The following is a 65,196-nucleotide window of genomic DNA, read 5'->3' as shown; positions in this document are numbered from 1 at the left end:
ATTTGCTTAGATTTTCCCCATTCCTATGTCTCTTTGGTTTGTGTTCCTCCATCACTTGTTGTGACATACCAATTCTTGCATCATTTCAACATCCTTGTAGTTTTGATCCAATGGACTGAAAGACTTTGAAAAAGATAAAAGAGACACTGAGAAAGACAAAGAGACACTGGAATTCTGATTTTTTTAAAAAAAAAACTTTAAATTTCCTATTCACATTCTTATGCCCTCGGGTGCATCACAAAACACACACTCTAAACTGGTTATCTCTTGAACTTGCCAGACTAGCTAAGGCAGCTGACAGGTAAAGGAATAGAAGTCAGGATAGAGAGGGTGTGTCAGAATCCATTTATATCACATTCATAAATGTATGTTTAAAACATTATTCCCCCCCCCATGGATTCTGCCATCTCCCGAGGAAGGAGGAGCATATGTGGATTCAGCCTGCCTTAGGTTATTTCAAAGGCCAAGGGAAACCTTTTGAACTGGGGGGATCAAAAGGGAGGGTTAGAGAAGAAGGCATGTGGTTTGTGTCTCCTTTTAATTCTGGAGAGGAAGAAGGCAATAACCATAAAGATTCGAAGTTCCTTTTTTCCCCACGAAAGGGATGACAGGAAGTAGAAGGATGGGGGCTGACCAAATGGGGTTGAGGGAAGGGGGGTTGAACCGGGTACCCTTTATAAAATTTCAATTTGTAAAACAATACTAAGTCCTGTCTTGTATTCCCACAACCAAACATGTCCTAGTAAAGATTCCTTTTGGACTAGAAATGACTCCAAGAGTTTTTGTTTTCCTAAGACGTGGATTGGGGTGGGTCCTGACAGGGTGGGATAAATAACTACAGTGATATTCACGTGAGGGAAACTACTTGTTGCAACTATGTTAAATTTTCGTAGGGTAGTTTTAGTAGCACTGTAAAGTTAGGAAAATGATATAGGCCAATTCAAGTTAACAGCATGGTACAGCCTAAATGATATGTTATTTGGAAACTAAAAGCATTTATGGTTGCATGTTTGCCTGCACAGATGGAGGAAGCATTTAGTTACCATAAGACAAGTATAGATATTATGGCTCTTCAATTGAAATATGATGTGTTTTAAGGCAGAAGGATAATTCACTAATTGCTTAGCAATATCCCTCAACTACAAATATTATTTCAGAGATTTATTTTTCTATGCCTATTTAGGGCTCATGCAATGAGCTCAGTTGGAAACTGAACCAAGAAGCCTCCTCAGTGTTGTTTATTCACTTCGACAAAACTTCATTTTTTGAAAGTCTTCTGCTCGAGCCATTCTGTGCATCTGATGAAGTGACTTCAGCTCACAAAAGCTCGTGCCTTTTAATAAAATTGATTAGTTGGAAAAGGTGCTACCGGACTCCTCCTGATTTCTTGAGGAGACAGAATACAGTTGAGACTATGAATACTTGATAGGCTACATGTTTCCTATGTTACCCGGCTGTGCCTGACTGACCTCTCTCTTCCTCCCTTTCCTTCCTTTCCCCCTGCTTAACCTCACTGCAATTTGAATACTTTATGCCTCTGCGGAAGTCAACTGAAGCTCAAAAAAGTTTAATGCCTTTGAATAAAACTGGTTAGTCATAAAACTAGACTAACCACTGCCACTAGACTAAAATATTGGTGAAGGCTTTCATGGACAGTGTTTCTTGGACAATACTGCCCAACTGCTTATACATTCTGACTTTTTGCTGCAAGATGGACTGTGTCAAGTAATCTTCAATCCTAAAAGGATATTTGTATCCCTTGTGAAGTTGCTCTCACCAAGATATTGAATATGTCTGCCCAGTGCTCCATTTTGGTGTGATATTGAACATAGTTGGGTCCTATAGAAGATCTTTTCCAAACAAAACGGATATGTGATTATTTACTTATACAAAAGTTTTCAACTATTTATTATTTGTTTAAACACAGTTTTCTAACAGTTATAGCAGATGGGCAGCATATTAAGATCTTTTGGAAGACTGGTGCTTAGTATTAGAAATACAATCCTAAAGTAACATATAGAATCAGTATCCCAGTGGTGCAGAAATATCATTTTGAAATGCAAAATCCCCAGATTTGTATTCATCTGCCTAAGTATTACTAGCCAGAGCAGCAGCAGAAGACAAAACTAGACATAAATGCATCGTGTCCCTCTTTCCCCAAAAGTAATTGCTTAATGCTGTTATAGTGAAAACCTCTGAGAGCTGTTTAGATAATTAGGTCCAGCTGTTTGGCTCATTCTGTGACATGTTATCTCCACCATGGTATCCTCAAAGTGTTGTCCAGCAGACTGGCTCCAGGTGGTTAGCATTTTACTTGGTGGATATAGAAGTGAAATTCTTGCCCATCTGCTCTGATAAATTGTTCTGTACTTTGAGAAGGTTTATTGTATCTAATCAGAATTTAACACCGTAACTGAAGACTTTCTAGATTGATATCAAAAGCATTTCCTAGTCATATATGGCAGGGGTCCGCAACCCCCGGTCTGTGGACCAGTACTGGGCCGCGGCATGCCAGCAACAGGGCCACACAAACAAGCAAAGCCCCATCCGCAAGATGCAGGCAACACAAAAAACCACGCACCTTTTGGGTCGTGGAAAAGACCTCTGATATATGGGATCATTGGTTTCAATTGGCAAGGCCTGAAAAAGAAAATAAATGCTTGAGTCAATCTGTTCCACTACGTGCAGTCTTAATCATTTGGCTTACAAAAGCTAGCAGAAGAATTTGGCTGGCTGGTTTGAAAAGATGGGGGGTTATCTAAGTAGGGGAAGGGGAAGGGGGTGTTACGAAAAGTGATAGTATAGTCTCTTCAGATAAGGACTTCCCTGAACTCAGGTATAAAAGGCAATCAACCAGTTGCTTTCCGGACAAAATGCTGAGATAACAGCAGGCAATCAGCTTCAAACACCTTGGAGAAATTATCTATGGATGATGTTCTGGAGGTAAGGTAAGGATTCTAGGCTGAAGTAGTCTTGCTAATCCTGACTGGGAAGGGAAGTAAGGTAACTGCCATCTTGCTAGCACACTTGTGTCTCTCACCAGTTTTTATTGATTCTAGATCTTTTTTTTTGCACCAGCTACGCATTGTAAAAGTTGGTGACTATGCAATGGTGTGAATGCTGATTCCAAAAATTGGAGATGTTCTATATAAACACGTGCCTGTCTAATCTCTATATGAAGCTGCTAGGTGAGAAAACTAGAGTGGCACAGTATTGGAAAACGTATTTCTCCATGTCACCAGAATCAAATGCAGCTGTTGGATCACTGTTGAAGGCTATAAGAATTTGATGGGGAAACGACACACTAGGTGGTAGATCTGTGAACTAATCACAGTACAGGAATTCATATATTTTAGAGTACTGTCACTTTTGAAAACATTCAAACTGAAGCTTGTTCAAAATATAGTAGTGGCTTGGTACCAGAATCATGGCTGGTTTTAAAGGAATTGCTTGGTTCCTTCCATTATTCTTCCAGTCAAAGTTAACGCTAATACTATTCAGACATCTAAATGTTTTGGGACTCTTATGTTTGAGGGAATGCCTTTCCCCATGTCTTCACTTGCCAGAGTATTAAGATTTGCCAAGGAGCTGCTTTCTCTATTAGGGGTACAATACTGTATAATGTGGAAATGTGTTCATTTGTTTAAAACATATATAGCCAGCCATCTTATACCTCCCAGAAGTGCAGAAGATGGCCACCCAAAAAGCTAACGGCCCAGAAGACAGATTGCTTTTGTTTTTCATGTGGTTTTTCACTCAAGTTCAAGGTTTTTATTTGTGCTCTGTTTTTTAAGTAGATGGTTATTTGTTTCATTGCTTATTTGTTTTAGTGGCTGCTTTTATTGCCTTATGATTACCCGAGATAAGGAGATGTTGACATATATATTCCATTAGTGTTCAAATACATTCTAAAAACCTTTTTTATTAGAGATAATGCTGGTACATCCAGAAAGCTTCACGATGTAGGATATAGCTAGCAAATGCAGCATGTGTATTACTCAGGTGTTTCTGAACAGCTGGGTTTGCAGCACAAATTTAGTTATCATTAGCTTAACTATAATTTAGTCCATCCACACACATTTCTGCAATTATGAACACACCGGGCTTACGAACAACACTATAGGCTGGGTTCAGGCAACATGCCAAGCTGAAATACGTTTGGCTAGTTTGTGCTTCAGCTATTAGTTAACAAATGGCTTGTCTTATGTAGGCATTTATTTGCTTTTAAATTTATAACTTGGGAACTTGTGGCTGCTGAACTACAATAACTATCATCTCTGACCATTGATCAAGCTACTTGGAGCAGATGAAAATTAACACTGAGCCAATGGGAATGATTTTGGATAAGGCACTCTCTCTCAACCCATCCTATCTTCACAGGTTTGGGAAAAACAGAAACTATCACTTTGCCTACTACCTTTCTTGAATGAAAGGCAAAATATAAATCTAATAAATAAACATTTTCCCATCTCTCCTTTAAAAGTGTTATTTTAAGTTGTCAATCCAGTCCTGCAATTGTAACAGTGATCTTCTGTTTTAATGTTGTTTTTGTGTAATTTGATTTGTCTAATTGTTACATCAGGGATTCCTAACTTTTTGCCAACATACCTCCCTTTAGTGTAATCTTAATGTACACACTTCCCCTAAAAATCCAAACACCCAAATGAATACTAATGAACAATAAAAACAATACAATTAAACTTTATTTTCAATAAAGACATTTAAAAAAAATATTCACACCTCCTCTGGCTTCTATCTGCACCTCCCGAAGGCAGGCACACCTCACAATTTGGGAAATCCTGAGTTAGATTATTGTATTTGCCCCCTTCCCTTATCCATGTTGCTTTGAGATTTATGAATAGCATACAATGAAGCACAATTTTGGGGGAACAGTCCTTCCAATATGCCTAGTTTACCAGTTATCTAGGTTACTACACCTTGAAAACATTTTTAAACCTGGCCCATATCCACCTTACAGGCAGCTGCATCTCATTTACATTTCTCCTTTTTATTCACAACAATGTATGTGAGATTGTGTCAGAAGCAACATATACATAGTCTTTAGCACAGTGCAAAAGTATAACCCATTGCAGGTAATTTCAGTTATCAGGTATATAAGATCCTGCCTGAAATTCTCTCCACCTAATCTTGTTCTTGAAATTCTTAAATGAGCAGTATGAAAAATTTCATAGGAGAAAATACTGTACTAGATAAGGAAGATCTGGTTGCTGAGCATAAGAAAGTAATTATGAAATAATTCTCTCTCACTGAATTGAATAGGGGCAGCAACTTGGTTATCTGATTATTAGAAGACAGGGTTGGAGATTTAGAGGTGGTTAACGAGTGAAGTAATGTGAACCAGGAACTACATGCCCCTGAATACAGAAAAAGCATTGGTTAAGGTCAAGGGATGGGCAAAAAATGGCGATGCCACAATAGATGAAAAAAAAACCAAACCAAGAGATGCGGCTCTAAGCTTAATTGATCTGTAAACATAGCATAGACTGCTTGAGCGATAAGTTCAGCTTTACCCTTTGCAGAAGAAACATGGATTTACTTTCCATTTAGAAACTGTGGCAGAAGAGACTAGTGTCTATTGAAGCCCCTAATAAGGGAAATGCAGGTTTGTACTGCTAACGTGACAATGGTAAGCATAAAGCTAATGCTGACAAGGTTTGGGGATCAACACTAATGTAGATTTAAACTTTGGAAGCAACAGAAGGGGACATGCTAAGCCACCCTGTCCCTATGTGAGGCTTATACCCTTAAGATTAATAGGCCACCATAAGAAATGGAGCTGGAGGGGGAAAATGTAAATAAGGAAAGCATCAAATAGGAGGCAGAGACAAAATGGGAAAATACAAAGCAATTACATATATGAGAGACTAGGGGGGAAAAAGTCACCCCATGACACCCCAGCCTGTTGAAGAAAAACATTAGATTCTTGTGCATATTCCCCAAAAGGTATATCTATAATCTGGAAGACATCTTGCCTCTACAGCAGGAAAGGACATTTCCCCTCTTGTGTCTTAACAACAGCACACATATGCCCTGGCATCATCATTTTTCTGCGGTGTTCTCTTGATGTCACTTTCACCTTGTTCCCAGCCCACAATGACGATCTTAAGCTTTCCTGTGCCGTACTAAAATGCTGCTTTCCCCTTAAGCCAACAGTGTTCAGTGGCAGCTATGAGATATAGTTTGCTTTTGTTACCCATTAGTTTGGAAGGAAGTCAGGTGACTGCTGGGCCTTGAAAACAGAGACAGTAGAGCAAGGATAGGAATTGGCAATGAGGATGGCAAATTTCATGCCAGAGTCTTCTGCTAATTCATGGATTGAAAGCATTTCAGACCAACAGTGGGTAAAAATCCTGAGATGCAGATGAGAATTTAGTTTGTTCTACAACATAGGACCAGTTTGTACATAGCCAGCATGAAGCCAGGACTTGCATGATCTGGGCAGAAAATACAATATGCATTTTTATATATTTTTAATTTGTAAAGTACCTATAAAATATGTTTATGGAAGCTACATAGATAATATATAGAACAGTACTGGGTCTATTGGCAAACATCGGCATGAAAATCTGTTTTTGACTCCTAATAGTTTTAACAATTGGAGTACAACTTACAAATGCAATTGAGCCCAAAATTTGCATTGCTAAGCAAGACAAGTGAATTTTGTCCCATTTTATGACCTTGCCAGTTAAGTGAATCACTGCTGTTGTTAAGTTAGTAACACGATTGTTAAGTGAACCTGGCTTCCACATGGCTTTTCAGAAGGTCGCCAAAGGGGGTCGCGTGACTGTGGGACATTGCAACCATCATAAACACACGACAGCTGCCAAGCTTCTGAATTTTGATCATGTGACCAAGTGAGATGCTGCAAATCATAAATGTGAACTACGGTCCCAAGTCACTTTTTTCAATGCTGCTGTAACTTCAAACAGTCACTAAACAAATGATTGTTAAGTCAAGGACCACCTATAGTACTTCCCTCTCAGAGAAATTAAATTGAAGAATAGAAGTGAACTGTTGTGAATCAAATTCCAGGTCTTATTTGAAACATCTTTCCTTCTCCCAGTTTTGCCCAATCATGCAATCCTGTGAATGTCTTGCAAAATTTTGCTGTTGCTGCTGTGTATTAAACTCTGGTTGTTCTCCCCAGCCCCCGCAGGGTGCATGCAGGGATCCATGAAAGCAACTGCAGCATAGCATCCTACCCTGGGTAGAAATAAAACCACAAGCAAGGGTTGCCAAATAACTTCCAGCATGTGGTTTTAAATAACTTCTAATTGCTTTAAGCAGCTCTAATTGAATAAATCACCCTCTGGCTAAGTACTGCTATTTAATTAGAAAAGGTAGAGCGAGTCTAAAAGAAATCTAAAGGGCCCAATTATGAACCATACTCATTAAAAAATTAGCCATACCTTAAAATTTATTTGTTTGTTTGATAAAGTAGTGCTCACAAGACTTTGTTGACCACCGACCCCTGCTGGCCATAAGATGTTAGCAGTGTGCTTAGTTAGATGTCTAAGGTTTGGGGCTCAGAGATCTATTTGGTGTTTTTTTTTTTTTAAAAAAAAGAAGCTGTGAGTGCTGACACAGAATGGCAATAGTGAGGCTAAAGAATTAATAATTTGCCAGTGAAATTAAGTGCCAAATAGAGGGGTAGCGAATACTGAAACCATGGCTTTCTGCTTTCATACAACCTCCATTTCGTAGAGTGCAAGAAAAAAAGCAAATGGTTCTTCTGCTTCCACCAGCCAACTCATTTCTTCTACTGCCTAATCAATGCTAATCAGCTCAACTCACTCCTTACAAAGTACCAATCACCAAGTTTTGTTTCACACTCTTGTGTGTGTGTGTGTGTGTGTACATGTGCAGATGACATGTAAACCTCTACTTTACTGCCAACTTTTTTTCCTTTCGCTTCCCCGTGGTCTCCTTAAGCCAGACCTCTTCCACTGATTTTTCTATTTAACTGCATTTTCTTTTTTTTTTCTTCATGGTTTTATTTTTCTCCCTCCCTTACACACACGCACCATTCTGGACCAACCCACGCTTTTTCACCTTCCTCCCATGGCCTCCATCTGTTTTTCCCTCCCCCTTCACATTTTTCTCCTACAAGCCACAACAGGCATAATTTAGCCTCCGCAACCCACAAATATGCTGTGAAATCCAAATGAAAGTGGGTGTGTGCGTTAAGGACCCAGAAAGGAGCACCAAGCAGGCAAAGAATAATGCTGTTTTGAGAGACCATGTTTAAAAATATCAGTCAATCTATTGCGGGGGGGGGGGAGAGAGATTGCATAGTGAGCCCCTTGGCAGGCTTCTGAAAGCACCTGTATGTTCATAAATGTCACACTAGAGACTGCAGCACCCACAACAATGCAGAAACACAGAGGCACTCTTCAACAGCTAATGAATTACAAGTGCATTTGAGGCAAAAAGCTATTTGGAAAGCAATCACGTGCCACACCTTATTTCCAGCAAAATTAAGACAACATGAAGAGAAATAGGATCTCTGCTTCAAATTACAGAGAAATTGTATACTCTAATAAAAAGTTACCAGGAGATAACAAAAAATTGCTGGTTCAGCAAGTACATCAAAGAACAGTAGCTGTATTTTAGCCAAGAAGCCAGCAGCTAATAATTTGAGTAATCTTTCTTTGAAGAGGTGGTTGAATCAGAAATCGCTTATCAAATAGTGTATAATTCTCAGTACAGCACTTGGTCTCTGCCTGTGTCCTTTAAGAGTTCCACATACTAGGGTTCCTATTTTCTTAAATCTGCAAACCAACCAAGCAATCCTGGGACCTTCAAAGTTGCAGACTTTAGTTCCCCCTTCTGATTGTCTGTTGCAACTGCAGCCAGTTTATCAGAGAGCCCAATCACGGAAAATACTTTGCTCATACCAATTACTTAAACATTAAATATTACGCTATTAAAGGGACGCGGTGGCTCAGCGGGTTAGGACGCTGAGCGTGTCGATCAGAAGGTCGGCAGTTTGGCGGGTCGAATCCTGAGTGCCACGTAGCAGAGTGAGCGCCTGTTACTCGTCCCAGCTTCTGCCAACCTAGCAGTTCGAAAGCACGTAAAAATGCAAGTAGGCAAATAGGGACCACTACGGTGGGAAGGTAACAGCGTTCCGTGCGCCTTTGGCGTCTAGTCATGCCGGCCACATGACCACGGAGACGTCCTCGGACAAGCGCTGGCTCTTCGGCTTTGAAACGGAGATGAGCACCGGCCCCTAGAGTTGGAAACGACTAGCACGCATGTGCAGGGGAACCTTTACCTTTATTATGTTATCAGGCATTATCACATAGGCCAGCATGTTCCTTTTCCTTTGTGGAAAAGTCTGCTTCTGAAACATCTCATATCTGAAATTTGGAGCAAGGGAAGATTCCACCCCTCCCCATTCCCGACATTGGCTGGTAAATTGGATTGTTTCCCTCCCATTTAGCTTGGCTGACTACCTAGATTAGCTGAGAGATGGTTGTTGTGTCACGCAACGCACCACTCCCATTCCCTATGGAAGTGAATTAAGTGGTTCCACATGCTGCAGGAGAGGAACTGCATTAGAAATGCCCTTAATTCCCCTCAGCTCTTATGACTCTAAACCTTTCTTGAAGGTGTGGACCTCAACTTCCAGAATTCCAGCAATGATCATATTGGCTGGGAGTTGAACTCCACTTCTCTCAAAGTTGCCAAGGCAGGGAAACACTTTTCTAAACAGAAACGCCCGCAGTTCTTTGTCGCCAAAAGCAAAAGGGGGGCACCTGGGGAGATGCACACAGCATGTCTACAAATCTGTTTGGTGTACACTACGGTAAACAGATCTCGGGGGGGGGGAACACAGCAACTGCTCTAAGGAAGTAAAAGCAGGTGCTACTCAAGTACCCTGCCTAGTCTTGAATTTGAAATACTAAACATAAAATACTAAACTAAAATACTAATAAAGAACGGTGTTTTAACTAAATGAAAACTGGTACGTATGAAAAATTATAAACTGCTTCTTTTTTTTCTGCTAGTGTACCAAGGGAATGGAAACAAGCCAGGAAAGTCTGTGGAGCTAGATAATGTGTTAAAATAGCCCACTGAGCAAACCCAAAGGTTCAGCTTCCAATGTTCAAGGAGAAAGAACAAGCTAAGAAAAGGGTTCCAGAGATGACCTTGTTTTCCTTCACGAGGCACAATCATTTATTAGGCCTAAAAAAGGAAGGCAGAGCTTTAACCCCCATTAGCAGCTGGTGGAGAAAACACAGTATGGATGTTTTATTGGCAAAAGCAAGAACTGACACCAGTCCAGACTCAAGGTGTAGAGATAGGTGGGAGAATCAGAAGCCGGACTTCAGGCAGGTCCGGTCCCTTGCTGCATCCGTTTCATCAGCTCTTCATCCTGCATTGAGAGTTCTGTCAGTTTCTTGCCCATGCGCTCATGAATGTCCAAATACTTGGAGACACAGCGATCCAGGCACACGGATTCCCCTTTTGACAGTTCAGCTTCCTTGTAGTGAGGAGGAACACATTTACGATGGCAGGCATTGGTCATTCTGTGGCAGTGCAAGAAGAAAAGAACTTGAGAAAACAGACCTTTTTCAGACTTCTGCATCTGCTTTTTGTCCTGACTACATAAACATCTAAAGACCATCATGCCCACAACTCTTAATGGTATCTAAAATGTTTCCTCTAAGAGTTTAACAATCCCTGATGCAACTGTGATTTCTTTTAAGATCAAAATTACAGAATGAGCCCTTCTTGATCTACATATAGTCTAGACTATACTTTTGTACAGGAACTATCAATTCAATACTGAATTTTGTAAAGTGGACACTGCAGACTCAAAGCACCCTGAGTAACTTAAGTTTACCACATCTTAATATTCTAATCCAGATGACACTATGATGGAATGAGTAGCAGCACTTCATTCAGAAATCCATGTTTTGTCTCGGTAGCTGTAATATGGCAGGTTTCTTATTTTATTAATAATTCTTCAAACGCTTCTCTGCCATCACTACCATCTTCTTTTAGCTGCCATTCACAATCCAGTCAGTCATACACTTCCAGTTGCAGGTTGTAAAACAGACCATGAATTACTGCTTATTCAAATGGGTTAAACTTAGAAAATCAAAGAAAAAAGCTATATGAGTAAAACATGACCTAGAGGCTATATAGTTAAAACACAAGGTCAGTGCATGGGTACAGATTTAGTATACTTAAATTATGCAAAACTAAATCTATGGAAACCAAAGCAAAAACAAATGAGCAAACCAAAAAACCCCAAATTTTACCAAGGAAAAGATTCAAGTGTCTTTCAGAACAAGATGTCATGATAGCTGAGGAAAGATCAAGGAAAGGAAATAAGGATGTATGAGGACTGGACACAGATATTCGATATCAAAAAAAAGGCACAAAAAGTTAAGATCGTGAATAGAGGAGTATCAAGAAATAGAAAAGCAGCTATAAAAAAACAGAAATCAAGGGAAAATTTTCAGCTAGGGTAAAATATTCAACAAAACTTACAGAAAATACCCGAATGGGAAAATGAGATCCAAGGAAGATGAAAAGACTACACTGGGATCGTTTACAAAAGAGATTGTAAATTGACAGAGACATTTGAAGGGAGAGAGAATATATTTAGGAACTAGCTCAACAAGAACGTGAGCCGCTAGAATAGCTTCAAACAGGAATACATCAAATGCAGATGAAATGCCCACTGAATCCTTTAAAGCTGCAGGAAAAGAGGTGGTTAATGCTAACATCTCTACATGAGGCTTAGACAGTTGCAAACAAAGTGTGTCTACCTATACAGTGCTAAAAACAGGGACATGTAAAAGTATGCAGAAATTACCAAATTCCCACAAGCTAATAAATAAATATTTACTTAACTTCTTACAAAAAGCAGCCATAAAGGTAATCCTCGCTTTACGACCACAATTGAGCCCCCAAATTTCCATTGCTAAGCAAGACAGTTGCTAAATGAGTTTTGCCCCATTTTACAACCTTTCTTGTCATAATTGTTAAGTGAATCACTGCAGATGTTGAGTTAATAACATACTTGTTAAGTGAATCTGGCTTCCCCATTGACTTTGCTTAAAAGGGGTGGGGGGGAATCACAAAAGGGACACTGCAACTGTCATAAATACATGCCAGTTGCCAAGCAACTGAATGTTCATTACATGACCATGGGGATGCCGCAACAGTTGTAAGTGTGAAAAACAGCTTTAAGTCACTTTTTCCGGTGCTGTTGTAACTTCCAAAAGTCATTAAATGAATGGTTGTAAGTTGAGGTTTATCTGTACATGGAAAGATAAATGCCAAATAAAAAAAGATGTTTTTTTTAAAAAAAGAGATGTGCAAAACTTTTCATTTTTAATTGTTTCAAACATGAAATTTCATGAAATGTCCTGCTTCAAGGGCAAAATTACTGTTTTGGATTGGAAATATTTTCCCAAATGCTTCAGGGAATCTATTATGCTCAAGACAGGGAGTATTGTGAAGTTCTAAGAATGAAAAAAATCCAAATGAAGTATTTCGCAAATGCCTACAAACTCAGCAAAGAGATACAGGTAGCTAGTGTTAAGAAAAATAATCGAGACAGTACGAGAATTCAAGAGGAATATGTCAGATCATGGAATGTATTAATGACTCATATTAATGAATCAGAATACGATTAATCAGTTGAGTAATCTTTACAATGAATGAGAAGCTATTATAAGGATGTTTAAAATAGAAATGAGACAAGGAAGCGTATTGTCCTCATATTTGTTTACCTTGTTCAGCAAATATGTCATATAAAAAGCAGAACAGAAACAATTAACAGTTGAAATTAAAACTGACTAAACAGCAAGAATTTGAATGTGTGGTCAAGCTGTGCATTACTTTGGATTCTAAAATAAATACATTAAAAAACTTTAATTCCTTAAATGAGGTCCCAAGGAAAAGCATTTTTTTGCTTCCAGATCCAAAATAATGAACAGCCCTAACATACAGCCATATCAATTTATTAGCTGCAAGTAAGTAAAACTTAAGATAGTTGAAAAACATAAAACAAAAACTCTGGATGAATATACTTACCAACATCCCAAAATGCCAAAGGCACAAAAAGGGAAAATTAGAAAGCAAATAGCCTTTCTCCCTTTTCCTTTTTGGTATTAATTTTTTTTATATGTACAAACAATAATAATACAATACAATAGTGCTTAACAATATTAAGCACTATACTACCGTGTGTCCCTGGAAATAAGACCCAGTCTTATATACTTTTTTTTTTGCCTCCAAAAGAGGCACCAAGTCATATTTTGGGGGGATGTCTTACCTACTTACCTTAGGACCACCGCAACCAGGCCACTCACGCCCCGACACCCGCCTCGCACGCATCGCCCCCGGCCTCCGTTCTGCAGCCAAGAAACGAGTTCTGGCTTGACATGCAGGGCGCCCCCTGGCCTCCGTTTCACCGTCAGACGCCTCGCCCCACCTCGTACAACCAGATGCAACGGAATGGGTGGGATCTTAAGTAGGGCTTATTTTCAGGGAAACATGGTAAGTTTCAGACAGAAGCTTTTATCATATAGTTTGATGTATCTTGCTGTATCATAAATACATGCCAGTTGCCAAGCGCTCAAATTTTGATCATGACCCTGTGGATGCTGCAATGGTTAGTGTGAAAAATGGTCATCACTTATTTTTTCAGTGCCATTGTAACTTTGAATGGTCACTAAATGAATGGTTGTAAGTCAAAGGCTACCTATACTCAAATAATACAATGTACCAGTTATGTTTACAATAATGCAATAAAACAAATTATAAAAGATTTTTTTAAAAAAATATGTAATGTCGGCTTATATTTAGTGAACATACAGCTTGCGGCAAAAAAAGTGACGCAATCGTCAATTTCATTTTGCGGGGCTTCAGAACAGATATGGAGGGATACTGCACTCAAGAAACAAAACCTAAGACTATTCCTAGAAAGAAATGGCAAACTTAGAAACCATCATGGAGGATTTCAATAACAAATGTCAGCATAGTTAAAGCAATATTACCAGTGATAGGGTACGGTAAAAAAAAAAATGACACCAAGAGAAAGAAGATAGATACCTTCAGATTATGGCTTTGAAATGATTACTAAAAACACCACAGCATGCAAGTCATTGGTCAATTAGTCCTGCACCAAATAATGATTGGCATTTGCCCTGGATGATAAGCAGCAAAAGATATGGATGGTCCAATCCTAACAGCCTTTCAAAAGGCTGTGAAGAATTGCCTCTTCGCTCAGAGGCTTGGGCAGACTGTAGTTATTGAAGCTCTAGTCTGTATTTATGACGTTGGTATCTTCTGAGATTTTTAATGAGGAGCCCAACTTGGGTTTTTATATGACTGTTGATATTTTTTATTTCTTGTTGCCCAGAGTATCAATGCATAGATAGGCAAACCTTATAAATTAATATAGCAGTCCTCCACTTACGACTACAATTGAGCCCCCAATTTCTGTTGCTAAGCGAGACAATCGTTAAATTGAGTTTTCTCTCATTTTACAATCTTTCTTGCCACAGTTGTTAAGTGAATCACTGCAGTTGTTAAGTTAGTAACATGGTTAAGTAAATCCGAATTCTCCATTGACTGTCAGAAAGTCGCAAAGGATCATCACATGACCCCGGGACACTGTAACTGTCATAAATATGAGTCAGTTGCCAAGCATCTCAATTTTGATCATGTGACCATGGGGATGCTGCGGTGGTGATAAGTGTGAAAGACAGCACTAGCGATAGCACTTAGACGTATAAGTGCTTTACAGCCCTCTCTAAGCTGTTTATACAGTCTGTGTGTTGCCCCCAACCAATCTGGATCCTCATTTTACCGACCTCGGAAGGATGGAAGGCTGAGTCAACCTGGAGCCGGTTAGAATCAAACTGCCAAACTGCTGACAGCCGGCAGTCAGCAGAAGTAAGTAGCCTGCAGTACTGCATTCTAACCACTGTGCCACCAAAATGGTCATAAGTCACTTTTTTCAGTGTCGTTGCAACTTTCAATGGTCACTAAATTAACTGCTGTAAGTTGAGGACTACCTGTAAATAAAAATAAAGAATTGAATAAGCAGATACTTACATACTTTGGGGATATGATGCAAGTAGTGGATAATAAATATGTTTGGCACGTTTATGGAAAAAGTTGTCGGTGGATGGGATTGAGAGGAGCCAACATAGTTTTCAGTGTTACCACCAGATTTAGACTTCCCAGACATCTGTTCTTACCTGTTCCTTTACCATATGTTACTACTAGTGTGTGCCAGTGCCAGTTCCTTTTAGTTGTATGTTTGCTTTTCAGGATTTTTATGTTTTATGTTTTTTTATGTTTCCACAGATTCATGAATGTCTGCTTAGTTTGCAGATATAAATATATACATATGTTTATACATTTCTCAGGAAATAAGAAGCCTGTGTCATCATATAAAAAGCCTACTCCTATGAAAGGTCAATGGAAACCAGGAAATTAAGGAATATGCAAAGAGAAGCAAGAGGAAAATCACAGGTATCTTGCATTTTTATATTTATTAACCAATAACAGTAACTAGGGACGCGGTGGCTCAGTAGGTTAGGACGCTGAGCTTGTCAATCAGAAGGTCGGCGGTTTGGCGGGTCGAATCCCGAGTGCTGCATAACAGAGTGAGCGCCTGTTACTCGTCCCAGCTTCTGCCAACCTAGCAGTTCGAAAGCACGTAAAAATGCAAGTAGAAAAATAGGGACAACTACGGTGGGAAGGTAACAGTGTTCCGTGCACCTTTGACGTCTAGTCATGCCGGCCACATGACCATGGAGACGTCCTCGGACAAGTGCTGGCTCTTCGGCTTTGAAACAGAGATGAGCACCGGCCCCTAGAGTTGGAAACGACTAGCACGCATGTGCGGGGGAACCTTTACCTTTACCTAACAGTAACTAGAGATACGTTGTAATGGAATAGGTGGATGACTGTGGGGAAATCCAGGAAACAATAAGAGAAGAGAGGCAGGAGCCCCATGTGGCTTAAAGTGAGAGAAAGAAACTTAGAAAAGACCTACCCTAAAGCATCAAGCAATTAAAAGTGATGGTGGGAAGTTTGGACTGTTAAGACTTGCAAGATTGTTAATTCATTCATCTAGTCCTGTTTCCTATCTGATTAACCTGGGAAGACCGACATCAATCTTGCAAGACTGAAAGTACTGTACAAAATTCCTGCCCCCACTTTTAACTGCTTGAAGCAAAATTGGCAAAGATTGGTGACTATTCCCCGAATTTCGGCCAGCGTTCTCTTTTTGGATATAAGGAGAAATTGTCAGATTGCCCTCTGCAGTTGGGACAGGTGCTTCTTGAGAACAGACTGCAAGAACTGAGCTTTTTGCAGTTGAATTGAGTGGCTCACAGCCGTAATACAGTCTATATGGACACAAAGTCTACACAAGCTTATATTCTTAAAAGATTTTGGATGTAACCAATTTTGAAAGTTTTTTTTTTTTTTGTAAAAGTACCTTTGAATAAATTGGAGACAGATGTGGGACTGATGGACAGAGAGTTGTAAAAAAAGTCATAGAACTTTGTTCTTGCATATAACCGCAGCAGATAACTTCTCATTAGTATAGTGGTAAGTATCCCTGCCTGTCATATGGGAGACCAGGGTTCGATTCCCCAACGGGGAGCTTTCAATGCTTCTAGATTTCTGTGGTCTATCCAAACCTCTAAGAAGATTTTACTGCCCTCCAGGAATTGCCTCCACATAAGGAGGGCCCAATGAATCACATAGGCTTCCTTCTCCCAGATAGCCCATCATTACTCAGTCTCTTGAGAGCTTGCGGGAGGTGTAAGCACATGTCTGTAATTCTCCCTTTGCATTCTTCTGAAGCAGCACCCCTCCCATGGCCATATCACTGGCGTCCGCTTGTATTACAAAGGACTCATCTAGGTCAGGGTGTTTTAGGACTGGTTCGGCGGTGAAAAGATGTTTGAGCTTCTTGAATGCAGCTTGGCACTCCAGTGACCAGTTTAGGGGTTGGCTGGGCCCGGGTTTAGCTTCCCCTTTCATTTTTGGTAAGTTCATGATCGGTAGGGCTATCTGAGCAAACGTGGGGATGAACTGACAATATAAGTTAGCAAAGCCGAGGAAACTTTGTCATCTCGTTTGTGGACGCTCTCGCTCTAGGATCACTCAGACCTTCCCAGGATCCATTTCTATGCCGTTCGTCGAGAATCAGTAGCCTAGATAGTCCAAGCTGCTCTTACGGAAATCATATTTGGACAGTTTCGCAACTGGACACGTATGCCCAAAGATGAAAAGAGTTAGCAAAATCTGAGAGGGAAGAATGGTTGGTGAAGATGATTGGAAGTTGCTGAGATGGCCAAATTGTCTTCTTTGATTAGAGAAAAGCCACTATCCATGTTAATTTCTGACTTATGGCCTTATTGCAAAAAAACCCCCAGAAAAAATGAACTTATGATTTATGGTTTTGATGATTAGACAGGATATAGACGATAGAAAGAAGGAAGACATGTTGTAATTTTAGCGAAAAAGGGACATTTATAATTGTCCTTATAACTGGCGTAAAGAAGTTTGGAAGCCGCTTCTTTGTATCTTTTTCTTTATTTTCTCTTTTTAAAAACTGTTTCCTTTCTTGCATTTCTAGCTTTCTCTTTTGAGTTTTCTTTTTCTGTCTTACTTGATATATTAGGTTTTATCTTGTTTTTAAAACTTTGAAAGCTATAAGTCACTATTAAGAGACAGGTTGAGATGGTGAGACTTTGCTCATTCACTCACTAGGAATCAAACTTATGGCGCCATTTTAGTACACTATTTCAAATTCATCGTGTCTTTATCTCTCATCCAAGGCTGATATCCCTAAACTTCCCATCTCTTCTTATGTAGATTATTTTAATGCAAAATGTTAAAATTTTGCTTTGAACACATGATTTTAAAAACAGCCTAAGTTTTTCTCAGGAAAAAGGACAAGTAAAAATACAAAATATCCCGCATAAACATACTTTTAAAAAACTGCAATTCTACGCATGTATAATCAAGTATGTAAATTTACCCAGTTTAGAGGAGGTGGAGCTAACCAATAGTCAACTCTTCTTTTTAGACTCCAACTGTAAAAGGAAACCACTCCTACACTAGCATATCCATTAGTTTGTTTAGTTTCTCCAATGGGTACAAATGAAAATACAGTGCAGCTAGGTCTTCCACTAACTCCTGCATGTTGGCTATGACCATAAAAAGGACCATTTGAACAGATTCCTTTTGCTTTTCATCATAAAACATATGCAACGGTTAGGGACTCAACCATTCCCAACAAACATGTATGTGTTGTGTGTGATTCTCTTATCCATATTATTGATAAGCACATTGTTTAACACTTAATGAAAATATTATTTAGTAATATTTTCTTTAGTTGTAGTATTACTACTAAACTGATCTGTTAATCTGTCCAGAAACACATTATGGATTAAAACAGACTAGACCATCTTTTTAGGCAGGTGCCATTTTGGCATATCTATGATATTTATCCCCACCTAAACCCTTCACAGACTCCAGGAAGTTAATAGATAACTAATATTAAATAAAACAGTGATAATAAATACACAGCTATATTAATACAAAAAAATATTTTAGTTACCATGTTTCCCAAATTCAATAACCCTTTACAACTGATCCATTCATTACTCAACTATCTTCACTAATTACAGGTTCAATTTTAAGTTCTTTCTATAATTTTACCTCTAACAACCATTTGAGCATCAATAGCACTCTCTTTATTATAAGTATCTAATCAATAGTTCTCAAATAGTGGACAATAGATTCCTGGAAAACTGCAGAGTCATTGCAAGGGGCCTACAATACACATGAAACATAAAAAACCCACTTATACAGTTTTTCTGTTGGGAGAGGTACTGACACAAAAAAGAAATCTGCCTGGATTGAAGTGGAACGGAGTAAAATACTAGGCTGCTCTAGGAGGAGACTAAAAGAAACAACAGCTGCCGGTTTGTCTGATCTCTTCTTTTTTCCTGTGTAATGCTAGTATTTCTCTTTCTTCCAGCACGCAAGTCTTCCTGCCACACTCAATGCATTGTGGCTGGAAATTGCCCATAAATGCTCTTGCCCCATACTAGCAATATTACTGTACCTAGACTTCCCCTCTGCTTTGTTTGCCTCCCAGAGCTATTCAGTTATCTCACCAGGCTTCTTAGGTATTTCATCTGTTCCAATTTATTTATTTATACTTCATATTTCTAAACTGCCCACCTCCCTCAGAACAGTGTATAATATAATACAACTGATAAAGAAAACAATATTAAAACTAAAAAATAAATTATGGTTAAAATGATAAAATTATAGAATAATGACTGTTAAACATCAAAAGATTAAAAAATTCCATATTATATTTTTTCCTTCTCTCATAAACTCTCTGGTACTATGCTATCCTTTGTCGTTTGACTTACTGCCAGGGCTGCGGAAGTAGAAGAGCCCACACCTTCTCACGTCACCAGCATCTCCACAACTAAAAGCTCCTAAGGCTGTGTCAACTCACCTGAGTGACAAGCATGGAGGTCTCAGTGAGCTCCAGCATTTCATGTTATAGCCATTCCCTAGCAGAAAACAGCTTCCACCATCAAAGTTCAAAAACACTTGGGAGTTTCCTTATAAGGATCTAAATAATTTTTGATATTGTGGCATCAACTTGGATAATAACTCTGTTAGGTTTTTCATGGAGTCATAAAGCTAAAATAGCTTTTAAAAATCTTGTACTTATAAATGTTAATACCTGTTGTACATATCAGCCATCATCTCCACTTCCAGCTCAGCTGCCAGCTGCTGAGCTCGCAGAGGATCCATCACACCTTCAAGTAAATGGCTCTTTTATACCTGGAGAACACAAATATTAGAAGCTAGTAATTCTATCAACATAAAAATATGTAAAGGCACATTCACTAACTCAGTAAAATTGTACATGTTCAGTATTTTAGAAACCTGTTTTGATAACCTAGTTCTATTTGTAATCTAATAAAATGTGTGAGTGCATAAATCACTTCAAGCCCCATTTCCCACTCTAACCAAGCATTGTCATGGCAAGAAAAAGCCTTTATATCAACTCTTGAAGTAGAAAGAGATGGGAAATAAAGAGCCTCAAAGAGGAAGGGAGGAGAATAAGATGGCACTTACCTGATAGAAATTAAATTTAATTTGTACATATTTTAACCTTGTATTTTATATTTTAAATGTATGTATCTTCCTTCTAAGATGGTGGCGCCTGGAATGGCTGCGGCTGCATTGGCTCTTGAAAGCGAATAGTTTTGGGAGGGATAGTAAGGGCTCTAAGCCACATGATCAGGAAGATTTTAATGTGTTTGAGCAACATGGTGGAACTAAGGTGACATACAACCGACAATCTTTGCTGGCCTGGCGAGTTTCTAGTTGTTTTGGAACTGTTGGTGAGACCGTTAAAAGTCGTTGGTGGTGTTTGAATTTGTTCTGCCAGCAGCAAGATCTGACTGCTGGCCCAGTGATGGATTCTACTGCAAATCAGGGCTGTTTCCAGAGGAGGAAGAGAGGACCTGGAGCTTATGGAGCGAAGGAACTGGATGAGGCAGTCGGCAGGCCCAGAGGAAGAGAGAGAGGCTTTTGGAGGACTTGGTGGCGGCAGCAGCAGCGTGCTCCAGGGGCAAAAAGAAGCAAGGCCTCTTTAAGGAAAAGGTGGAAGAGTCAGGATCAGAAAAAGGAAAGAAGGCGAAGTTGTCAGAATACAAGCGAATTTGAGGGCTAATCCACATGGAGCCCCATTTCCATCTGTCCTGTTTGCCATCGTTCACTCGCTAGAGACTAAAATGGACAATGTGAAATTTGAGCGGGCCCCGAACAAGGAGTATATATCGGAGGTTGTGACCCTTTGAGAGCTGTATGCAACGAAATTTCATTTTGATGTATGCCGATTGGTGTACATTCAAAGTGACAATAAGTGCTAAGCTTGTAAGCCGCCCTGAGTCTTCGGAGAAGGGCGGGATATAAATGTAATAAAAATAAATAAATAAATCATCATCATGTCATGTAGTATGCTTTATTTTAATTGTGATGGTTCTGACACCAATAAGCACCTGATAGAAAGGACTTCCTTTTCTTAATCTTCTACTTTTGTAAATTTTTGTTATATTGGGAAAAATTAACTGAAAGTCTTTTCTTTTTTTCAAATAGCAAACCTACTGGTGTTTCCTGCCCTATCTTCCCCTTTTTCAGAGTCTGTGCCTGCAGCCTCGTCTGCACCAAAAAGACCCCGCTCCATCCGTTTTTTGCGGGCTAGTCTCGCCATAAACTTTTATAAACGCCTCAACAGCCTTCCCGCTTTCATCGCTATCAAAACTCACCTTCGGCCCAGGTACCAACCGGAAGCACGAGGAAGCAGCACTTCCGCCAGTGTGCCTTTGGTTTCACTCCCTTCGTGGATACCATAGAAACTTCCCAGACGGCACCATGCCTTCTCTAAGAGGCCAGCCAGAGAAGTTCTCGAATTACCTCTGTCCAATACTGTAAGGCTCTTGACATCACGTGCCGGCTCACAGCTACTGCGCAGCTGCACTGTGATAGAAGCGGCGTTCCTATTTCAAACCATAGAGAGGAGGAATCCGCGAGGAGAAGTCTTGAGATACGGTGGCTAGAGCGCGGGATCGCGACTATCTGAATTCACAGCCGGCATGGCCGCTAGCTGGGGAATTCTGGGAGTTGCAGTCCAAGAGGTGAAAGACGTCTGTCCTGATGTTCCTCAGCATCGTAGGAAAGAGATCGGATGCTTTTTACTGAGAGAAGGGAAGGATAAATTAGTGCTGCTGTTTCATCAGTGAATCTTTGCACGAGACTTGGGGCGGTTTGTTGACCTTCTGGTCGCATTTCCAGCAGGCGCTGATGATTCACTATACCAGGGGTAGGCAACCTTGGCTCTTTTATGACTCGTGGACTTCAACTCCCAGAATTCCTCAGCCAGCTTTCTGGGAATTGAAGTCCACGAGTCATAAAAGAGCCAAGGTTGCCTACCCCTGCACTATACCTAAGGCTTTTTCAGCATCGCTTTTCTGAGTTTGAGCAATGGACGGAACTCTAAACTAATCAACCTGTCCGGGTTCGCACAGCACATAGAGTAAAATGTAGTTTCCAGTCACAGGCAACAAAGCTTGCACTTTACTCAACTTTGATCAGTTAACACCGTTGATCAATTAAGAAGCCTTCCTGAAGGAAAATAAGCATATAATCTGCAAAGATAAATAAATGAATAATAAATAAATCCCACCTTTTTAATAGAGGGAGAGAGAGAGAGAGAGATCAACTGAAGATGATGAATCCTTTCTAGCACTTTTGGAATATGTTTATGTGACTACACACAAATATACAATAGAATAGATGATGAGCTGTCAACTTCCTCAAAGGCTTTTTGAAAATCCAAATGTATCCAAATCTCTCAAGACTCTTGGAGTAAATTTAGATATCAGGATAAGAGGATCTATCTATAGATTACATAATTGTTTAAAAAGCAGCAAACAATGTAAAAAATAAATAGGCAGTTTGCTTGGTGAAGAAAAATAAAAACTCAAGTCCATCAAGAATATATTTTGGGATCAGTGTTAACATAAATCAGCTTGACTTAAGGGTAAGCAGCAAGGCAGGCAGCCAGGTTTACAGTTATTCAGGGAGATGTTTTCAAGCTAAGGTAAGACCCTCATCTGCCAGGTATACTTTAATATGAATTCCAGATACCTGTAGTCCAAGCTCAGTAACCGTAGAAAAAATCCTAGTTGTTATATAATGTTGAGGGTACAGATGGATCCTTAGCCATCATTATTTTCTAAAAAGGAACTGCATTAGTTAATCTGAATATGACAAAGCAATGAACTTTTTCTGTTCTGTGGGCTTTAAAAATATAGTTGAAAGAGCTATTCAACTCATTAAATCTCTTCTTCCTAGTATTATTCTCGCACTATGGCAGGGTCCACTTACTCAATTTATTAGGTCTACTATATAAACGTGCACAGAATACTAGATTTCAATCTTTCTATTTTTCACACAATTATAAAGCTTTTGTTACTCTCTTCTCCTTGGGCAAGTTTATCATCCAAAGATAACTGAAAATTTAATAGGATTAGGGACTGACAGTACAGAATATATTTGTTCACTTATAGAAAAAAGAGATTGTAAATTGACAACTTTGGAAACAGAGAATCATCTATTACTTTCCATCTGTCTCATCAAATATAAAGCCAACATTTTGGTCTCCTACAGATTCTTGGCAGCATGCCCATCACTATGCCTGACGAACAGAACACCATGGTGCATGTATGTGATAGTGCCCTAAGAAGATATTTTATTACACCCTAATACAGGAGAGTGACAGGTATTAGTCATGGAATATACGGTAAAATGGCCTGGGTCCGGGTTATTTGAGGGAACACCTGCTGCCGGCATCAAACGCCCTTCGCCCAGTGCGCTCCCACAGGGAGGGTCTGCTCAGGGTTCCGCCGGTGAGAGATTGGCGGGTGACACCCAGGGATAGGGCCTTCTCAGTGGGAGCGCCTGCCCTCTGGAACCAGCTGCCAGTGGAGCAGAGAACTGCCCCCGACCTCCGATCATTCCGCCGGGGCCTGAAGACCTGGCTCTTTGAGCTCTCGGGCCCAGGCTGAGGAGAAATTTTTAATTGGGGTTTTAAGTGTACAGGGTCAATTTAATATTTTTAATTTGGTTTTTAACTTTTGTATGGTGGATTTTTTAATTCCCTGTAAACCGCCCTGAGTCCTCAGGGAAAGGGCAGTATATAAATGTAACTAAATAAATAAATAAATAAAATAAATAAAGTGTTTGCTGGTATTGGGCCAAAAAAATGAGATTAGCACAGACAGCAACACTTATTTTTCAAAATGTTACATTGTTGCATTTATTGTTGTTTGAAATGTTGATGACATCTATTATACCAGCAGTCCCAACATGTATAGAGTAGAGTAGAACAGAGTAGAATGGTGACCAAAATTGGTAGCAGTATTTCAGATGTAGTCTTACTAGGGTTTTATAAAGCGGTAGTAATACTTCACGTGATTTTGATTCTATGCCTCTGTTTATACAACCCAGGATTGTATTAGCTTTTTTGGCTGCTGCTGCATATTGCTGACTCATAGTCAAGTGATCGTCCACTAGGACTCCAAGGTCCCTCTCACAGTTACTGTTTTTGAGCCAGGTCTCTGTACTTGTACCTTTCTGGCACTAAGGACCAGTAACGTGGAAAAAGATTTTTCCACAGACCAGGGGTGGGGGTGGGAGTAGAATTATTTCATGCACAACCGACTAAAAAGCCAAGGACAGGTAGCAGTCTGTGGCCTGGGAGTTGGGGACTCCTTTATTATGCCACTCCTAAATATTTTCGTAATACCCTTTCTGGTCCTTATAGAAAGGCATTCTTAGTAGCAAGATTTTAAATTTTATGAAAGGAAAATTAAGGATATCCCTTATACAGGTATCGAAAATTAAGGATATCCCTTATACAGGTATCGCAGCACCTTGTATTTTGTGGTGTTGCCCACATGCAATACTAATTTCTCTCTTTATTATTAAATACATGGATCACCCCAATCAGAGATTTTAAATTGTTTACTGAAGAATCTGAGTAGCAAAATCTTTGCAAAAGTTGTAAAAACTCCCCTGTTGCAATCATTAGAAAGCATTGGTTCTGTGTTAAGCAAAACCTAAAGAAGCTTTTGATAAAACATGCTGCATTTATTTTGTAATGATTTTTCACCCTTAATAATTTGATTTCAGATACCTTTTTCTAAGATTTATATTAAATTCGTCTGTGACCGTATAGCAAACAAACAAATTGTACTGATATCTCTGAAAAAAAAGCTTCAGGAAACTATACATGTTACTATATTACACTACCTCCATTGAGTAAGTTGCCCAAATCCTCTTTGATGAACTGTTTCCTTAGATCTAGTCTCAGGATAATAACTTCCCTGGATAAAAATGGCATCCAGGGCTAATGCCAGCCAAGGAAGGTGGTCCCAGCATTTTTGGAACTTCAACCTATGCCCCAGACTGACTTCTTTGTAAATTATGCCCTGAGACAAGAATGAACTGCAGCTCATTTTGTGAAGGGCTATTTCTGTCCTTTTTTCTTTTGATCGTGCAAGGAAGCAACCTAGAGGGACAGATTGTCTGCATGATTATTTTCTGTGACTTGATGATTTCCTGACTTTGGGGTTTACTGTAGGTCAGTGCTGAATAAAATTTGATTTGCCTTGTGTCCGATTAGCTTCTGCAGTGGCAACTGCAGCGGTAGACACTTCATCGGTACTATTCACAATGCAGAAGCTTTAAAACATCATATAATCTGTTTTAAAAACTATGCCGCAAGAAGTTTGGAGACGAAAAGAATCAGTTGGACAAATAATTGATCAATTAGGTTGCCAATGTGGGATCAGCTTGAGCAACATGTATGACTTGTTCTCTTTCTATATTCTGTATTTTGGTTGGCACAAACAATGATACCACTTTAGGCAAGGGGGTTAAGGATGGAACCATAGCTCCCTCCATACCTCGAGATAGGACCTGTTTTGCAAGGAGAAGATTCTAAATTCTATTCCTGACACAAACAGAGCAAAGGAACTCTAAGGGCAGGTGTTAGTTAATGGTCCTTGGGCAAAGATGCTGCAATTTCTGGAGGGAGCTGGATTAATGGACAAGTAGTTTGACCTGATATAAAGATGTTTCTGTGAGTTGCAACTCGATTTTAAGTTTCTTGATTCCAAATAAGTAAACGTACACATAAACACATGCTAGTTTATAATGCTGGGAATATGCAGTCTTAATTAACTCAACAAGACTAAGTTTATTGTTATGGCCAATCTCTGCTTGTCTGTCAGTTAGATACTACTTTTCCTCCATGAACTAAAGCAATATCTGCACAGGAATTTTTTTTTATGCTTAGAATAGCAATCCTTGGAGGTGGACTGAGAGAATGGAAGCTAGTCCAAACTAATCCAATGAACGTCTATGTTGAGTGGATTTGGATCTTCCTACTGTGGTATGGCACCTTACCATTATATCATATTAACTTAGTATTGTGGTCACTGAAAGCACTTGGCACTCCAACTAATATATTTAGCTCATTTTCATTGTTCTCCTTTATATCCATCTTTTTTCCCTTCGGTTCAATCATGTTTAATTCTTGAAGACTGCTTGGACGTCCTGCAGTTTTCCTGGCAATATTTTTCAGTCCTGGTTTGCCATTGTCTCCATTTTCAGGCTGAAAGAAACTGACTGGTCCTGACTGATTTTGTGCCTAAGAGGTACAGAGTGGTCTTCTTAATTCTAGCCTGATGACTTAACCACTACATTGTTGGCTTTCATCTATTATTTAGGTATATTTATCATCTGCTAATTGATAACAAACCATAATGCATCTAACAAACGGGACTCTCAGGTTTTCCTTATAAAATGTGTACTCTCCAATATTCTGCAACAATTATTTCTGGTTTTTGTCTTTCACCTTAAGAAAGACTGAAATACTGTTGTATACAATTCTACAAGTATATGCTCCCAGAACAATGGAATCAATAACTTCACTACATCTGGACATCAGGAAGGGGTAGAGTGGCCCAAAGGGGGGGGGGGGGAAACCCTGACAATGATCATGGTTCAGATTTAAATTGTCTTGTTAGCTGTTAACCATTTCAAAAACCTAAATGCTCTGCATGTAACAAAGTATTGTAGCAGTTGCTTTCCTGGGAATATGTTTACATCATAGACATAAAATAGTTAAATGGTTCTTCCTTCTGCCCATGAACAAACACATGAACTGATTGATTATCTGGACTGGAACAGTTACCATAGCGTAGGCCTTTCGGAGTCATTTTTTGCTGTGTTGCAAGTAATGCCAGTTGATAAGGTCAAGAGCTTATAAAGGCTCTTGACTAAACATGGGTGCTGGCAAAGATTAATTATATGAAAAGGGTCATTCAGACTACCGTATTTTAATCAAGGCTACATTTGGATACCTGAGCGACAAATTTGTCTATTCTTTTGCCCAACTAATTGCAGTCTGTCTGCCTGTGACTCACTCAGCAATCTGAAAGAGAAATCAGTGTTTCTTGAGTTTGACCACAGTTTTGGCTGGAACTGACTCTTCATCATGTGGGAGGTTAGAAAATACCTTTATCATTCAAGGTGCTGGTTATTACCTATAAAGCCCTACATGGCCTGGGTCCGGGCTATTTGAGGGAACACCTGCTGCCGGCATCAAACGCCCTTCGCCCAGTGCGCTCCCACAGGGAGGGTCTGCTCAGGGTGCCGCCGGTGAGAGATTGCCGGCGGGTGACACCCAGGGATAGGGCCTTCTCGGTGGGAGCGCCTGCCCTCTGGAACCAGCTGCCGGTGGAGCTGAGGACTGCCCCCGACCTCCGATCATTCCGCCGGGGCCTGAAGACCTGGCTCTTTGAGCTCTCAGGCCCAGGCTGAGGAGAAATTTTTAATTGGGGTTTTAATGTATACAGGGTAATTTAATATTTTTAATTGGTTTTTTAACTTTTGTATGGTGGATTTTTAATTCCCTGTAAACCGCCCTGAGTCCTCAGGGAATAGGGCGGTATATAAATGTAACTAAATAAATAAATAAATCATGCAGTAGCTTTTACTGGCTGACCATGCTTATATATTTAGTAAGTAATTTGAGATCCTCTTTGTGTATCATATTATATAAGGAGCAAATAAAGCCATTTCTCTCTGCTGCCCATGAATCAAAACAGACTGGATAAGAAGAAGCTCATCCCAAATAAACATGGTTTGTTTACTTTAGATAAAAACCTGCAGTGTGATGGGGGAAAAAGAGTTCCTCTTGATCACACAAGAAGTGAGATAGGATAGGCTGTTGAAAACATGCTGTTTCTCTAATTAGTAGACCAACTCCTAGGACCAGGTTTTTAAAAATTTTATTTTACTGGGCTTATGTCACTCCACCCAACAACTGATTTGGATCCTATCATTCTATCTTAATCTAAGTAAAGAAAATTATAATAGCAAAACCAGTCCAAACTAATAATTTTAAAATACTACATTATACAGCATTCCTATGCAAGGAATCATAACCCTGTAGAATCATATATAGAAAGAATTTCAATCATCTGCCCCTCAAAGGTCTTTTGAAATATCCAAGTTTTAATTGTTTCTATAAATTCTAATAATGTTGGGGCACATCAACATGTCCAGAAGGCATCTTAGGAAGAACAAAAGAAGTAATAAATCAGCACTTAGGAAGATTACCAGATCCCTCCCTACATGTTTTCAACTTCCAATGAGTATAATTTCCCTTTGGAGGCAAAATACTAATTACAAGTGAGTCTTTTTCTGCTTGTAGATTGTTGGTGTAATAAGACTCTTCCTATACATCTGGGCATGACTTCATAATTGTATTACATGCCTTTCTTCCATTTGTATTCTGGTGAGGAAGCTCATGTATAATAAAAATAAGGTTTGATCTTGTCTCTGGATCACAGTGTAGTTCTTGTTATTATTCTCCATCCCTATATCTTGTCCCTGTTACAGTCTAATTTTAGAAACTCAGTCTTTTTGGCCACAAGGCGTCAGAGTGGCTTCAGAAATGAATAAGTGAAGAATGCTCAGTGGACTTGTGTGAGTGTCATACACAAGAGTATGTCATAAGAGGTTAATCCCATAGTTTTCACCAGGTTTTCACTGTCACCCCAGGAACACATTATAAACTAAGTCTGTTGGGAGTCCTTGGCAAATCATATATTCAAACCATGAGTTCCTTCCAGCAGAGAGCTATCTCAGTTTTGTTCCCATAGCAGTGTTTACAGCAAATACTTTCTGCCAGGTTGTGAAAGATGGGAAAAAGAGTGTTGACAATATTTGTGCAACTTGTGTTGCCAGTGCAACATAACTCTATCATAAAAGTTTCTTTTTTTTTAAGGAAACATGACTGAAGTGATGATATTAGAGAACATGTCCGCTCAAATCATGATATGAAAATGCGTTTTTGACATTTGAACTTGTGCATCTTTGGAAATTGGTATCTAAATGCTAAATATGATCTGCATAGTTAGTATATCCCTCAGAATAAGGCTGCAACACTAACCATTCCTATCAGACATTCCCACCCAGTAGGAATCCCAGTGGAAGGAAGGTTAGTTTCAGCCGCAGACATGCTTTGTTCTCAAACTCATACATCCAATGCGAGTGTCAAAATCCCCAAATATCTTAATTTTTTGACAGTTTATATGTAAGCAGCAATGTCAACTTAAAATAATTTTGCATCTATTAAGGCCTCTTCCTGAGGACAAGCAAAGCTCTCTTTGTTTTATCCAAATAAGGTGCAGTTGTCTCTTGATGAAGTTAAATATTCAACTTCATTAAGAATGATGAAATCTCAATATTCCTTCAGACTTTCCCCATTTCTGTGAAACTGACTACCTTTCAAGGATGGAGAGAGTCCTAGGGCTTCTGTGGTGCTGAACCACATCCTAAAGAAAGTGCAAAAATGAAGTGTGGCAAAGTCAGATATACACCCAGCAACATGCTCTGTATCATCTCTAATCCTACGTGGGGGGGGGAGCACTAGACTGGAGCCTGGATTCCTGCTTTTACTTATTTAGAATGTTTCCTTTTACCGGAAACCCAAAACAACTTATGCATTAAATAACAAAAGGGAAGTGAATGGTAGTTCTGCTCTAAATGGAGACATTTCATATGCTTCTACAGCTTCTTCTATCCTCTTAAGAATATGACTTCTTTTCAAAGTCTTTGGCAGATTCTTTTGTTTTTTGTATACCGTAAATGTTCTTTGAATCCCTGTAGGCCACCTTTCAAATTTCCTTTGAATGTCTGTTGTTTATCAGAAGTGACAAAAGGCTATGGAAACTGTGTCTATTATTAATAGCTCTGGAGTATTCTCCCATACAGCTGATGCCTCGGGAGACCAATACGCAGGCTGAAAAATCTCTTATAGGCAGCTCGCTACACATCACTTTCCCCCTAAAAGAGAAAAATAGTTCTTTCCTATGATTCCCTTAAATGTTGAGCTGAATTGCTAAGAGGCTGCTAGAAGCTATCTTTCTTTACCTTGTCTTGGCTCCATCTGGCCCTTCTGAGAAGTAGGGGCTATGATTGAAAGAAGCACCTGCTGGGTTTCCTGATAAAAATAGGAGTGTTTAGTTACCCATCACAGAGTGGAGGGTGGCTGTATCAACAGAGTAGTAAACAATGAGAGAAATGCTGCAGGCAGGCATAGCAATAGGAGTGAGGATTGAGATACTGGCAGAAGAAGCCAGGAAAAAGAAGACACGAAGAAAGTCAGCTAGCCTCGGGGAAGGACCTGCCCATAGGTAGGTGAAGTCTGATTTCTAGGACATCATGTGTATAAATAGTCCATAGTGGACTCTGGGCTCACGAAAGAACTGTTCCTAGTTGTGACTCCAGGTAAGTGTTTATTCCTAAAACATAAGGGGAGGGCCAATTGATAGCTCCTACACTATGTTCAGGTCCCAGAGAACTCAGGATTCTTGAGCTCTGGAAGGAGAAATAGACATGGGAGGGAAACCTCATGGTGAAGTTAAACTTAGAAGCATATCGTGTTCTCCTATCTCCCAAGAAAATTTAGGAGATATAAGAAAAATGGTTAGGTAGGAGGAGAGTCACTCCCAATTAGCTATTCTTTAAAGTATTCATCAAAGAACACTTGAGAACTAGAAAAGAAGAGACGTAACCAAGTATGTGATACTGAGAGTTCTTCAAAAGAGCGAAGAGGGACCACATCATCCATGTGGCAAGTAATGGCCAGAAACAGAGCCTTCTCATTGATGGTGGACTTAGTTCTTCAAAAAGGCTCAGGTAGTGTTCATTCTAGGTATTTCAGCAGCAGACACAGAGCTTTTGATTTCACTGACTCTCTAAACCAAATATATATTTTATCCAACCTATTTTATCTCTGATTGTTTACATATGCTTTACATTTTACTGATGATTACTGTTATATTGCCCTTTTATATGCTGTATAGAATCCTTGTTCGTATTATTTTGGATTATTCAGTCTACACATTCATTGAAGTCTACATTAGGCAATCTTTTCCCCATATAAAAAATAAATGTGTGGTCTCTATTTCTCTGAATCTGTAACTTCCTAGTATTGTTATTGGCAAGATAAATTTTTGAGGCTACATCACTTGATTTTTTTGTTTATTGTGTAATGTTGAAGGCCAAGAATCTCAATTTTTTTACAATGGTGACACCTCTGAGAAAACTGGTATATGAAGGAAAACAGCAAATGCTTTATGATGGAGCTCTCAAGGAGCTTGGGAATATATCTTCAATTTAAACATATTATTCATAGAGCTGTAAATCATTTTAAATTTAAAATGGATGCAAGTTAGCAAGGCACAGAATTTCTGCTATGCTTTTCTGTTTTTTGAAGAGAGATAAGATACCGAAGTTAATACAAATCTCATATAAAACAATTTCAAAAAAGGTACACAGGACCACACGCTTTAGGATTTGCCCACAGCTGCAGACTTTAGTTAGTTTGGTTTCAAGGAATTTTATGGCATTTCTGCATATTCAAAATTTGGAAAAGCATCAATTGGTATTGGGCGGACAAAAATAAGGCAGGCAGTAATAATCATCCAGTATGCACCACAATATTCAGCATCTAGTCAAATAATGCCCTAAATCCTGTGGGACTGGTACGCACAGGTTTTAAAATTTTCTTTCTTCTGTGAAATGTTTTTCAATCTACTCAAATTGCTTCTGTCACTTAGTGAATGTACTTATAACTCCAGTAGAGAAGTAAAATTTGTACAATTATCACAGCAGACGTACTCTGATAATTCCTTCAACTCTGATTTAATTCTTGATAACTTTGTGGATGTATCCATTCTCATCCATCTCATCAGCATTACAAAAACGATTCGCCATTACCCTTCCAGGATGCTTTTTCAATTTCCCAATCCTGCCTACAGCCCTGACTTTTCTCATCCTGATTCTAATAAACCCCTCTGTGTTTAGCTTTCTTAAATTATCCGAGGTCAGGTAGGTGCTACCTCTTAGCTGAACAAAAAAGCATCTATTTTTCCTAGGGATAGTCTGGACTGACTACGGTTTTTAATTAGGCTTTTTACTGGGTTAAATTGTCTCGTAATTTTGCATTTATTGTTTAATTCTTTTTTAAATTTTTTACTCTATGTTTTTTAATTTTTATTGTTGTGAGCCGCCCTGAGTCCTCAGGGAGAAGGGCGGCATATAAATTTAATCAAATCAAATCATACCTTAGTAGAGTCCTGTACTGAAGGGGAACCTAGAGATTTCTACAGATGCTGGAGTGTGAGAATTTACCATGCTACTTATAAGTATGCCACTGGAAATACAAGGCAGAAATGTGGGAATGAAAGAGAAGTACATTAGCACAGGTCACGTAGGATGACCCCTGAGTGGGGATTGGCTGAAAACAAAGTAGGGAAATATATGTTTCGAACTAGTTAATGGATATACACAGTTACCTGCCAAGGATTCTTTGGATGATTACGTAGCATTCCCATCTTTAGACAAATTACTCCCAGTCATCATTGTTCAGTGAGGGCCTGTTCTTGTAGCTCAGACACGTCAAACACAAGGCCTGGGGGCCAGATCCGGCCCGCAAAGTGGTTTCATGAGGCCCGCGAAGCCATCCTGGAAACAGTGAGGGAACGGCCCCCACTGCCTTGGCCCTGGCCCAGAGACCCTCCTTCCGCCAGAGACCCCCAGATCTGTCCCACTCCTGCCCAGGCCCCCATAGGCACCCTTGATGCCAACGATGTAGAGCTGGCCATGCCCACCCAGTAGGCCACGCCCACCCTGGCCATACCCACCCACCCCCCTGAGGGCAACCGCAATGCTGATGCGGCCCTCAATGAAATTGAGTTTGACACCCCTGTTGTAGCTCTTTCTCTCTCACTTGGGTTGTGAGTTTTTTTTGGAGGGGGGAGGGCTTCTTTCCTAGAAACAGTAGGAATATTTCCCTACAATTCATATATATGTATCAAGCAAGCAGGATAGCAGAAGCACGGACATAAAGAACAGAAATGGTGCGGCTTTTTTAACCGAAAGAGCAGTTTTTCTGACAGAGCAATCCTATGTGTTTACTAATTAAAATCAAACAAATCCATTGGTTTCAAACACGAGAGTTAGAGCCCACGAAAGAATAATGGGGTACCAAGCGAAAAGAGCTAAGAGAACTTCTAGGCATCCTGACCTCTCCACTGTCTTTGCAAATGTCAGGAGGGTATTTTTAGTTGGTGTTACAGCAACTCACCTGCCCCCTTTCCCCAGAACTGCCTCTTGCTCTTTCCATGCCTGAGTCACTGGCTGTTCCTGGACTTTGTTGGCAGGTTTTATTTAAAGATGATTTACTAAGTGACAAGAAAGGAATTGGACAAGAGTTCCCCAGCCTCCAAGGACCTATCTTGTGCTTCAGATAATTTATTCCTTTGAAGTGTGCTAAGACGGGACCAGTCCTTAACATTAGGGAGAAAGAGGCAAGAATAGCAACTTTTAAAATTTCTATGACTGCTGTATTTTTACTGCCATAGGAAGAGGAGATTGTCTACAGGATTGTTGCCTTACACGCCAAAAGACTTTATACTGTATTTACTTGGAATAACGCCTATGTATCTATGCTGGGGATGAGAAATATTTGTTAGTCTATCATAGGCAGAAAGATGTACTGGATTAACCCGGATAGAGGTTGGTGAGTTTAGCCGCGCACATAGTTCTGCCGGTTAATACTCAAAGAAGGCCGGATTAAAGCACATGTTGCCAGGCTCTGTGTTAAGCCACATTTTGTGATCTCACACAGGAGATATGAGACTGTAGATCATGCTGTTTCCTTTGTTCAGAAGCATAGGGGGATGCACACAAACCCAGCTCTACTTGCACTAGAATGTCTGATAAAGGAAGCTGCCCAGCTGTTATTCTGAAAACTTTAATGAGGTTTTAATGGCTTATACTAAGCATATGATCAAATTGTTCTGAAATACAGAAGAAGTGTAGAGAAGAGCAAGGTGTTTTTACTGCCTTGGGTGTGATTACTACACAAGGTGATTTTCAGCACAGCAAAACCTCCAGCTTGGCAACAATTGTGGAATTTTCTTAGCTCTTAAAATGGATGTCATGTACGTTAAATAGCGGGTTCTTTGACGCAGGAATGAAGACATGAACAGAGTACAGGTAACTCATAGTTTATTTCGTGCTGTGACTGTACTGAGGGAAATGGCTGCAACCAGCCGCAATATATAGTCTAGCCCCTAGGCGGCAGCCAATAGGTTTGCCACCTGGGGATAGCCAATTGCAGCACAGGAGACTGGTAGTCTGGGTTGCTGGAGAGCCGTTAGCTGCTCCAGCAACTCACGTCGTATTCCCTCAAAAAGCCCAGTACATAACAATGTACGTAGAAGAAAGGTTTTGTGAAATCAACCTCTCCTTCCATATTCCTCCTCCCCTTCCACCACCACCCTGCCCTCCTCCTGTCACCTATGGTTGATCTCAAGAAATGAAACATTTTCATTGCAATTGACACACGGACACACATCCACTCTTGACCTCTTTGGGTGAAGAGTCCCCCATCACACTAAATGCCCCCAGCTTTTCAACAGAGTCAGACCACACATTTAACTGCAAACTAGAGAGGCCAATTATTGCCCAAGCAGTTGGGACAAATTAACAGTTACAATATACGGTATTAATTTGTGTAAAAAAGTGCAAACCTTTAGCACTGAAATTTTGTGTTTATTCTTTTCACTTTACATATATATTTCCAGGAGTGGAGCGTGAATAGGCCACCTGCTTTGCACTCCATTGAAATAACAGAGAAACCTGGTACTATGGAGGCTGGAGATACCAAGGAACAAGAGAAGAACCAGCAGATCAACGGGCTGCAGCAGAAGTCAGAAATGATTGAAACTGCATTTGAAGGGGGAAATGAGGCAGGAAAAGCAGAGACTGCTGAGAAAAGGGACAGGAAGTTTGCAGAAGAAACTGGGAAAGAGGTGGATGAAGCAAATGAAGCAGAGAAAGCAAAGGGGGATGCTGGGAATGAGGTGCACGGAGCGAAGGAGGCTGGGGAAACTGAGGCTGCTGGAATTGAGGCAAAGCAGAAGGAGGAATCCACAGAAGGGGCTTCTGAATCTGAAAAGGGAACAGCATCCAAGGCAAGCCAGAAGGAGCAGGTAGTCAAAGAGAACAGCCAACCAGAGGCTGAGGGTGTATCTGAGACCAAAAATAATGTTTCTGGAAAACCAGAAGACCTAGAGGAAGAAGAAGGGGGGAAAGCTGATGTTTTGAAGAAAAATGCCAAGGAAGAGGTGAGAACAGAATGCATTTCAAATTGTAATCACTTGCTTCTTTTCTTTCAAGAGTATTATCTGCTGATACTTCTTTTCTATGAAACATCAGGAACATTTTTATCCTTCCTGCCCTTACATTTTCATGTCACGTTATTTTAGTCTATTTAACTTCATGTTGGTTGGCAAATAGACAAAACACACTTACCTAGACTTTATATACGTCTGTCACTAATTTTAATTTGTCTCCCTTTAGCTATAAGGTAAAGGTAAAGGTTCCCCCACACATGCGTGCTAGTTGTTTCCGACTCTAGGGGCCAGTGCTCATCTCCGTTTCAAAGCCGAAGAGCCAGCGCTTGTCCGAGGACGTCTCCGTGGTCATGTGGCCGGCATGACTAGACGCCAAAGGTGCACGGAACGCTGTTACTTTCCCACTGTAGTGGTCATTATTTTTCTATTTGCCTTTTTACGTGCTTTCGAACTGCTAGGTTGGCAGAAGCTGGGACGAGTAACAGGCGCTCACTCTGTTACGTGGCACTCGGGATTCGACCCGCCAAACTGCCGACCTTCTGATCGACAAGCTTGGCGTCCTAACACACTGAGCCACCGTGTCCCTCCCTTTAGCTATACATGCCAGCTTATTTTCTGTTTACAACATGCAAATACAAAACTTACAAAAAGACAAGTTTTATTGTACAGGTGGTCCTTGACGTATGACCACAACTAAGCTCAAAATTTTTATTGTTAAATGAATCCGTACAATTAAGTTAGTAACGTGGTTATTAAATGAATCTGACTTCCCCCTTGACTTTGCTTGTCAAAAGGTAGCAAAAGGTGATCACATGACTCTGGGACACTGCATCTGTCATAAATATGAGTCAGTTTTCAAGTGTCTGAATTTTATCCGTGTGATCCGGGGGAGGCTGCATTGATCGTTAAGTGTGAAAAACAGTCATAAGTCACTTTTTTTTCAGTGCTGTTGTAACTTCGAACGATCACTAAAAGAACTAGAACTACCTGTGTTATTATTCAACCCATTCACAAAGAATGTTAAAGAATTGTTAAATAACAACACACTTATATGGTAATTTGCCAGGTTTTCTTCACCATTGTTTCTAATTTTTTCTAATCATAAGATCTGGTAAAGACAGAAAAAACAAAGAAGCAATGTTATTTTTCCACAGGTCCTCATAGGAAGCTACTATTGAAGGAACGTTTCTTTGGGAAGATTGTTGAAACATGTGGGATAATTTCTTTATAGCCTGAGTAGATGATCCATCATATACCTACTACTCCCAGTCACTATCGTACAGCTCCCAAAATGATTGATTTTTCCGCCACTGAAACTAGCTACCAAATCATCAAAAAAACCAAAGGCTTGCAAAATAAGAAAACATCGATCAATTAAGGTTATCCAACCTTCAAAACCAAATGTCCTCATTCAAAGAATGTCATAACGTCTTCTTCAACTTTTTCCAGAATTATCCTAATGTCATTACAATTCCTCTTGTGCATTTCAGATATGGGAAGGAAGGAAGGAAGGAAGGAAGGAAGGAAGGAAGGAAGGAGTTTGTCTTTGTTCTATAGTTTAGTAGATCTTTGTGAGCCATATGTACTTTGACTCACTGAGGCACTTTAGTTAACATAGTATGAAGCTTTTCATATATATTTTTTGCAGTACAGTACAGCATGACCCTGTATATTACCTCACTTTGTATTCCTTTTCAAGCCTTCTTCAGCACTTCCAATAATGGAGGAGGTTCCAGAAGGGACACCAAGCTAGGTAACATGGCAACTATAGAAATGGGAGAGAAACAGTTTTAAAGCAAAGAATCTTTCAAAGCTTTGCAAATGACTTAAGTCGCCTAGTGCACCAGTTGCGCCCCTTTTTGGACCAAGATGCCCTATGTACGTTTACCCATGCCCTCATCACTTCTTGTTTGGATTACTGCAATGCTCTTTACATGGGGCTGCCCTTGAAGAGCACCCGGAGGCTTCAACTGGTGCAGAATGCAGCCGTGCGGGTGCTTATGGGAGTATCTTGGTACTCCCATGTTACACCACTCCTGCGTGAGCTGCATTGGCTTCGGTTGCCCTCTGGGTGCGATTCAAGGTGCTGGTTATAACCTTTAAAGCCCTACATGTCTTAGGCCTGGGGTATTTGCGAGACCACTTGCTGCCATTGTCAATATCCCATCGCCCAGTTCGTTCCCACAGAGTTGGCCTCCTCAGGGTGCCGTCGGCCAGGCAATGCTGGCCGGCGACCCCCAGGGGGAGAGCCTTCTCTGTGGGCGTGCCGACCCTCTGGAATGAATTGTCCCCAGAGCTGCGGACAACCCCTGACCTTCGGTCCTTCCGCCGTGACCTGAAGACGTGGTTGTTCCAACAAGCGGGCCTGGACTGACTATGGTTTTAATTAGCTTTTTACTGGTTTTTAAATTGTCATATAATTATTGTATTTATTGTTTAATTCTTTTTTAAATTTTCTATTTTATGTTTTTAATTTTTATTGTTGTGCGCCACCCTGAGTCCTTAGGGAGTAGGGCGGCATATAAATTTAATAAAATAAATAAATAAATAAATAAATATTTTCTGCCATGCATAGCAACCTCTGGAGGTTTCTCTGAGCTTATGAAGACAGGAGATCACTTTAAACTAGCATTATTTACTTATGAGTGAAATTGGGTAAACTTTGGGTGGAGTTTTTAAAAATGAAAATTACATTATAGTTTTGTAGAACTCTCAAATTATGCAGGACCTTCCTACTACTATTTAAAATGAGATGAAAATGCAAAACTAATCTATATATTATTAGTGTTAACTATTGCCTTCCTAACATCTTTTGGAAAAATAACTGTAGGAAAGCCTACAGGAAATTTCGATGAGATTTTGCCATTACTATATTTAGCCAGATGAGTTTATAAAAGGTGCAGTACTGCATATTTAAAACTGACTAGAAAAAGAAATGGAATTCCTGGGTTACATTGTGAAACTGATTAGAAAAAGTTAAGAATTTCCAGCCCTGTAATAGGCACATAAAGTAGGTCAGCTAGAAAGCTAGAGGGAAAAATAGCAAGGAAGATTTTCAGTAGAAAGAAGAAATCCACGTATGTAGAAGTTTGTAAATTATCGTTTCTGTTCATTTTATTTATCAATGTATGAGTACACAACAACAACAACAAAAAGAACTTTATAGGGTCAGGTTTGCAAACAAAAGAGCCAGGACGCTGCAGTGCTTAAGGGTTTAGACTGGGGCATCCCAAACCGAAGGAAGTGCTTCGGATGACTTTGGGACAGTCACTTGTTCTCTGCCCCACCTGATCACAATGGGGCAGGGTTATTATGGGAGAAGAGAATGCTAGGCATGCTGCCTTGAGAGGCTGAAGGCAAGGCAGATTATAAATCTAGAAAATCAAATAAAGGAAGAAAGTAATCTGGTTGACCTTCCCCATCCTCCTCCTCTACCTGCAGGGTAGAACTGGCAGCACTTCGGATGAGGCTCTTTCACCAGAAGCCGGGGCGGAAGAGGAGGAGTTCTGGCCAGAATTCCCTCCCTGTTCTCCTGAAGCAAGTCCGCAAAGCCCAACAGAGCTCAAAGGTTTGGAGACAGGTGAGGCAAATCATTCAGCAAACGAAGAAGGCCAAGTACACTAAAGCTGGAGAGAATAGACTAAAAGTGGAAGTGACACACTGGGATGTGTTGCTTAAAATAAAACCTCCTAGAACAGGCCCGTGGGGTGGCAGAGTGGGGCACTACGGGGCAGAGTAGCATCAGTGGCCCTCCAAAGCAATCCCAGTTTCTCACGTAGCCCCTTGGGAAAATTAATTCTCCCCCCCCCCCCCGTTATCCTAAATGGTCTGCCTGGAACTTAATTTTGAGTAAATAATTTTATTTTTTACCAGTGAAGCAACAATAACAAAATCCTCTACAATCAATGTTTCTAGACTTCATAACTTCCTTCAGATGTTCTTGCTTTGACACCTGCATTACCACCCAGTCCTTCTGAAGACATTTTTTCTCATGACCTTCACGGATGTTTCTCTTAAAACTCAACCAGCTACTGACAGTGTAAACTAGGAATCCCAATTTTGCCTCCTGTCCCCATGGGGCTGGTCTTCGTCTCCATTTCCCTGTAATGATCTGTGAAACCTTCTGCTGCTATTTTCTGTACTGCAAAAATATGGATACAGAGGAGATTAAAGACACAACAGTTCAGACGTGCGATAGACGTCTCACTAATACTCCACATGTCTGTAATCCAATCTAGGTGGCATCACTCCTCCAGCCACCACTTCAGAAGCTGCTCCAGCGGATATCACCAGGTGAGATGATCTCTGGAAGCCTTTCTAGAGGGGGTGGGCTACATTTGAGATGGGCAAGATTCAGGTTGACAAGATATATTGGGAGAGATGGCCACGAGCCTGGCACTCTCTTATCAGAACTTGATACAAAAGATATACTCATAATCATTGGATATGAGATGGACAGCAGGTATATTTTCTAAACAAATATACACTTAAGAATGGAAGAAGTGAGGAACAGATTGATTTTCCGAGTTAAATATAGCTCTTACTGTTGAACACACAAACATTTCTTCCTCAAGTTTTCCCCCCCACTTTTGGACTATCATTAGATACAGAAGGAAGAAAGCAGAGGTGAGTTAATGGCTCCTTTTGTTAAACCACTGGGTGAAAAGGATCCTTGTCAATTGACTGCAAATCATGGAAAGCAGCAATTCTGCATCTTTTGCCCATCTCCAAAGCTGTATTACCATGTTTTACTCTGCAGGGGTCACTCAGAAATCAAAGACAGGCAATGACTAGAATAACCAAAATGGGACAAGGATTAACAGTGAGGACAAAGGTTCATTATGAACACTTTCCTCCAAATGTTAAAGCCTGGCCTTCAAGCTGCTGTCAAGAACTTCAGATTTCTAGTACATACCCTTCTGTGGCGATAAATTGATTGCTCAAAAAACTCTTCAGGCTTGGAGGAAAGCAGTGAATTGAGCAAATGATGTCAGCCACCCAAAGCATTAACTAGTCTTCCCAAATGGATGCCTTCTGGAGGTACTGGGGCTAATATATGAAAGGTCAAATGAAGGAAGGATGCTAATAAAGATGTGAACATTCAGAAAATTGGAAAGGGCAAAGAGAAACATTGGGTTGGTGAATGAAGAACAGCTGCAGGACATGGGTTTGGCCGCTAGTCTAAAGCAAAGAAGAAATAAGGGTGCCATGATAGCAGTATTCCAGTATTTGAGGGGCTGCCACAAACGAGAGGGTCAAATTATTCTCCAAAGCACCAGAGGGCAAGACAAGAAACAATGGTTGGAAACTAATCAAAGAGAGAAGCAACCTGGAATTAAGGAGAAACTTCCTAACAGTGAGGACAATTAACCAGTGGAACAGCTTGGGCCTTCATCACTGGAGGTTTTTAAGAAGAAGATAGACAGTCACTTATCTGAAATGGTATAGGTTCTTCTGCTTGAGCAGGAGGCTGGACTATTAACATCTCCAAGGTCCATTCCAGCTCTATTCTATTCAATTCTATTCTATTCTATTATGAGAAAAATTGGGAAGAAGTCAAAACCGGAGACGGCAGTTGTTGTGTAGTGAGTTCGTTGCGCAGGAACGAAGATGAGGCAAGTGAGTTCAGCAATGATCATATTTATTTGCTTGCAGGATCTGAACTAGAAAACTGGGCTGCAGCTTGCAGCAATTTATAGCCTGGCCCCAAGGCGGTAGCCAATAGGTTTAAAGCAGCCTATTGCCGCCTAGGGGCAACCATTAGCAGCCCTGGAGACGGGGTGTGTGAGATGCTGGGAGCCGTTAGCTAGCTCCAGCTTACCACGTGGTGTTACAGTTAAGCCCAGTACATTACAGCAGTGGTTCTTTGCCATCCGTTTCCCCCGGATCCTCACATTTCTAGCTGCAGCTTATGACAGTTTTAAAAATGATTCTCCAGGGAACCATGAGCCAAACTGTTAGTATTCTTTACTTCAGAGTGGTCAGAAAGGGATTTCCCCATCTCTTTCGAGAGGCTCTGCCTGAAAGCCCAGGGTAGAGACCCACCCAGTGCCACTTCTTCTCCAACGCTTCACTCTCCGTGTGTTTCTGTTTCTGGTTTTCAGCCCTGAAGCTGCCCTGAAGGGAGAGAAAGAGCCCCCTTCTGCTGCACCAGAGGAAGCAGCTGCTGCCAAAGAGAAAAAGAAGAGGCCTGTTTTTGACCGGAGAGAGATCAGCAGGCCAAGGATGCCACCCAGGGGACAGTCCCGCAAAGCCATTGTGGAGAGATTTGGAGGGTGAGGCCAAGGTGTCTCAGGTTCTGCCATAGCTTATTTCTCTCTAGTTTGTTCAGCTCTACGGATGGATATAACAGATACACCTTTTTATAGTTGGGCTTACAAAAACATAATTGCTAAATTTATGCCTTACAATGAACCAAAACCAAGGCAATTATATTACAGTATGTCTTAGCACTGGAATGGGCAGTGTCTCCCCAGCTGTATGTGGCCTGCCCAACTTACTGATGAAACTCTGTGGCATGATTTCCAGGCATTTTGAGACTGAAAACAAATGAATAATTTAACATAAGCCCTAAAATAGGTTCCACCAGATGATCATTTGTTCCATTTGCAAAATATCCTTAATGCGCTTCAATGCCATCATTTTGTTCTCTTCAGCAGGCAACTCCCAAATGTCTTTCTCATAATGCCCAGTTCAGAGCCATTCACTGCTCACCTCTTTATATCCAGAGTCATCTGAGCCCTGAGACAAGCAGACCAATCTATGAATGGCAGTCAATAAGAGTTCAATCTCCCTGCCTCAAAAACTCTAATCACACACACACACACTCACACACACATACACACACTATATGTGTGTGTGTGTGTGTGTGTGTATGTATATGTATATATATAATCACCTGCTCAAAAAAATAAAGGGAACACTTAACACAATGTACTGTGTATATATATATATTAACCCCTAGGCCACAGGGTCTCTCTCTCTGTTAGCTGAGAAGCAAGGAAGATATGTGTTAAATGTTTCTTCCTTGGTTCTCAGCTGAGAGAGAGAGAGAGAGAGAGAGCGCCTGTGGCCTAGGGGTTAAAACAACTGCTTAAGACGCAGTCGGGCCATGTTCGAATCTCAGAAGGGTATGGCTGACTGATGAGAACAAATAAGTTTGAAATGATCATATCAGTCTCCCTTTATTCTTTTTTAGCAAGCCAAAAAATTTACACAAATATGAGCTGCTACTTCTGTGGCTACTGCCTGTAGATGGCCTTGGGCTAGGCTGAAACAGGAAATAAGATTTGTCCCGTGTTTGGGAGTAAGCAAGTGTATTCTGAATGCTTAACAAACATTTAAAAGGGTATGACAAGCCTTCTGTTCAATGAGCAAGCAAAGAATGAAACTGTGCTTCACACATAACTGAAGTGAGAGATTAGCAAAAAAACAAAAAAAAAACAATTCTGATTTTCCAAAGCTCTTAAGGAAGTGGAGCATTTAGAACTTTACTATATGCTACTGCTGCTTTTTAAGGGACGTGGTGGCTCAGTGGGTTAGGACGCTGAGCTTGTCGATCAGAAGATCGGCAGTTCAGCAGGTCAAATCCTGAGTGCCGCGTAGCAGAGTGAGCAACTGTTACTCATCCCAGCTTCTGCCAACCTAGCAGTTCAAAAGCACGTAAAAATGCAAGTAGAAAAATAGGGACCACTACGGTGGGAAGGTAACAGCATTCTGTGCGCCTTTCGCGTCTAGTCATGCCGACCACAGGACCACAGAGACGTCCTTGGAGAAGCGCTGGCTCTTCGGCTTTGAAACGGAGATGAGCACCGGCCCCTAGAGTCGGAAACGACTAGCACGCATGTGCGGGGGAACCTTTACCTTTACTGCTGCTTTATTGAAGGGCCATTCAATAAAAGAAAGGTATCGTGCAATGTAAATGGAGCATATTCATCACACAGTGTACTTTAACATTTAAAAATCAATCCCCCCAATCCAGAAAGAAAATCCAAAAATTCCAGGTACATATATTTATGTACTACATACAGTACTGCCTTGTTTGCCTCACTGTATCACCCAATTCTGCTCTTAACATAGAAAAGCTCTATAATCCCTGGAGAGCTAAGAGTTACTCATACTTGGCTTACCACAATATAAAACCCAGCCTTCCCCAAGCAGTATCTATCATCCCAAGACAGCACTGGCTACAACTATCATCCAAGACCATTTATAAGAGGACACATTTAAGAAATGTGACTAGATCCAACTGCCACAGATATTGGACAGTGAAAACCCACACCACTATACTCCAGAAGTGTTTGCTCAGCCAGGCAAGCTCACAACCATATTCAACACCTCTAGGAAAAAAAATTGCTCTGACCAAGAGTTTCTCTTGCACAAATTATAAAATGTATAGGTATTTACACAATCAGATTAGATAGCAGATATTGCTACAAATCATGCAGATCTCTGTCCCACCAGATGTTCAGCAGAAAATAATAAGGGGAAAAGGGAATTACACCAGCCAAATCTCATAGGATTAAAAATACATTTGTTTATTCTCTACCATCCCTTCCTTCCCCTTAATCATCTTCCAAAGGGCTGCAACTGGTCCTGCCCCCAATATCAAGAGGACTGGAGCTACAAACACTGTGAAGACCATGTTGCTGGAATGGTGTCGGGCCATGACCCGTGGCTATGAAGTAAGGTATCAAATGTGAAATGAGAACTACTCCAGTGCCCTTAAATGTTTCTGGGGGGTGAAATAGGCAACCTGGTTTCCCTTGGAAGGCAAAATCAGGGGGGCACCAGTAATGCAACAGCAGGAAGACCTATGTGGATTATCAGAATTTAAGAGATGTGAAGACAATATTCCTCTAGTTCCAACAAACTTACTTCAGCATACTTTACTCAGAAGTGAGTATATATCTGTCTGAGTTATTAAGAGCATTTGAGAAAGCATCACTACCCAGAGTTAAAGACTATGAACTTTTAAAAAAAGCACCCTCTGATGCCACCTTTTGTGTGTGTGTGTGTGTGTGTGTATGCATGTATGTGTGTGTGTGTGTGTGTATATATATATATATATATATATATATATATATATATATATATATATATATATATATATATATATATATATTGTTGTTATATATAATCTCAGAGACATTTCTAGATTCTTATGTTATTCTAAATTCTTGCCCTGTTTTTGATCACAGTTGGAGAGCAAAGCCCTGGAGGGATTGTAGGTAGCAGAATAATCTCTTCTGTGAACTAGGTCAGGAAATAGTACTTCTTTGTGTGCTGTTGGTATTTCTTTGTTATTAACCCAACAAATGCACACTATCATGCGAATAAGAAGATTCACATGTGCAATTTTAGCCTGTACTGTTTTCTCATTATGCCTTTTATTCAGATGTTGAATTTTGTTCAAAGAGTTAAGAGAATGAGTTATGAACTCCAAAATCTCAGGTGAAAGATAATGTAGTTCACATATTGAGATTGTAAGATATTTTGGAGTTATAATGCCTCACGTTTAGCAAAACTGTTAGGTCACAGTGAAAATGGTGAAATATGAGTTGATAATTCATGTACTACAAAACACAAGGACCCATCACAATAGCACTAACATCCACAGCAGTATAGATGAAACCATTGCGATATGCAATGTACACTATGTATCAGAAATGGTCGGCTTCATAAATCATGACCTGTAGTGCAGGCAGGATTAAAGGATTACTGAGAGAGAAATGAGGGAAAAGTTATGTGAAATTTTGAAATATAAAAGTAAGGCGAAGTATGGATGCTGAACACATGGGGGCAGTAAATTAATTCTCCAGCTTGTCCTTACACTTTTCCGTTTCACTTCCAAGTTACAGTTAACAATGCCCATAAAGAGGAGGATGTTAACACAATAATATAGATTCAGAATGCTCCCCAATTACTGCCAGACTTTTACAGATAACCTGCTTCATGTCATATGTAAGTAAATTCATCCACACAACTTGTTCCAATGCAATGGTGTGTTCTAACCAGAATGACACGCTTATATTAAATAGACAATAATGTTTCAGTCACTGCCAGTGCAGGAAAACCTAAGAAGGAGAGGTGGTTGACCTTTTGTGCCTAATATCTCTTTTTCTAATTTTCAGCATGTGGACATCCAGAACTTTTCCACCAGTTGGAAAAGTGGCATGGCCTTTTGTGCCCTCGTCCACAAGTTCTTTCCTGAAGCCTTTGACTATGCAAACCTTGATCCAGCAAATCGGAAAGAGAATTTCACCCTGGCCTTCTCTACTGCTGAGTGAGCACTCCCCTCCATCTTAGACCTCAGGACACCACCACAGCTATAGGGCAGGCTGAGTCAGGGATGAGTACTAGCCTCCAGAAAGTGCACCGTGGCGTTGGTAAACGTGTAAAGTTATTCTCTGAAGTAATTTTGCCCTATCTTCCAGCTCATACCAAATAACAGTGTTACCAAAGATCAAAACCGTGCCCAATAACTGATCGATCAAACTGACAGATGTGTAAATGCTGCCAACTTTAACAGGGATGAAAATTGTAGCACTATCAAAATTCACGCAGGCAGCAGGCTGAGGAAAGCGCAGGGAGGCACATATAACCTCCAAAACTAGGGAAATCTGGAAAAAAGCACATAGGATTATCTTCATACTGTGTAGGCTGTTGTGCAGATTTTATTCTGTTACTTGAGCTCCATACCATGTGGGATGTACAATCTGAAGTCTTGCAGCTTCCTTTTAAACTGACTGGTGGCTAAAAGTTTGGCATCATGTATTTTTTAACCACCAATCCTATCTATATTTAGCAGCAATATTTTGGATCAGTTGTAAAGTTTGTGAAAAATTCTCCCTAGGCAACCCTACATGCAGCAGACTGCAATAGTCTAATCTTATTGCTCTAAGAAAAACATAGATTACAATGGCCTAGTTATCTTTACAGTATTCAGGGGTGTCTGCCAATGACAAATGTGTTTTGTTTTTTTGTTGTTCCTACTAACAGTTAGACATCCAAAGCTAAAATTCACACAGATCCATCAAGCTAAGAATCTGAATTTTAAAAGAATACAGGGTTTTACAAAGAGACTGACTTTTATTTCTCCAATCCATAAAGGTATCTGCTATTAGTTTCCCAACTTCTTTGGGTTGACCCACATTCCTTCTCAGATAGCCAGGACCAGGAATATAACTATAGTCAGAAATATTGAAACACCCAGCTACAGAACATCTATGAGAATTAGCAATGGTGATGAAGGGCTATATTCAAGCTGCTTTGCCAAATCATTGAGGTATGCAGCAGAATTGACCATTTGTCCCATCTTTTCCCAGGAAATATGCAGACTGTGCTCAACTTCTGGAGGTGGATGACATGGTGCACATGAGTGTTCCTGATAATAAGTGCATCTACACCTATATCCAGGAACTTTATCGTAGCTTGGTGGAGAAAGGGCTAGTAAAGACCAAGAAGAAATAGAAATGCAAAGCAAGCTTTGGCTTGAGGCTCACTGAAAGCTATAGAAAAATTTGGTGGGACAGGTAAGAGGGTTTCTGTGGTTCTCATCTCCAAAGGGGACTATCTCCTTGAAATTCTAGAATCACATTAAGTGCAACTAGATAAAACCAAAAGAAATGGAAAATAATAGAAGATTTGAGATCTTGCTCATTTGTAGGACATGGAAAAGAAGAACTTTAGTCTTGTTTTTAAATTATTCCATCTTCCAGATCAAGCTTAGAACACCTACATGTGCTTAGGTAGTAGGTTAAAAAATTAAGGTTTCATATTTAACTTAAAAATCTTCAACATAGTCATATTCCTTCAAAATCTTATCATATGGTTGTTGTTGTTGTTGTTTTGGCATAACCAATGTTATTGTCCTACCCTAAGAATTTGGGAATGATGCTGTTATTGGGATATAGTATATTTTCCTTTGGTGATCTCAAATTCCCTCATGCCACGTTAGTTTATTAGCTACTAAGTAATATAGTATTGTATCTCCTTAAATGGAAATGTCTGTTGATGATGTTGCTACTTTAGTTGGTAGAAAAACAACAAAGGTCAATACGTAAATGATTACGAAATGCTTCAAGATGTTAAAAGTGTTTTGATCACTAGAAAAGTCCATGTTGATGGAAGGGATCTTAACATTCTTATTACTGGGAAGATAAGCCATTTTGGCTTGCAAGAACATTTTATTTCTAGATATTCTGTTTAAATAAACAGAATATCTAGAAGTAAAATAAATGTTGCTGTTTCTACATCCATCTGAATTTTAGAGGTCTAGTGCATGTTGGTGCAGTAAAAATGGCATGAAGACAGTTCCTTATGAAAGAATAAGGTAAAGGTAAAGGTTCCCCCGCACATGCGTGCTAGTCGTTTCCGACTCTAGGGGCCGGTGCTCATCTCCGTTTCAAAGCCGAAGAGCCAGCACTTGTCCGAGGACGTCTCCGTGGTCATGTGGCCGGCATGACTAGACGCCAAAGGCACATGGAGCACTGTTACCTTCCCACTGTAGTGGTCCCTATTTTTCTACTTGCATTTTTACCTGCTTTCAAACTGCTAGGTTGGCAGAAGCTGGGATGAGTAACAGGTGCTCACTCTGTTACGCGGCACTCGGGATTCGACCCGCCAAACTGCCGACCTTCTGATCGACAAGCTCAGCGTCCTAACCCACTGAGCCACCGCGTCCCTTTTGAGCCACCGCGTCCCTTTTATGAAAGAATAGTCCCAGGCAAAAAGCAGCAAAGTATTCTGGCATTGACTGTCCTATAGATATGAGACTTCATGCATTAAGATGTCCAACACACATTGAGGGCTCTAGATTGGGAAAAGACTTTGTTCAACAGATGGATCTTCTCCATATTAAAGCTTATAGGATTTCAAAGAAACATAGGGGGCGTGGTTCTTCTGTGCCCAATTGTCAGGTAGGCTGGCCTATAAACCTGCTTAGAAATCCTGTAGAAATCATAACAGTTGTTGGGAAGCTAGGCTTAGCTTCTGTGTTTTCTCTAAGAGACCTCAAATTTGGATATCTTTTTTTTTTTTAAATTTTCAGAGGGAATGCAACATGGGATGTATATATTCTGCAATTTTCCGAGCATGGCACTGGAACCAACCACTACTACTTAACCCTCACTAGCACTAAAATCTGCTATGCACCACCCTTCTGCCACCTGAAAAGAGCAGGAAAGGTACGCTTACTGATGCCAAGTCAGCATTTCAAGCAGAGCAGCACTGAGTCTGCCCCATATATACGAGACTCAGAAGAAGCGTGTCCTTCAAGACGTTACCATCAGCAACTCTGCATCCTCTTTTTGGATTGCAAAAGTGTTCCTGCAACCCATGCTGCAAATCACCCTTTCCCCGACCAGGCACCGGTACCATTAAAGCACAATTGTACCAAAGTCAAGGTTGTCACGCAGTATTTTTATGCTGCATTCTGTGTAAGCAACAGCAGCTCAGGTGTCCCACGGCGTGGTTTCCAAGGGAGAGTGCAAACATGCTCTGTTTGAAGTAGCTGCCCAGGCATATTAGATTGGCTTGAGCAGCGCAGCGTACGTGACCCAGTCTTATGTTTGTTTACTAAGAAATAAGCTCCTCTGCATTCAGCTATTCACCAAACCACTGAACTTTGAGCAAAGAAATCATGCTGTGCAGATAAGAGGCTAAGAATAAACAAGCTGACTGGAGGGAGTGGGGGATTCCCTCCTTTGTGGTTTACAGGAAAAGTGCTGGGCAAACATCAAATGACAAAGCTTTCAATGTGTGGCAATGAAAACCTCTTTGGAGGCAGATTTACATGAGGTGATTTTGCTCTGTTCTCGGCAGCTTGGAAGGACTTGGAGGAAGAACAAGTTGAAATTGTTCAGAAGACAGCTCATTTTACAAGATGGCAAACAGGATCTAATTCGAAGTTAAAAAAAAACACCCCACTTTGCTTCTTCTTCCCACTTTTAAATATAAACACACCACGTTTAGAAAGGGGAGAGGAGAAAGAGGAGGGCTTTAAGCCTGAACTAAAGAGGCAGGAGGGCTGCAAACTGTTTCTATTTATTGAAATCAAAAGCCGAGTCTACACGCTGACATTTTAGTTTGCAGAAGTGTAGGAAAGTCCTAGGAAAGCAAGATCTAGTGCAGGGGTCCTCAAACTTGGCCACTTTAAGACTTGTGGACTTCAACAAGCATGGCTGGCTAGGGAATTCTGGGAGTTGAAGTCCACAAGTCTTGAAGTGGTCATGTTTGAGGACCCCTAATGTAGTGGTTTACTCTACTCTGTTTCTAAAGTCCTACTCTGTTAAATAGTGGGCTCTTTGGTGCAGGAATGATGACACGAGGCTGAGTACAGGATAACTCATACTTTATTTCTTGCCAGAACTGTACTGAGCAAATGGCTGCAACCAGCCGCAATATATAGTCTAGCCCCTAGGCGGCAGCCAATAGGTTTGAACCCACACTTGCCACCTGGGGCTAGCCAATTGCAGGACAGGAGACAGTCTGGGTTGCTGGAGAGCCGTTAGCTGCTCCAGCAACCCACGTGGCGTATCACCAAAACCCAGTACATAACATCCCTCCCCTCTTAGATCAAACTATGACAACCACAATTAGTCTTGTCAAGACTTATTAATCAACACACACACAATAAAAATGGTAAATAATAAAAAATAATATAATCACTGTGGACTACAATGAGATTAAACAACATCTCAATGATCAGGCTTCCATTTGCAGTAATAGGCAGTTACACAAACAATAGTTTCTGTAGTTTGGTGGCAACAAGTTTTACAACAATATACATCACTTTATTTTACAATGTAATCTGTGAGGTACAAAGGAAGCTTGTGTGGCCTAGAGGAACGTCTTGGAGTTCCCATCACTTTGTGGTCTACCAGCTTACCCTGTGGGCTGGGTAGATTCATGTCCCTTTGTGCTCCTGAGTCAAGGGGATTCGAAACGCTCTGGCTGGCCTCACCCGGTTGGCCCACCCCAGAGTCAGCCTGTTCAGCAGAGTAGGCACAGTGATTGCTTAAGTTCGGTTGGCTCACTTCATCAGGGGTCCATGTTGCACTTCCATGCTCCCCGGTTCTCCCTCTGGTTCTGTCTCCACTGAGAAGGAAGAGTCCTGGTAGTCCAAGTGAGGGCTGGCTTGGCTGCAAGTTTGAGGATCTTGGGAGGGACTTATGATGCAGTCCTTGCTTAGTGGCCATTCTAGAAACCTTTTCCTGAGCTGATCAATGTCTCTTCTGACAACTTACCCTCCCTCCAACCCCACTTCATAAGATAGGGGTCCGGATGCCTTGGTGATTTGACCAGGAACCCACAAATTCCCCTGACCATAGTTCCTGGCCCAAACCCAATCGCCAATGTGCAGCCCCCTCGGGGGTTTTGGTACAGGCTTCTGCTGCCACTCTGTCTGGATGCAACCTGTCCAGTTTAGTAATCAAACACCTCCCCCAACGTAGTTCTGCAGGACTTTTACCTGTGGCCATGCAGGGTGTAGAATGTTGGCAGAGTAAGAAATCTGCCAATCTGTGATGCCAGTCACCAGTGACAATGCACTTGAGTGCCTCCTTCATTGTCCTCACCATGCGTTCGGCTTGACCATTAGAAGATGGATGAAATGGTGCAGACGTTGCATGTCTGTTGAGATTAGGGTTAGGAAAGCCTGAAATTCAGCAGCAGTGAACTGGGCCCATTGTCAGAAACTAAGACATCAGGCAACCCATGTGTTGCAAAGAGTTTTCTCATCACCTGGATGGTCCTAGCAGTAGTCATGTTAGGAACTGGAATTACTTCCAGACATTTTGAGTGGCTATCCACTACTATCAGGAAAAGCTGCCCCTGAAAAGTCCCAGCGTAGTCTATGTGAATCCTAGACCAGGGAGTGTGCATTTCCTCCCACCTGTGAACTGGGACCTGTGGCATTTCAAGCCTAGATTGCTGGCATGTATAACAACCATGGACTTGACCCTCAATGGCCTTGTCAAGGCCAGGCCACCAAAGGTAGCTTCTAGCTAAGGCTTTTATTCTGACAACGCCTGGATGGCCTTCATGTAATGAGTGTAAGACCCTGTGTCTTAGGGAAGTGGGAATTATGATTCTGTTCCGCAATAAAATGCACCCTTTATGTGCAGACAACTCATGCCTCCTGACAAAATAACTTTGAAATTCAGAGCCTGGACCTTTTTCCAACCAGCCCGTGTATACCCATGACAACACTCTACTAAGTATTCTATCTGTGGCAGTTTCAGCAGCAATCTCCCCTGCATGGAGGAGAAACTCAGGTGTGTCCTGTATGGACAGTATTCTAGCAGCAGGAGCTGGATCTGGATCCATTATTGGCAGTGGTAGTCTGCTGAGGCCATCAGCATGGCCCATTTCCTTTCCTGGTTTGTGAATTAATTTAAAATTGAATGCAAAAAGAAAAATAGACCATCTCAACATTCTTGGAGATAGTATGTGGGGGGTTTGTTTGTCTATTGTGAACAGTCCCAACAGAGGTTTCTGGTCAGTGTAGACAGTGAAATCAATGTCATATAAATAATCATGAATTTTTTTAATTCCAGCAACTATGGCCAGGGCCTCTTTGTCAATCTGGGCATAGTTGCACTCAGCAGAGGACAAGGTCCTTGAGTAAAATGCTATAGGAACCTGTTTTCCATTTTTTTCTATGCGACTGAAGACAGCCCCCACCCCATAGGGAGATGCATAACATGCAAGACATACTGGTTTAGACTCTATGTAATGAGTTACAGTGGACTTTTCTGACAGAACTGCTTTCAGATCCTGGAAACCAGCCGCAATATATAGTCTAGCCCACAGGTCTGCAACCCGCGGCTCCGGAGCCACATGCGGCTCTTTCAGCCGTCTCCTGCGGCTCCCAATCCTCTGCCATGTGCAGTCCAAAAAAAAAGTGGGACTAAAAAAGTTCAACCAATCAATTCAAATATGCAAGGTAGGTGCATATCTCGCCTTGGCTCCACTCTTCAGTCAAACCCTGTTCTGCGCATGTACGCGCATGCGCACGCATTTTTTGTGGCTCCCAGTTTTTCCTTTTGTGAGGGAACCAGTTCCAAGTGGCTCTTTCACTGTTTCAGGTTGCTGACCCCTGGTTTAGCCCCTAGGCGGCAGCCAATAGGTTTGAACCCACACTTGCCACCTGGGGCTAGCCAATTGCAGGACAGGAGACAGTTAGTCTGGGTTGCTGGAGAGCTGCTCCAGCAACCCACATGGGGTATCACCAAAACCCAGTACATAACATACTCTAAGAAGGTTCAACAGCCACATGCCTCAGTGAGACTTGTGCTGCCCGAAGTCGTTCAACTCAAGCCCAAAGGAGCTGTGCTTTCTGAGTAATGAGAGGCAATTCACTGCTTTTTCTCTTCTAGGTCAGATATGCTGAACTAAAACTAAAAACAGTATAATCTTTGGAGATAGTTTTTAAACTGTTTTTTGTTGAACAAGTGAAAAAGGAAAAGGAACAAAAAAGAATTGATGCAAAAACATAGTACCAGTAAGTGGACAAGGAAGTTACAAAAGTTGTACAAAGTGTGCTCAGGATATTATTGATGAATTAACCATTTAAATATATTGGATTTTTAATGGGCAATTCTTCATCATTGATATACTAAGCACTAACTGTACAGCTTTATTCTTATTTTAATACCAGTGAGGGGAAAAATTATTTGATCCCCTGAAATCTATTTTTCTGAAAAAAAATGGGGGGGGGGAGGTTTGTTATTCTGTCTCTCACTCGTTAAAATAAACTTACCATTAAAATTATAGACTGATCATTTCTTTGTCAGTAGGCAAATGTACAAAATCAGCAGGGGATCAAATATTTTTCCCCCTCACTGTAATTAGGAAAAGGATTTTAGAGATCTTTTTGAATCTCTGCACCGAGCGCCAGACTTTCCACTACCTGTTATTTAAAGATACCACAAAAAGCCAAGAAAGTAGCACTATTGAAAACACTGTAGGTGAATATTTTGCTTCTGACTTCCCCTTTGCAATACTCTTAACAGATACTTAGCAGTATCAATAACTAATACCATCTTTAGAGATACTGAACACCGGACAGCCTTGGTGTACATCATCGTGAGAATGATTCAACTAGACAACAGCGGCCCCCAACCCCACCTCATTGACCAAGAATCACTGTTTGTATTTTGGCCCATGTTTAAGCACTGGAACAGGAAGGAAAGCATCCAAATAGACTTGCTTTGCCTCCTCAAGAGCCCTCTCTAGAGATGTACAATAGCTGTCTTCTATGGCCATTCCACCCCAACAGATGTATCTCAAAATCTGACCCACGCTTTCTTAACACCTCCATCAGAATAACAGAATAAGTGTTGGAAGGGACATTGGAGATTTTCTAGTCCAACCCTCTGCTCAAGCAGGAAGCTCTCTTCTTAAAAACCTCTTCTTAAAAACCTCCAGCGTTAGTACAGCCACAACTTCTGGAGGCAAGACGTTCCACCGATAAATGTTCTGTCAGGAAATTTATCCTTAGTTCTAGGTTGGTTCTCTCCTTGATTAGTTTCCATCCATTGCTTGTCTTGCCTTTCTGGTACTTTGGAGAATAAGTTGACCCCCTCTTCTTTGTGGTAGCCCTTCAAATACTGGAACACTATTATGTCATCCTCAGTCCTTCTTTTTATTAAACTAGACATACCACGATTAGCAAAAATCTATTATACTTCACAGAACTGCTCCTTGGCAAATACTGGGTATTTGATTCATTGTAGCAAGAAGAAACTTCAGATAGGCAAAAATAATGCCTGAAATAATGGTCTCTTTCTCGCTTTCTAGGGGTACTTATGTGCTTTACTTACAAGTTTTGCCTACCAATACAAAACTGATGTTATACCAATACAATCAGTTACACAATGACGTTTTGTTAACAATACATGTGTTTGTGAAGCCACATGCATTGTTAACAGTTGTTAGAACTCTGCAAAAGTGTTAGAATCAAATTCACATACAGCAAATGAAAAGAAAACAATAGGACACCAAGAATCTGTAATGGCAGTAATGTATCATTATTTGCAATAAAATATAGTCTGCATTTATTACAGAACAGAAAATCAGCTCAAAGTATAATTTCATGATGACGGGGTGGGGGTGGGGAGTTAAAAAGCATCACAACCTCTACCCAATTACTAAAGCTTAAGAAAAAAGAGAGAAACTGCAATACATCAAACCAATTAAACTTTGAATAAAAAAGGAAATATTTGGAAACAATCCTAACGTATTATAGCAGGGGTATCAAACTCAATTTCATTGAGGGCCGCATCAGCATTGCGGTTGCCCTCAGGGGGCCGGGTGGATATGGGCGTGGCCTACTGGGTGGGCGTGGCTAGAGTGCGTATGGCCTACTGGGTGGGCATGGCCAGCTCTACATCATTGGCATCAAGGGTGCCTATGGGGCCCTGGGCAGGAGTGGGACAGATCTGAGGGTCTCTGGCAGGAGGAGGGTCTCTGGGCCAGGGCCAAGGCAGTGGGGGCCGGTCCCTCACTGTTTCCAGGATGGCCTCGCGGGCCACATGAAACCACTTCGCGGGCCGGATCTGGCCCCCGGGCCTTGTGTTTGACATGTCTGTATTATAGGAATGACTATGAAAATGGAAACATATAAGAATAAATTAGAAAGAATTAAGAATGTGTTTATTTTCTTCACCCAAGGTAAATATACTAGCAAGAGAATGGCATGTAGCAAAGCATTCCTATTGGTTTATTCCTGATAGGTCATTCTTTGCTTTCACAGCAAATGTCTCAGTTTTTCCCCTCCTCTTATCAACCCAGTTTTTCTTTATTTGGAAAACAGAAAACTTAGTACTTTTTAAGTTTTCTCTGTGGAATTCTAACTCTACTTCTCTGATGTACGCCTGAAACTTTGCAAATGTCCTAATTTGTTCTGCTCTTTGGGAGGAAAATATTGTTCTGTTTTAGAAAACTGTGTCAGCTCTTCAGTTTGATTTGAAATTTATTGAAATCCAGTACTGACTTTAAAGCTAGAACTACCCTTTCTGGAAATAGATTTTAGCTCCAGGATGGGGAAAGTAACACAGGTTTTCATTCATATCCAGGCACAGATCTTTTAACTTAATACAAATGAATCCGTATCTCATCTTTGAACCTACGTTTGTTCAAGGGTATGTATGAATGTTTTCCAAATGAAGAGTTCTGGCTTTAATGTCAGGAAAATCCAAGTTTTCATCATGCACATTTTTTGTTGGTCCCTCTTTTCTATCATCTCATTAGTAGACAAAGATTTGTGGGGCTAAAAAAAAAATAGGCAATTATGTAAGGCGGACTCCAGTTGGGGAGCATAGGTCATTTTCACAGCCGCTTCTCACTGAAATTGCTGGTGTGATCTTCTGCCCGTAACAGGAATTTCTCACGATCTTGCCTAAACTCCTTGGCCAAGTCTGGACGTAGTGGGCTGTCTAATTCAGGCATATTTAGCAGATATATCAAGGCCTGAATTACTGCAGAAAAGAATAAAAGTGACACTTCCTTGAAGCAGAGAAAAACATATACAACATGGCAATTGAATAAAAGCCATCCAGCAGTCCCACCTCTATCCATCGGGCCCATGTCATACCTTGGTCTATCTTTATATTAGGCTTCCAGTGTTTGTTGCTGATGATTGGCAGGCAGAGTTTACCCTTCTCATCCACATTGGGGTGGTAGATCTTGGTTTTGAAGCTTACAGTGGGAGGCTTGAGTGGATACTCACATGGAAAATTTATCTCAATCCAGAAGGCTCCTTTACTGTATGGAGGATTATCCTGGGTATAAGGACAGGAACAAGCATGATTCATAGCAAGAGGCTAGGGAATGCAGTTTTCCTTGCAGACCAAACTAAAGAATTAAAGATGTCAGCCCCTTCCCAAATGGTGAACAAGTAAAAGCCTTTTAGTACCCCAAGTTGAAAATGTAATCCACTCCACTAAGACTCTGATACTTAGTGGTGTTTTCATGACAACCCAAATCAGCATGCTAGGTTATTCTGACAGGTACATTGCAATTTTCTGTAAGCTCTCAGTCCCAATTGTTCGTATTTAGCTCCCTTGAGCTCACCGGCATTAGAAGTCCTTTCCAAAGGAGAATATTGGTCACATCTACTTGAATATTCCGGAAGCATCGTAACCCTGATTTCTTAATGGCATCAAGTTCCTGAAAAGACAAAAATGAACAAAATAGTAGTAGTAATAGTATAATAATAATAATAATAATAATAATAATAATAATAATGATGATGATGATGATGATGATGATGATGATGATGATGATAAGTTTCCTCTATCAACAATACTGAATAACTCAGGACATGGCTATCAAACATCTGCCAGACTATCCCACCTCCTTTACATGGATGATCTGAAGCTGTATGGAAAAACATCATCTGAAATAGAATCGCTGCTGAACTCTGTCCGTATATATATAGCCAAGATATTGCAATGGAGTTTGGCTTGGACAAATGTGCCACGCTTACTCTCAAAGAAGGAAAAATAATGAAAACTGAAGGAATCAAGATGCCCCATGAAAATAACATTAAAAGTCTGGATGAGGAAGATTACTACAAATACTTGGATATCCTTCAAGCTGACAACATCAAGCACACTGAAGTCAAGAAAAAGATTAGAGGTGAATCAAGAGACTGAAGAAGATCTTAAAGTCCAAAGTCAATGGAGGAAATACCGTGAACGTGAAGACAATCAACACCTGGGTAATTCCAGTCATTAGATATACAGCTGGAATAGTGGACTGGACTCAAGCAGAACTAAAAGCAATGGAAAGGAAGACAAGAAAAATAATGACAATTAATCATGCCCTTCATCCATGCAGTGACATTGACAGACTCTATCTACCAAGGCAAATAGGTGGACTGGAATGCTGCAAGTACATCAGATGGTTGAAGAAGAAAAAAAATGGCTTTGGAAGAATATCTGAAGGACAATGATGAAAATTCACTGAAATTAGTATATCAGGAAGACTTACTAACTACTGGAGAGACCAAACTGGCCTACAAGAAAGACCAAATGAAGAACAAGAACAAATGAAGGCAAGGGAAGACAAAGCACTACATGGCCAGTACATTAAAAAAATAGCTGGGAAAGCAGATAATAACAAGACCTGGCAATGGCTAAGAGCAGGAAAGTTGAAGAAAGAGACCGAGGGACTAATTCTGGCTGCAGAAGACCAAGCCTTACGGACAAATGCATACAAAGTCAAAATTGAGAAGACAGCAACAGACAGCATGTGCCGCCTATGCAAAAAAGCTGAAGAAACAGTGGACCACCTTGTAAGCTGCTGCAAGAAGATCGCACAGACTGACTACAAGCAGGCATGACAAAGTAGCAACAATGGTGCATTGGAAGATCTGCAAGAAATATCATTTGCCTGTAAGCAAGAACTGGTGGGTTCATAAAATAGAGAAAGTCATAGAAAATGATAAAGTTAAACTGCACTGGGACTTCAGAATTCAAACAGACAAACATCTGCAACGTAACACCCCCGGACTTAACTACTGTCCATAAGAAAGACAAAAAAGTCTGGATAGTGGATGTGGCAGTGCCTGGAGACAGCAGACTAGATGAGAAAGAACTGGAGAAGATAACAAAATACAAAGACCTACAAATAGAAATAGAAAGACTGTGGCAAAGGCAAGCAAGGGTAGCACCTTGGGTGCAATCCCAAAACAACTGGAGCACCACTTGAACACCATTGGCATTGACAAATTCGCCATTAGTCAATTGCAAAAGGTGGCCTTACTAGGAACTGCTTCCATCCTGCGACAATATCTGTAACACCATCAAACACCCACATCTGCCTATCTCAGGTCTTTGGTAAGGACTCAATAGGTAGATAAAAATGCCAAATCCAGTCTGAACATCTGGCTGACTGTGCGGTGATCAATAATAATAATAATAACAACAACCACGCACACATCAAAATAGTTCCAAAACCAATGCTGACAGCAGCCGGACACATTTTCCAGCAAGGCTGGCGTGTTTCTATGCTAGCCTTTCCCCAACCTAGTGCTCTCATCCTGGATTTAAGGTGGAATTATGTGAGTTGAAATCCAATGAATCCGGAGCGCCTCTTCTTTTCATTTTCAAGTCACTGTAAAGTGCAGTGGCTTATATCTAGTAGCGCACAGATCCACTTTATGGCTTTTCTGAGTCGCAGATCACTTCACGTCCTCCAGACATCTTTTGAGTTTGGTTCTGTTTCCTCCGCCCCCTCCTTCCCCGCAAAGCTTTCCAGCTCACAGTAAACGAAACCGAAAGCATCGAAGAGCTCCTCCTCCTCCAGGCAGCCTTCGTTTCAAGCATTTTCCTTCAAAATAGGGCTACCCGCAGGCAGTAGGCTCAAAATATATCCCTCTCCAGCTCTAAAGGAGGCATCCTGGGCACCAAATTATTAAAAAAAAACACGCGAGGACAGTCCAGACCAGGGGTCGGCAACCTTGGCTCTTTTATGACTCGCGGACTTCAACTCCCAGAATTCCTGAGCCAGCATAGCTGGCTCAGGAATTCTGGGAGTTGAAGTCCGCGAGTCATAAAAGAGCCAAGGTTGCCGACCCCTGGTCCAGACAGATGCTCCTCCAACCCACGTATCGGAGAGCATCCCATTATAAAGCTGTCCTCTCCGAGCCCAAAACCGAAGCTAAGCATTGAAAAACTGAAGCGAAACATTTTCTGCCGAAACTCCCTAAAAATAAAAGGCGCAGAGTAAACCCCGTCAAAGGGGCGGCTTGCCGGAGACCGCTACTGCCTGCCCACCCCATCCCGATTAAGCCTCCAGAACTGCCTGGTTGCCTGGCAAGTTATTTCTTACTGTTTCCTCCTGGAGATGCCGGAGGGCTGCCGGTTCGAGACCCCTCGTCTCCTCCTCGTCTCCTCCTCCTCCTCCTCCAAAGAGGCGCGTTTTAGCGACCTCAATCGCTTGCGGCCTTTTCCGAAGCACAACCTGCCTCTCCTTTCGCGCCCCTTCCGCCTTCCTCGAGATGCCCTCGAAGCCCTAAAAGGGTCTCCCGACCTCCGCCTCACCTGGTTGCTTACCTTCGCCACCCTCCGGCTGGCTGCCGCCATTTTCCTTCGATCCGATCCTGAATGCGCTCGACCTGCCCTCCCCCACCCCCAAAGGATCGCTGGCTGGTGCTTCTGCTGCGCTGCGCTGCGCTCTCTTGGTCGGACAAGAGGCTTTCCCCTCAGCGATCAACTCCGCCCCTTTCCCTACCAAGACCAGATTCTGTATTCAAGAGTTTTTCCGGCAGCGGAAGGCAACACAATGAAACCTAAAGGAATACAATGAAAGACCCGAGAAACAATGATCATAGTTTCATTCCATACAGCATTAACCTTGTGAACTCTTAGGCTTCCTCCTTCCATTATATATTCAAGATGGACAGTATTTAATATTTTATTGGTATGTATATATAGGGGTGTGGGTCCATACATGTGTTGTTTATAGTATGTTTTAGGTGTGTGTCATGTATGTTTTTCACTCTGAGAGCGGGCAACTAAATTTCATTTTTGATGTGTGCCATTGTGCCCACAGTAAAAAATGACAATAAAGATTATCTTATTGTATTCTTATTCTAACATTCTCTGGTCTAGTATAACCCAGTGTGATTACGTCCCAGGCAATTTCTAACTCTCTTTCTTTTGTGCTGAGCTATTAAGAAGAGAATGGAAAAGATAAGGGGCCTCTTTCTTTTTACACCTCGGGGCATCATGAATAGTGAGATGTGAATGAGTCTGTTAAGAGGGCAGTTTAATATGTTGATGGCAGACCAAGTGGCAACTAATTTACGGTATGCTAAACATAATACTTTTTGCAATGCTAATAAGCCAGGTAGGTGGTTAGCTTATCTGTTAAGGAAAAAACAAAAGTTACCTAATATAGATAAGATAGAATATAAGGGTAAAGAGGTGTTTCAGCAAAATTGTATTAAAAAGGCTTTTGTTGAATTTTATTCTCAATTATATGTTAGGGATGTAACTCAAGGTCTAGATATACATAGATATTTACAAGGTGTGAATATCCCTGTACTTACACAAGAGCAAAGGGAAGGAATGAATCAATTGATAACTGTTGAAGAAATTATTTTAGCAATTAAACAATTAGAAGTGGGTAAGGCACCTGGAACAGATGGTTTGACAGCCATTTATTATAAAAACTTACAAATAGAAATGGTGGAGCCTCTAAAAGAATTATTTAGAACAATTCAGTCTGGAGGAGAAGTGCCTCCTTCGTGGAAAACAGCTTTTATAACGTTAATTCCAAACGAAGATCAAGATCTTACTCAAACTAAAAATTATATCGCTTTTAAATACTGATTATAAGATATTTGCTAAAATCTTAGCAAATAGATTAATGAAGGTTATGCAGCAAAAGATTCATAGTGATCAAACAGGATTTATAAGTGGTAGACAAATTAAAAATAATGTGAGACATATTGTAAATTTATTAGAACTTTTGGAAAAAAATAATCAAGTCCCCGCAGCGCTGATTTTTTTGGATGCTGAAAAGGCCTTTGATCAATTGAATTGGCAATTTTTATTTAAAGTATTGGAGAAGATGAAGTTTGGGGATAGGTTTTTACAACCTATTAGGGCAATATATCAGAAACAGGTCAAATAATAATGGTAGTTTAACAGAGGCTTGTAAAATTGAAAAGGTACAAGACAGGGATGTCCGTTGTCACCTTTGTTGTTTGTTTTAACATTGGAAATATTATCGATCAAGATACGTGATTCAAATAAGATAAAGGGAATTAAAATAAAAGATCAAGATGATAGATTAAGGGCGTTTGGGGATGACTTGGTTATTACATTAACTCAACCGACTTTGTCGGTTGTAGACTTGATGGAGATAATTTTGCAATATGCAAAAATTTCTGGATTTAAGATTAATAGGCAAAAAACTAAATGTCTAAAAATATGACTATAGAACAAAAGGAAGTCCTAGAAAAATTAACAGGATTTGAAATTGTTAAAAAGATTAAATATTTAGGGGTATATATTTCAGTTTCACCCCTTCATGGATTACTGCCTTGTCGTGGCGAAGGGGCTTGCGTAATTCAATGAAGCTATGAGCTATGCCATGCAGGGCCACCCAAGATGGAAAGGTCATAGCAGAGAGTTCTGACAAAACGTGATCCACTGGAGAAGGAAATGGCAAACCACTCCAGTATCTTTGCCATGAAAACCCTATGGACAATACCAAAAGGCAAAACGATATGACGCTGGAAGATGAGCCCCTCAGGTCGGAAGGCGTCCAATATGCTACTGGGGAAGAGCAGAGGGCTAGTACTAGTAGCACCAGAAAGAATGAAGTGACTGGGCCAAAGCCGAAAGGACGCTCAGCTGTGGATGTATCTGGTGGTGAAAGGAAAGTCCGATGCTGTAAAGATTTTTTCTCCATAGGAACCTGGAATGTAAGATCCATGAATCAAGGAAAACTGGACGTGATCAAACAAGAGATGACAAGACTGAACATCGACATCTTAGGTATCAGCGAGCTAAAATGGACAGGAATGGGTGAATTTAATTCAGATAACCATCAGGTATACTACTGCGGGCAAGAATCCCTCAAGAGAAATGGAGTAGCCTTCATAGTCAATAAAAAAGTAGGAAAAGCAATACTGGGATACAATCCTCAAAATGACAGAATGATCTCAGTTCGAATTCAAGGCAAACCATTCAATATCAAAGTAGTCCAAGTCTATGCCCCAACCACCGGTGCTGAAGAGGAAATTGACCAGTTCTATGAAGCCCTACAGCACCTTATAGAACTAACACCCAAAAATGATGTCCTTATCATCATGGGGGATTGGAATGCTAAAGTAGGAAGCCAAAAGATAACTGGAATAACAGGCAAGTTTGGCCTTGGAGTACAAAATGAAGCAGGGCACAGGCTGATAGAATTTTGTCAAGAGAATACGATGGTCATAGCAAACACTCTTTTCCAACAAACCAAGAGACGGCTTTACACATAGACATCACCAGACGGTCAACATACAAATCAGATTAACTATATGCTCTGCAGCCAAAGATGGAGAAGCTCTATACAGTCGGTAAAAACAAGACCAGGAGCTGACTGTGGCTCAGACCATGAGCTTCTTGTTGCAAAGTTTAGGCTTAAATTAAAGAAAGTAGGGAAAAGCGCTAGGCCAGTCAGGTATGAATTAAATCATATCCCTGTTCAATATACAGTAGAGGTGACAAATAGATTTAAGGAATTAGATCTGATAGACAGAGTGCCTGAAGAACTATGGACAGAGGTTCGCGACATTGTACAACAGGTAGCAACCAAAACCATCCCAAAGAAAAAGAAATGCAAGAAAGCAAAATGGCTGTCTGAGGAAGCTTTGCAAATAGCTGAGGAAAGGAGGGAAGCGAAAGGCAAGGGAGAAAAAGAAAGATATGCCCAATTAAATGCAGAATTCCAAAGAATAGCTAGAAGAGATAAGAATGCCTTCTTAAATGAACAGTGCAAAGAAATAGAAGAAAACAATAGAATAGGGAGGACCAGAGATCTTTTCAAGAAAATTGGAGAGATGAAAGGAACGTTTCATGCAAAAATGGGCATGATAAAGGACCAAAATGGCAGGGACCTAACAGAGGCAGAAGAGATTAAGAAGAGGTGGCAAAATTACACAGAAGAACTATACAAGAATGAGCTTAATGTCCCTGATAATCACAATGAGGTGGTCACTGACCTCGAGCCAGACATCCTAGAATGTGAAGTGAAGTGGGCCTTAGAAAAGCTGAGCAACAACAAAGCTAGTGGAAGTGACAGTATTCCAGCTGAGCTATTCAAAATCTTAAAAGACGATGCAGTAAAAGTGCTACACTCAATTTTCCAGCAAATTTGGAAAACTCAACAGTGGCCACAGGATTGGAAAAGATCAGTTTACATTCCAATTCCAAAGAAAGGCAATGCCAAAGAATGTTCAAACTATCGCACCATTGCACTCATTTCTCATGCTAGTAAAGTTATGCTTAAAATTCTACAAGCTAGACTACAGCAGTATGTGGATCGAGAACTACCAGAAGTACAGGCAGGATTTCGAAGAGGCAGAGGAACTAGAGATCAAATTGCTAACATACGCTGGATCATGGAGAAAGCTAGAGAGTTCCAGAAAAACATCTACTTCTGCTTCATTGACTATGCTAAAGCCTTTGATTGTGTGGATCATAACAAACTGTGGCAAGTCCTTAAAGAGATGGGCATACCAGACCATCTTATTTGTCTCTTGAGAAACCTATATGTGGGCCAAGAAGCAACAGTGAGAACTGGACACGGAACCACTGATTGGTTCAAAATTGGGAAAGGAGTCCGGCAAGGCTGTATACTGTCGCCTTGTCTATTTAACTTATATGCAGAGCACATCATGAGAAAGGCAGGGCTAGATGAATCTAAAGTTGGAATTAAGATTGCTGGAAGAAACATCGACAACCTAAGATATGCAGATGATACCACTCTAATGGCAGAAAGTGAAGAGGAACTAAAGAGTCTCTTGTTGCGAGTGAAGAAGGAGAGTGCAAAACTTGGGTTGAAACTTAACATTAAGAAAACCGAGATCATGGCATCCGGCCCTCTCAATTCCTGGCAAATAGATGGGGAAGAAATGGAGGTAGTGACAGATTTTATTTTCCTGGGATCCAAGATCACTGCAGATGGGGACTGTAGCCAAGAAATTAAAAGACGCTTGCTCCTGGGGAGGAAAGCCATGGCAAATCTAGACAGCACACTAAAAAGCAGAGACATCACCCTGCCAACAAAAGTGCATATAGTCAAGGCTATGGTCTTCCCAGTTGCAATGTATGGCAGTGAAAGTTGGACCATAAGAAAGGCTGAGTGCCAAAGAATTGAAGCCTTTGAACTATGGTGCTAGAGAAGACTCCTGCGAATCCCTTGGACTGGAAGGCGATCAAACGAGTAAGTCCTAGAGGAGATCAACCCTGACTGCTCTTTAGAAGGTCAGATCCTGAAGTTGAAACTCAAATACTTTGGCCACCTAATGAGAAGGAAGGACTCACTGAAGAAGAGCCTAATGCTGAGAAAGGTTGAGGGCAAGAGAAGAAGGGGACGACAGAGAATGAGGTGGCTGGATGGAGTCACTGAAGCAGTAGGCATGAGCCTAAATGGACTCCAGAAGATGGTAGAGGACAGGAAGGCCTGGAGGAACATTGTCCATAGGGTCGCGATGGGTCGGACACGACTTCGCAACTAACAACAACAACAATTTCAGTTTCAAATGTGAAATTATATAAAATAATTATGAATTGTTATGGTTAAAAGTACAAAAAGAGTTAGATAGTTGGAGAAAATTACAATTGTCTTTATTGGGAAGAATTGCAGCAGTGAAAATGAATGTCTTACCAAAATTTTTATTTTTGTTTCAAATGATACCTATACTTAAAAAAAATTCAAATTTGGAAGAATGGCAGAAAGGTATTAATAAATTTGTTTGGGCAGGGAAAAGACTGAGAGTAAAACTTAATATAATGCAAGATATACGTGAAAGAGGTGGTCTTAAAATGCCCAATTTTAAATTATATTATGAGGCTGCGGTTTTATCATCAATTAGTGATTGGTTTAATTTAACACAAGGAAGATTACTGAATATTGAGGGATGTGATTTATTATATGGTTGGCATGCATATTTGTTGTATGATAAGAAGGTGGATAATATCTTTAAAACTCATATATTAAGACATGCTCTGTTGCGAGTTTGGAAAAAATACCGATATAAGTTAAATTATAAAATACCAATTTG

At 40.6% G+C, this 65,196-nt stretch overlaps 3 protein-coding genes across 5 annotated transcripts; 1 reads left to right on the top strand and 2 right to left on the bottom strand.

Annotated features, from left to right (window-relative positions):
• Positions 1-10,164: 10,164 nt before the first annotated feature.
• TIMM10 (translocase of inner mitochondrial membrane 10) lies at positions 10,165-21,534 on the bottom strand. Of its 2 annotated transcripts, none has more exons than XM_083353919.1 (3): positions 21,384-21,534; positions 19,790-19,890; positions 10,165-10,556 (listed from the first exon to the last, which is right to left on the bottom strand). In XM_083353919.1, exons 2-3 carry the CDS (start codon positions 19,858-19,860, stop codon positions 10,355-10,357), a joined length of 273 nt encoding a protein of 90 aa, XP_083210045.1. In that variant the 5' UTR covers positions 19,861-19,890; positions 21,384-21,534; the 3' UTR covers positions 10,165-10,354. The 2 variants fall into 2 exon arrangements, with proteins under 2 accessions (XP_083210045.1, XP_083210046.1); XM_083353920.1 differs by lacking the exon at positions 21,384-21,534 and adding an exon at positions 20,188-20,207.
• A 1,783-nt stretch (positions 21,535-23,317) lies between these two features.
• Positions 23,318-49,293, top strand: SMTNL1 (smoothelin like 1). Of its 2 annotated transcripts, XM_083353323.1 has the most exons (9): positions 30,300-30,483; positions 34,851-35,393; positions 38,844-38,982; positions 39,641-39,695; positions 41,507-41,677; positions 43,984-44,086; positions 45,536-45,687; positions 46,730-46,936; positions 48,454-48,587. In XM_083353323.1, exons 2-8 carry the CDS (start codon positions 34,914-34,916, stop codon positions 46,872-46,874), a joined length of 1,245 nt encoding a protein of 414 aa, XP_083209449.1. In that variant the 5' UTR covers positions 30,300-30,483; positions 34,851-34,913; the 3' UTR covers positions 46,875-46,936; positions 48,454-48,587. The 2 variants fall into 2 exon arrangements, with proteins under 2 accessions (XP_083209448.1, XP_083209449.1); XM_083353322.1 differs by lacking the exons at positions 30,300-30,483; positions 46,730-46,936 and adding an exon at positions 23,318-23,398 and having other exon boundaries at positions 48,454-49,293.
• A 5,124-nt stretch (positions 49,294-54,417) lies between these two features.
• LOC310638105 (ubiquitin-conjugating enzyme E2 L3-like) lies at positions 54,418-59,609 on the bottom strand. Its single transcript, XM_083358860.1, has 4 exons — positions 59,468-59,609; positions 56,481-56,576; positions 56,002-56,188; positions 54,418-55,885 (listed from the first exon to the last, which is right to left on the bottom strand). Exons 1-4 carry the CDS (start codon positions 59,495-59,497, stop codon positions 55,737-55,739), a joined length of 462 nt encoding a protein of 153 aa, XP_083214986.1. The 5' UTR covers positions 59,498-59,609; the 3' UTR covers positions 54,418-55,736.
• Between the last annotated feature and the right edge of the window lie 5,587 nt (positions 59,610-65,196).

This window comes from Vipera ursinii (genome assembly GCF_947247035.1).
Source record: "Vipera ursinii genome assembly, chromosome: 1".
Taxonomy (NCBI): Eukaryota; Metazoa; Chordata; class Lepidosauria; order Squamata; family Viperidae; genus Vipera; species Vipera ursinii.
Note: the sequence above shows the minus strand (reverse complement) of the source record. Positions and strands in the feature narration are given on the sequence as shown.

Coding starts and splice junctions, on each gene's coding strand:
- TIMM10 (XM_083353919.1), bottom strand. CDS start 19,860: ATGGATCCTCTGCGAGCTCAGCAGCTGGCAGCTGAGCTGGAAGTGGAG. Junction 10,557..19,789: donor ATGGCTGATATGTACAACAG/GTATTAACATTT, acceptor GCACTGCCACAG/AATGACCAATGCCTGCCATC.
- SMTNL1 (XM_083353322.1), top strand. CDS start 34,914: ATGGAGGCTGGAGATACCAAGGAACAAGAGAAGAACCAGCAGATCAAC. Junction 41,678..43,983: donor ATTGTGGAGAGATTTGGAGG/GTGAGGCCAAGG, acceptor CATCTTCCAAAG/GGCTGCAACTGGTCCTGCCC. Junction 44,087..45,535: donor CCATGACCCGTGGCTATGAA/GTAAGGTATCAA, acceptor TCTAATTTTCAG/CATGTGGACATCCAGAACTT.
- LOC310638105 (XM_083358860.1), bottom strand. CDS start 59,497: ATGGCGGCAGCCAGCCGGAGGGTGGCGAAG. Junction 56,577..59,467: donor CCAGCCGGAGGGTGGCGAAG/GTAAGCAACCAG, acceptor TTGTCTTTTCAG/GAACTTGATGCCATTAAGAA. Junction 55,886..56,001: donor TAATATAAAGATAGACCAAG/GTATGACATGGG, acceptor TCTTTTCTGCAG/TAATTCAGGCCTTGATATAT.